At 46.9% G+C, this 72,089-nt stretch overlaps 2 protein-coding genes and 1 non-coding gene across 3 annotated transcripts; 1 reads left to right on the top strand and 2 right to left on the bottom strand.

Moving 5' to 3' along the window:
• Positions 1-34,213: 34,213 nt before the first annotated feature.
• Positions 34,214-34,285, bottom strand: TRNAS-ACU (transfer RNA serine (anticodon ACU)). The gene has a single exon. It is a non-coding gene; the product is annotated as a tRNA-Ser (tRNA).
• Positions 34,286-52,865: 18,580 nt separating this feature from the next.
• Positions 52,866-58,136, bottom strand: LOC144134330 (uncharacterized). Its single transcript, XM_077667268.1, has 4 exons — positions 57,553-58,136; positions 54,246-54,521; positions 53,333-53,560; positions 52,866-52,892 (listed from the first exon to the last, which is right to left on the bottom strand). Exons 1-4 carry the CDS (start codon positions 57,922-57,924, stop codon positions 52,866-52,868), a joined length of 903 nt encoding a protein of 300 aa, XP_077523394.1. The 5' UTR covers positions 57,925-58,136.
• Positions 58,137-69,345: 11,209 nt separating this feature from the next.
• LOC144134329 (uncharacterized) lies at positions 69,346-71,435 on the top strand. Its single transcript, XM_077667267.1, has one exon. It carries the CDS (start codon positions 69,492-69,494, stop codon positions 71,433-71,435), a length of 1,944 nt encoding a protein of 647 aa, XP_077523393.1. The 5' UTR covers positions 69,346-69,491.
• The last annotated feature ends 654 nt before the right edge of the window (positions 71,436-72,089 follow it).

The following is a 72,089-nucleotide window of genomic DNA, read 5'->3' as shown; positions in this document are numbered from 1 at the left end:
TCGTAGGTCTTCGATTGACGTTGGTATCCCTATAGCCGCCATGTGTAGCCATTCTTCTGTAGGTCGGCGAAAATGGTTTCTTCTGCTTTTTTCGCCGCTTCGGAGGAGCAGATTGACTTTGCTCTTCTCAGGAGAGAGGAGACGACGGATCACTTGCGGCTAGTAGGGTGGTTGGAATTAAAATTTAGGTAGCTTCCCGTATGGGTTGGCTTCCTATAGAAACCGAACTTTAGATCTGCCCCTTTTCTTCTTATCAAGGCGTCCAGGAATGGCAATGTGTTGTTCACTCCTCGTTCCATTGTGAACTGTACAGAAGGCTCCACTGAGTTGAGGCATGACCGAGTTCAGTTGCTCTCTTGAGAACACCAAAAGGCAATCCGCTCCTCCAAAGCGGACTGAAAAGAAGAAGAAGTCACCGTTTTCGCACACCTAGAGAAGAATGACTACTAACGTGGCTTTATTCAACGCGTTGGTTACCGTCAGGCTAGGAGGAAAGGGGGAGCAGCCAGCAATGAAACAACAAAACGCGCTCGCGTTGTGCTTCCATACGCAAAGGAAATCAGAGAGGCACTGGCACGCATTCTGGACAAACATGAAATCTACGTGGCTCACAAACCTGTGTGAACAATAAGCCGCTTCTTACCACGACCGAAAGACCACGTCCCCCCAAAGAAAAACAACCGGGTGTCGTTTACAAAAATCCTATGCTCAAAGTGCACGGCTTCATACATCGGCGAAACAAAAAACCTCCACCAAAGAATAAGGCAACACAAAAATGACATCCGCCTAATGAATTCCGAAGCCGACTTCCTCGCAGAACACTGCGAGCGCGCCGACCACCGAATAGCCTTCTAGGTGAGCGTCTTGGCCGTGGAGCCAAACCTGTTCAAGAGGCGACATGTGGACTCATGGCACGTTCGGCTCACAGAGGCGGCGATGAATAGGACTCTAGGAACGTGACACCCACGTACGTTAGTGGACTGCGCCACATCCTAACAAAGATAGAGCGAAGGCAGCACCCCGCTGCTGCTGGCACACATTTAAGTCACCCCTGAGGAAGGACCCGAGTTGGTCCCGAAAAGTTGGGCAAATATAAAATATTGGTTGGCGTGAGTTTTCTCTTTTACCTTAGATCCTATGTCGGCCTCACAACGCTTTATTTTTATGAAAAATTTGCACTTTGTTTTTATGTGCCGAATTTTATTCAGACTGATTTCTTTTCTATTCTACTACTTTCCTAGGATCCTACACGACCAGGAAGAAAAGGATTTGCGATAGGTTGCTTCAAGCCATACTTGACAGACAAAGAGCGAAGGGTCACCTACTTGAAAGAAGAAGACCAGAATAAGCTTCCTCATCAACCTTCCACGTGATGTGCCCGCAGACTGAAAGTACAAAGACCAGCACGGCTGTCTAATAAATCAAGTCAACAGCTATCATTTTACACATCTTCATTTTTTCACATATTTGTGCAATTATCCAAACAAAAGTTCAGCTTGGGAATCAGCTTTTGGGTGCCTTGGTCATAGACCTCTCCTGCCAATCGTTTAACCTACGCCATTAGTCTTCTTGTGAACTCATCAGCGAATGGATTTTTGACGAAATGTTTTTTTCTCAGATTAACAAACGAGTAAAACCAACTGGTTGCTAGGTCCGGACTATGTGCAGCATGCTACCAAATCTTCTTTTTGAACCTTGGCAGAAGTGAGGTGGTGGCGTGCGCGGTATGGACCTGGGCACAGACATGAAACCGCCGTACGCCACATGTCAGCAGTCTCTTCTGTTTGCTTTCAATTACCTGCCGTAACTGTTCCAATATTTTTCAGTATGCAGCAGATGTAGTTATTATGACTGGAGGCATTTCGAGTTCATTAAATTGGCTTCATCCATCTGATTCAATCATCGACTTCGCAAAGGTCATCAGTTACAAGAGGCCGGCTCCCACTCTTTTTTTTTTTCTTCATGAACATCAGCTCCACCTTCCGGGAATTCACGGCACCACTTCACCACATTCTGTCGATTCTTACCATCATCATCAACAGCACAAGACCGACTGAATGGCCTCCGGTCACTCGCCTGTTGTGTGCATGAAGAGAGCTCACCACACATTGCACCCGACATTTGGCGGGAGTCTAGATCAGCGCAGATATTTCTGCAGTCTGCTACTCGGTCATGCGCTAATGCAGCTCTATAAAATAAAGTGCAGAGGGAAGATGAAGGTCAGAAAACATGGCAGCGCTCCCATCTCTCGACTAGCTTTGTAACTCAAAGGGTGGCGTGTCATGTATACTTGCTTTATGGACACGCCTCGTACAACATTCAGGAAGAATGCAGCAGGTCATTTACTGCGATAAATGTTAAAATAGCTACTTTAATAAACGCCGCCATTATTGTACACATGTAAAGTTATGAATTGCAATGCAAGATTTAGGCTGCTGCACTCACTGAGAAACAGAACGTGCTTTTCCAGCAGACAGTCAAGTCGCCGAAGCTGAGCTTGCATTTATTCCCGCCAAATGTGTTGGAAACAAACATGCTGTACCCGAAGCCGCATTCGGATAATTGCCGGAAGCTGTCGTAGACAGTGGTCGGCATTTTGTTGGCATTGGTCTTCACCCACAGCTATAGCTGTCTATAGTTTTCGTTATAACGAAAACTATAGACGAAAGTCCGAACGCATAAGTAGCTCTGTGTGATTGACCGTGCTCTACTGCTCAAGTGGAGTGACGTGCAGTTATTTCCATTGCTGCAGCGAGATCTGGGAGCGTGCTTTGATAGAATCTCTTTCTGCGACCAGGAGGCTACTGGGCTGCGAACACAATAGGACAGGTGGAGAGAATCGGGGGAGGGTGGATTAGTATAAAGTCGGTAAATACACCGCGCAGATTTCTGGCCCTCTCCGGTGATTTCGAAGGAACGGTCTCGACTTCTCTGAAGAAATACGAACGACCTTGGTTAAGGTTAAGCAATCGCTCTCGATGTGCCATTAGAACGCCCGGGCGGCACCGCCGATCCGCCATTAAATTGACATTCCTACCAAATGCAGTTCATGGTGTTTTCCAGAAAAAAAAATATTCACAACTGGCGCCAGAAGCATATGCTCTTTCTGGCTAAGAAGTGTTCGCACCTGCTCCGCTAGGACCCTACGTTAAATTTGGAAATTTAAATGTAAGCAATTGTTATGAATACGAGCAACATAAAAGTGAACATTCTTGCATTTCTTTGAACACATTCAGTGGCGGAGAAACACATTTGAATATTTTCTAAAGTGGAATTAGCCGTGCAAAACAGTTGACTATGGTGGGCCTACATATGCAGTTTTCAGTTTACAGTCCTTGTGTTTGGGAAGGCGTGACTTGGGAGATTGGACTACGCACAATTATGGATGACTGGGGCCCGATGTTGCTTTCATCATTATTCGAACGACTCACAGTGTAATGAATGTTGGCAGGAAACTGAAGCTAAAACACACTTTGTAGCAAGCTGTTTCATGCTTATGGCTTCCGTGCCTATTTTGACATTGCTTCAGTAAAATTGGTTCAACAAAATTCCTTGCTAAAATAGTTTTTAAGCGTGCCCAATTACACGGCGCAAGGCAAGAGATTACAAGTCTTCAATGCCATATTGAAATATGTCATATTTGGACATTCTTTTTGGATTTTGATGTTTTTAATACCCTAATATTAAGTTACCACATTATAAACTTTGGCCTTGTATACAACAGCCTCCTGTACCAAGATTGCCTTAAATGAGCAAAATGTGGCGAGGTGCTGTATAGTGTAAGTTATCTCCCTCTACGGAGCAATAAGCGTAGACTGCCCTTATGCAGAAGTGAACGTTGCGTTATTTCGTACCTTTTTTTCTTTTCAGGCATATCTGGATTGGAGAAAACCTAAGTTCGTGAAGCATGTGGCCATGTAGAGGACTTGAACTGCGCTATTTATCCATTGTGTTCCATCCAAATTAGAGAGGTACAAAGTTTATGCGGTTAATGACGAGTGGCATGGAATAATGCTTATGTTTTCTTGTCAGACGTTGGTGCCGAAATTCCGCATATACGCATGAATTTCACAATCACAGCTTACATTGTAGGAATGTTTCTCAATATACTAGTTGCCACCGGCGACTTCCCACTCACCACCACCTATGCAGCTGAGTGTTCTGCAGTTGTAGGAGCATTTGCTCTCCTGCGTCAATCCGAGGCTTTCACAGCAGGAGTGAATTCATGGTAAGCGCCCTTCTAGAATCCACTTCTTGGGCTCTACTCGTAATTAGCACTCTTTGCCTGGGGTGCAATTCTTACACTGTTGAAATTTTTGCACTGAACACCAGAGCAAAAGGGTTCCTACAAATATATCTTTTTTTAAACACCGGTGAGCTTGCACCCAATGCGTGATGGAGGATGTTCGCCTAGCGGCAAACGTTTTTGCAGCCCTTTGGGTGAGAACTTGTTTAGAGTGTGTTGCGCCTCTGAGTATTTTGGTTACTTTGGGAAAGAACACACTTCAAGTCGGAAGACAACCCTCTCGTCCACAATGTCATCATCAAGCTGCATTGCCTTTCAATCTTTCCTGGATTTCCGGCAGCTAATATTTACCTCTAAATTCCTTTCTGACACTCCCGGCACCCCAAGGTGCTGTACATGCAAGTCCCGTACCTACAGTAGGTCATAAAACGCTTGTTGCCGCCAAAATTTAACACGGAGATTTTGCCAGCTTCTGAAAGAAGGCACCTCACTCAGGTGCAGTGTAGCCCCTAAAAAACCTCGCAGGACTGCTAACAGTGTGCAACGCGAGATTCAGTTACAGCTCTTAAGATACTTACGTGTTCTAAAATATTGAGGTTAACGATATGAGAGCGACATCGTATCTGGGTAATTATAGAACGCTCTTTTAAGTTTTTTGCACATACTCGGCAGAATGGAAGCTGGTCGGACTGGCCACGTTGTCCACACGCTAAGCGGTAGACTAGACAGTCCACAGCTCTAGCCGCGGCGCCACTACCGCTCGCCCTCTCTTCTGGCGGCGGGTCCCGCAGCAGCCGAGGCAGATGAACCGTGCTACATTCCTCTGCTCTCGCCAGACTATCACTATTCCTTCTCCCTCAACGGTAATCACTCATCGGATAGTTCCCGTAGCAGTCACCCATGGGTTGCTGATTCCTTACATTCGACGTACCCTTTCCTTACACGGTAACTCTCCTCCACCTCCTTCTAGAGCAACTACCCTCCGTGCGGTTCACGTGGCAACCACCCTTTGGTTGCACCTTCTTAAACTCTTGCCATACCCTTCTCTGTTCATTGTAACCCTCCTCCATCTACTTCTAGGGTAAACACCCTAAGGGGGAATGGATGAATGAAAACTTTCTTGCCCACCGAGAAGGAGCCCCCCAATCCCCGGTCCCGGCACGCAGGCCTGGGACGCGGGCAGGGAATGCTCCGTAGACTAAGGACAAATGAAGATGCATTCTTTCTTCACGGCCTCAGCCACCTGGTGGGTGGCTTGCTGCTGGATTGCGGGGTCTTCGCTCCGCAGCGAAACTTCCCAGGCTTCTCTACGGTTGATATTTAAGCCGGCGCCCGGGGAATCGGCGCATTTCCAAATTATGTGGTGAAAAGTGCCCCTTTCATCGCAATTTTTACGTTTAAATTCTTTGTCATCCCTGGCCTGTGTCAGGTAGACACCGACTGGGCAGATGTAATTTCCAGCTTGTAGCCGCCTCCAAATGGGCGCCTCATTATTGGAGAGAGACCAATCTTGGGGTGGAAATATCCTTCTATGTAATTTATAGCGTTCGGTAAGTTCGTGCTATGTAATGATGAAATCTTTCATTCCTTTGCATCCGGGCTGTTCTCTGGCCGCTCGGTAGCAGAGATCTCGAGCGAGCGTGTGTGCAGCCTCGTTGCCAGGAACAGATTCGTGCGCAGGTATCTATATAAGGGAATCCCAGGCGACCCCTCTCCGGTTATGCAGTTATGCATTCTCGCCACACCCTATACTCCTTCCATGGTAACCATCCTCTGGTAGGTGATTCACCCGCTTTCGCGATACCTTCTTCTTTTCACTGCAACCACACTGTAACCACGCAGTGGTTGTACGTTCCTCCGCACTTATTATACCCACTTCCTTCCCCAGTAAACCACCCTACTAGCGGTTCCAATGGCTATGCACCCAGTGGTTACGGCAACTTCTGCTACTGCTCCACCTACCCAACTACTAAACCGTCGCGGTGGCTGAGTGATAATGGCGCTCGGCTGCTGACCCGAAAGACGCGGGTTCGATCCCGGCCGCGGCGGTCGAATTTCTATGGAGGCGAAATTCTGGAGGCCCGAGTACTGTGCGATGTCAGGGCTCGGTAAAGAACCCCAGGTCATCGAAATTTCCGGGGCCCTTCTGTACGGCGTCCCTCGTAGCCTGAGTTTCTATGGGACGTTAAACCCCACAAACCATAAACCACACACCGACGCTAAACTCGGGAACAGGCACTCGCTCCACAGTTGTCATCGAAAAACTAATCCTCGGCCCTCTCTCCCGCCCATTTTGTGATCGACAATGCTTAAGTCACTGCACAGCATCAGTCATCCTAACATACTACCCGCCTAGCTACCCATGATAGAAAACGCAGAGAGCGTCTTTAGTATATTAACGATTTTCAAACAATTCGTATACTCCCTCCATCGCTAGCCGCACATCTAGGTCGCCATGGATTTCGGCGAGTGCACCTTCGAGTCGATAGCTGCTATCCGTCCCCTCGTGCAGGAATTCAGAACGCCCTCTCTCGCTGCTCACTCGACCACTAATCTTTTCCCTCTCACTTCAAATCTTGAGGAAAAATCGACTTTTTTATGCACCTGCGTTGGACGAACCTCTTCAGGCCCATACTGCAAAAAATGTCGTCTCAACCTAGGCCTTCAACGTTCTCCTGCCACTCTGCCTGTCCATAATACTATACAGTTTTGTTCCAAAGGATTTTCAACACCTGCTTGTGTGCTGCTCGAAGCTTTGGCTGCAGGGGCTTTTGTGCACAAAGAGGATGCTGGGCGCCTACTATTGTCGCTTCTTTATTCCGCAAGATGGCAACACAACGTGTGATTTCTTTTATTTCTCTCGCCCCTGCAAAAGGTGGTTGGCTTTCGGGAACACGCTCTCAAAGGCGACCGCTCCTTGTCTTTGCCTACGTGATATTCGCCCGTATTGCTGAATTTTTATTCAAAGACGGCGGGTGAGCCTTCAATGTAAGGCTAGTGAATGCGAAACTGTGCGTGGTGACTGTGTGCTATAGAGCACAGACGTGAGCAGGTGCCTCCACATTGTTGAAAATGCTGCCATAGCAATTTACTGGCGTATGATGAATTAACCATGGGTGAATGCACTCAGATCGTGTCCTTTGTTCCCGGTCGCTTCGACGCACCGTCTCCAGAACAGAGGCGCGTTTATATTTTGTCAGAACTGCTAACTGATGGCACAAAATTTAATTCAGGTGGATGCAGAAAAAAAAACAAAATGTGCTTCATGGAAAAGATCGTTAACAGGCCCCAAAAAAGTGCCCAAGGAACAAACTGCCTCCCAAAATCGATTCTGTTTGGAACTCCGCTTGTTCACCATATGGAGAATGTTGTTTATGATCTTGAAGCGGTCCCATTGTGAGTCCGTAGAGACGTGTCTGTGCATCTTGAAGTCAGCACTTACTTAGGCACTGTCCCAGGAACTTGAGGCTGTCCGCAGGCTTCAGGCTGTGGTGGCGCAAACTTGACGCAGTGCTTGTAAGCCGTTCCCACCTCATTCACAGCATCAAATTTCCATGGCACTGTGGCCTCAGTGCTCCGCCGCCTGAAAGATATTTTTAGCGAGGCATTTCACAACTGCCTTGGCTGTCGCCAAAAGGGACAGTTGCAGTGGCTTCCCTGGAGCCAGTGGTGGTAACTGATGCCGCATCAATCGCCAGCTGCAGCAATAAGCCCGTTTTCGAGCCTGCAGGGTCTGGCGGCACTGGCGGTGCCAACGTAGCTCTAAAGAGCAGCGTCATTAATGTTGTTTGTCGCCGTTGATCGAGCGTGCTGCTCGCATTACGGCTTAAATGGCTTCTGATGATGTTGGCAACGTCGGCGTCAGGTTTAAGTAGTGCTTCCTGACTACCAAAACCACAAAAATTTTATTGTTACGCTCTATGCAGCCAAACTGCTTCGTTCGGCTCAGAAATAGGCTTTCTTCGGGCAACGGCGCTATTAGAGCAGTGTAGTGTGAGTATTCCTTGCAATTTTATTTGCAAACATGGCCATCTGTCGCCTACACTGCTTGTGCTGGATATTGTGTTTTCTTGGAAGGGCTCTCGGCTCCTCTTCCTCTTACCGATACTTCTTTTTTTCTTTTCATGGCCACCTACGTTGGGAGATGCTTAATTCTCAGTCTTCGGATGCTCAAGTTTCTTTTCCACAGTTGAGCCGTAACGAGATAAAACTATTGAATTCTTCCCTTTCGAGTGGTATTGTAATGTAATTGTCGACTTCAGCGTGTTTGCCTAACGCAATTTACCCAATTCTGAAATTTTATACATTTTACTGTCATGATCCAGATCTTCGGCAACCGCTCGATTTACTCTATTACTTTTTCCAATATATCGCTGCCTTTTGTAAGCCGTTTTACAGCTTCAACGTTAGAGCGGATGTTCGAAGGAAAAGTGTGCGCTGTCGCACTTATTTAGGATTGGTCTAGAGGGTTGTGCAGTCATTATGTCATTATGAAATGTAAGGATTTAAGCGAACAAATTACTCTTAGTAAATAGGAGTAATTATTTGGGAATCGAACCAAATTGTGAATAGACTCAGATATGCGACCGCTGGGCTACTGAGGCACTTTTGTCTGACAAGGCTAAAAGGAGACAGTGTGTCTTGTGGTGTATTACGTGGTCTGGTATGACTATCTATGCCTGTCAATGAGCCTGTGAAACTATAAACAGGGAAGAATTAACAAAGAAGGTAGCAAATAACCATTAATGCTGTCCCGTCATACCCTGACGGTGGATTTTTAGAGACCCCCTAAATTTTTCCTTCCCAGACTGTTGAACACTACTTTACTTCTGTTCCGATAAATTTCAGTTCCAGCTTTCTGGTCCGGGCGTGTGAGCTCTCATTAGTGATCTGCCATGTGACCTCGGAATATCCATTTGTAGGAACCCACAACAAAGAAAACTAAAAAAAAATGTATAGGTCGGCCAATGAAGTCTTCGAGCCATAAACATGCGCTTAAGGCGGCTGGCCGGCCTATCGTATTACACATTGTTGTTGCTGCGGCGCCGAGCGGAACTGAAAACATGAAGTTGCTGTGAAATATTTCACAGAACGGTATTTCGATGACCATAAAGAGGCTGACGCATTCCGATCACCCGTTTTCACTCAAAGGACTACAGTTCCGGAACTGAAATTATTTGTCTCGGTACATCTCATGCCAGGTCAAAAATTTTCCGAAAACGTGTTCTGAACTAATTACGTGCGGTACTGCTTGGTGAGTGCTTTGTACACTACACCTCGCCATTCACTGCCTTTGAAGCCAGGCTAAATTTGCGCCACCAGTTCAAAGACCGGAGTGTCACAGCATGTCACACCAAAGAAATGTTCGCTTACGGAACCTGTCGTTTGACCAGTTTTCAGAACCCGACTACATCACCGAAAGTGAAGATAAATCCACACCATTAAGCATGCGACTATTTTTAAGACTCAGCACCAGATTTGCTGATCTCTGCTGCAACTTGCACCTCACTGTCAACAACATGCCACAGAGATTGTATAGTTTGGACCGCGCTTTCTTTTTTGGCCTTCTCTAATATCCATCGAGCACAGCAGGGCTTATATTATTCGTTGAAAGCGTTTAGAAAGAGTGATACATACCTGAGCTCTTCTCTCTATGGCCTCCCTTGCGTCAAAAGAGCCATGATCAAAGCTCAGTGCACCCAGTCTGTAGCAGTATCTCGTCGAATTTACCTGGAGCACCTAGTACAATACCATAGGGGTTTGCTACAGCCTTGCTAGGGAAATAACTTCCCGAGACGTTCTTTACTGGTTATGTCCACCTTTATTATATACCGTGCAAACAACAATTTTCTCCAAATACACGCATTGATGTTAAGGAGAACTATGCTCAGAAATTGAAAATTGTATTTCATTGCGGTGCTAAATAAACATTTCAGTTGACGGTGTAAGCCGAAACATTAATAATAATTTTGCTCTAGTTTGCACACAATAGCTATGACTACCGAATTCTGCACCACACCTGCAACGCGGCACCGAGACGGTGCGAAATGCAGCTTCCAATTTTTATTTTCATTGTTTGTTTTGAGTAGGAAACAAAATTTTACGCAAAGCTCCAATGTTCTTATGAAAGCGGCATATCACCATTAGCCTGAAAAGAGAACTATTGTAGCGTACACCTGAGTTATTCCTAATATATCATGAACTTCAATGAGGAATTATCATTATTAATTTAAAACTCGTTCATGTGGCCCCGAATATACTCTCCATCCTTGTTAATACTCTTCTTCATGCTCTAAACTAAGACCACGCAGAAGTTCTCAGCAAATTTTTTTAAGGAACACGAGTCGCACAAGTATCAGCGTTGTCCTGCTCTTTCGAGATCTCTTTTTTTTTATATTGTGGCGCTAGGCTATCTTTGTTTGTTTGCTTCACAAATATCCAGAAAATTGAACGCCGCATTTGACAAGCATTCGCCCATCTCAAAGACCCCCTCTAAAGCTTATCTTTTAAGGAGCTCGACAAAGTTATTTCTCTCTGCATTATTTGTCTCCTGACCACCATTTTTCCTCCGTGGCTATAATATCGGCTGCTCAGCACAAGTTTTTGCGCATCATTTCTTTCCACGGCTCGCGTGCTGCGGTAAAAACAGATGCAAACCTGCAAGTGTACTCAGAGTTTGGAGTGTATCACAACAGCCCTCTTGAACGAAATCAGTTCGTAACCTTGCTCTGCGCCGTTCTATATAATAGCTCAAAATGCGTCGCGATCAAGTAAATTAATTAAAAAAGCATTTTTTTTTCTAGTGGCGACCCAGCGAGCTTAAGACTACTGCTACAAGAAGCCACAGGTGGGCCGGTGCACAGCTCGCATTGAAAGGTGGTATTTCGATGCCAAAAAAATATAAAATTTCCTATTACGGCGGCGGTAAGGGAAACGCCAACAACTTCAAGACGAAGAAGAAGTGTGTGGAGGCCTGCCTACTTAAGTGCACTGCACAGGTGGTAACCTCTCTCTGGGAAGACAAAGCGAACATGTAGGTGCGCATGTGATGCCATTTAGCAGCGTAACTACAGCCATGGGAATCGGTATTTCGTATAATGGCGCGAACGGGTTGCACAGATAGTGCGGGGAGTGGCACCATCTAGTTTTGCAACCTTAGATCCTAGTTTTGTGTAGTTTGATGAGTTACGCCAGGAGAGGCGCCTTAAAAAGTGCATTAAGTGCCTGCACCGAGATAAAAAGTGCACCCACAGATCAACGCGAATTGCTAAGTCTCGGGCAGTGGCGTGTGTGTCTCTATTTCCAGCAGTACATTAACGTGTGTCGATTACTACGCTGCTGGCTTTGCTATACTATATAAGCAAAAAATTCCAAGCCTTCCCTGCCTGAAACAAATGCTCCAGCTACCGGCACTCTAGCACTTATAAGAGAGTATCTCAGAACAAATTTTTATCAAGAAATGCGATACGCTTTATACACCCTACAGCCCCTCAATTTCGTGGCGTATCTCGACAGCGCCCAGTCGCGCAGGGAAGGTATTTGCTGGGTCGTGGTGCGGTCCAAGACATTCTTGCGAACGCTGTACCGTTCTCGATAAACGCCAGGGTAGCATATCGAGGGGAGGCTGTGCTCGAAAAACTTGCCATCCTGCATACGCAATGAGCCATGACTTCAACGGTTGCTAAATCTTGGAAGAACGCTAAAGTGTTCTTAATCCATAAGAGAGAGGATGTCAAGGCTTTAAAGCATTACAGACCGACCAGCTTAATGTCCGCAGCCAACAAGGCACTCACTAAGGTAATCGCTGATAAAATCGCAACTATCGTAAAGGTGAATCGATTACAGAACCGGACAGGCATTTGTAACGCTACTCACAAATAGACCATATTCACCCAATTAATCGAGTGACAGAGAAATGGGCGGATTATAATGAACCCCTATAGTATTAGTAGTAGTAGTAGTAGTAGTAGTAGTAGTAGTAGTAGTAGTAGTAGTAGTAGTAGTAGTAGTAGTAGTAGTAGTAGTAGTAGTAGTGGTAGTCGTAGTGGTAGTGGTAGTAGTGGTGGTGGTTGCGGCGGTGGTGGTCATCATCGTCGTTGTCGTCATCGTAGTAGTAGTTATTGTTATTGGTGTTGTTGTAGGATATTTTATTTAGGCGCAACACTTAGGCGCCCAACACGTCTATGGCCTGCTGCACGAGCAGGCAGTGTTGTTCTGCACCTTCAGCTTCAAGCCAGTGCGGCCAGATCTCGACAGTATGGGAGGGAGTAGGAAAGAAACCCGACTGCAGAGAATCCCTGTATATAGCCTTCATCGATAACGAGATAATGCATTTGTGAAAGTCGAAACCTCAGCAGTAATGCAAGTGTTATGGAATCAAGGTGTAGAATATCCATAATGCGAAATACCGGAACATAACTATAGCGTTGCACAACGACTATCGAAATCCACAAAGTAATAAAATCCTAAGAAAGACAGATGTCAGGCAGAGAGATATTACCTCTCCAGAGCTATCACCGCGTGTTTACAGGGGGTATTCGGAGTTCTGGAGTAGGGAACAGCTGAGCATAAGAGTTAAAAGAAAATACCATAGTGATATGCGACTTGCTGATGACATTGCCTTGCTAAGTAAATAAGGGGACAAATTGTAAAGCACGATCAATGAATTTAACGGGCAAAGCAGAATGGTGTGTTTAAAATTAACGTGCGGAAAACTAATGTAATGTTCAAAACATTCGGAACATAACAGCTGTTTGCGGCAGCTAGCCAAGCTCTTGAAATGGTAAGAGATTATATTTACTTAGGGCATTTGGTGACCTCAGATGTGGACCACGAGAGCTAAATCACAAGAAGAAAGAGAACGGGGCGGAGCGCATTTGCCAAACACCCTCTGACCACGAAGGGCAGTTCAACTTCACATCTTCTTCTTTACAGAGAAACGTCGGCCCGGTACAGTTTGTCGTCTAAAGCCTGATACAGACATCTGCAAGGCTCATAATCCGCAGTGGTACTATGATTAAAAAAGTGAGTACTGTTTGGGATTCGTGTATGGAGGCTGCGAAGGAAATGGCAAGAGATTTGATACCTGTTGGGAGTGCATGAGTAATTGTGGCAGAGGTGAGTAGGCGCCGCTTTTTTATACGACTCTTCATCTATAAGGTGTCCCCCTACGTTATAACGAAGTATGAATCAGTGGACCAAATTAAAAGAATTTACAACCACAGCCGCCACACATGCAAGCTTTTCATTTCAATGTTGGTCATAAAACCAATACTCAGGTGCAGTAATCTTTGCTGCTAACTTTCCTCCCAAATCTTAATACTTAATCATATTATTGCTCAAGACGCTGGAATTCTTATGCTGTTTCCGTAAACATATACAATTAATAGACTCAGCAGGTAGAGTATATCGCGGTAGGTAGATTCAAGTTACATGGCTTCACGAATCCTACAGCGCTCGCAAACTGTGCATGAAGTAAGCTCCTCATTGTTTATTGCGCCGCACCATTCCTGATCTTTCGTCGCCATTCTGTGGACGGTTAGCCATTATTGGGTCTTTCAAGTGATATCTTTAACAGACCCCTGTTTCCGCTGATAACCCGTAGTTGTTAGTACGAGCAAAGGCGACGACACTTTTGGTAATAAGCGGGATGCATTTTCTAGAGCAGCAACTTGAGAGAGCATCGAAGAGGACAGACCACCGGAAATTTCTTCAAAGAATAATAGCCGCATCAGACAGTAGTAGTAGTCGTAGTAAATGTTTCAGTGGTTTTATTAAAATAATAATAAAAAGGAAGGATAGCATTTTTGCTAGCCCCGGCATCTGCCGTCGATACTGAAGCACCTGAGCTGGGGCAGCGGAAATAAAGGATAGCAGGCAGAATGGAGAAATGAAATGAAAGAGATGAGGGGACAGGAAGAGAGGATAGGGGGAGACCCTGCATCAGACATCTTTTTTTTTTTCACTAAGGTGAAATTTAATCACTTCAGTTGTGGCCGATGTCCAGACTTCGTTTCTTAGGATATATCATTCAATTTTTTTCCGTTTTTTTTATATTTACTGCAAGGAAAATTACTCATGCACCATATCTCAAGACGTTTTTCGCTTTCAATTTTTTATTTTCCATAAGTTTTCTTTATTCCTTCAGGTGTTGCCTTTTCTTCACTGTTCACTGCCGACCATGGAGGAAAGGAAAAAAAAGGAGAGGCCGTCAGGTGACATTTATTGAAGCCGAAAACGAGCTCGGCGCCATATTGTCCGGGCGAGCTTTTGTTTATTTTTATTTGCGCTCTTGTTTACGTTTCTCCTCGCGCGCGTTTTAAACGACGCGAAGGAGCCAGACTAGGGAGACTCCAGTGCGAGTGGTGCTTGACTTCTGGCCGTTGTTCATGTACGGGAGACGTCGGAAGCGTTCGTGCGAGACATCCAGCTGCTTCCATTTATTGCTCTTTGCGCGCGTTGTCTCCGTGCCGTCCCCGCTCTCTCGTTCGAGCGAAACAGTCCGGCCTTGCATGACCATAGTCAAGTAGCATGCGGCGAAGGCACTTATCGCAACTGTAGTAAGCGCAGGAAGGAACTTATTACGGTGGCCCGCCATGGTACGCCGTGTTTTTTGCCGCTTATGCCTGCGTCGTTTTGCGAAGACGGAGATATGTGTCCCTGGGTTCCTTCCAGGCTGCACTTTGCGAAATATACTGGTATACTTACATCCGGTTCATCCTAGACTCGTACGTGTTAATAGCAGGGATAGAAGGTTAATTTCACCAGGTAAGGTGAAGGACAAAAAAATTTAGGTCAGTGAAATTGTGTATCAATACATAGCTGCTGCCAAAATATAGCAGAAGAAAACAAAACCAAACCGTGCATATATATACTTTGAAGAGCATGCTTTTTTGTTCGTTTTTTATATAAACTGTTACAAATGGCGCCACTGAAATAGAACTTTTACTCTGTGCCGTGTATCATCTTTCATTCTTTCTTATGCTGTGTGCCTTGGATTGTGCTGTGCATTTCATGATACTTCTGAAAGAACAATCCCACTTTAATGCAATGTAAAGTACTGCCTTTAAATTTAGGCTTCCTGAAAAGCTTTAGAACATGGCTACCCTGGAAGCTTTCCATGTCCAGCTTGCTGGAACGAGGCTTATATATAAATGGCCCTCTGCAACACTTTGTACATGAGAGCATCATGATTTTCGAATGGACAGCTGTCAAACGTGCTCATGGGGTTGTAAAAAAAATCTTTATTTGTTGGAATGAATTTAGAACTTCATGCCTGAGATCCCTGAGCAAGGTTCTTTATGTCGGGATGTTTGCATGCTGTGCTCGCATAAAAGTGGTCCGTATACTGACCATACTTCAATCACGCTCTCTGGCGGATAGCACAACCCTCTCAGTATTATGCTCAATGAGTGTGCACGTCCATGCTTTTGGCTAAGTCGTGAACAATGCTTCCATGCACGGTAACACCGCAGCTTAGTATTCAACATGCCTTTTAATGCTGCTCTTGTTGATGAATATTGCAATCTCTATATTGCATATGTTTGGGAAGCTGGCTGTTTCAACAATGTCTTCTGCTGCAGCAGTGAGGACAAAAATAATCCTGGAGCATTTTGTTTTTAGTCTTGAATACTGTATTTTTCTTCATAACAAGTTTTGTGTGGCTGGCCATGCCAGGAAAGTTTTCTCATGCAGCAGCGAGGATTGGCAAATATACTAAGAAGTCTGAGTTCTTGACCCTGAATGCAAAACTTAGCATCATAACATATTCATAATGATGACAGCGCCAACAATGACATTTGATCCACAACTTCAAGAGCCACTCATAGAGATGACAGAAACAGAGAGTGCGGACAGTGGCTATAGTAGCACGGCAGGGAAGGATTTATGGGGGGGGGGGGGGGGGGGGATGTCATCCCCATCAAAAAGCCTGAAATTTTACATAGGAAAACCGTGCCGAGCCACTATTTCTCAACAAAAAATTCCAAGAAATGCATGTTTCATATGAGACAGCCCCCCTCCTCCCGCTTTAAGAATGATCCATAAATCCACCTTTCAAGCATTGTTACGTGGCAGGTTTTATATCCACAGATCTAGTTTAGCGCATGATAATTAATATACATGACCGTACCTTTTCAGACTGCTTCTAGAAGTTTAGGATTACCCAGTGGCTTCAGTATAGGTTTCACAGTGCTGTGCATTATTTCAATGCTGTGTTTCATGTTTAACGTGCACAGTTGCAGCGGTACACATAAAGTTTCTCTAGTTGTTGAAATACTAGCTTGTAATGCCACTGCAGGGAAGCACATTTTACTTGTGATCCACCATACAGAAAATGAAAGTTAATGTATTGAACACACCAAATTACTTTTCATCAGCATAACCACAGGCATCATTGAAATTGAATGCACATGTGCATTCTCATTTCAATGAGTACTTTTTACCACAAATGACACTGTCATAGGACATGGGAAAAATAAACACATGTGAGAAAAGGCGCCCAAATTCAGTTGGAGCTTCATTACGCAGTGAAAGCTCGGGGCGTAAACGTTCATACTATTAATACGCGAAGGGTGGCAAAGGAAACCATATCGGGAGTTGAAACATTTTCGCTGTCATGAAGTGCGAAAATGCTTCGCCTTTCTCGCACTTTTTTCTCATGACCTCAACAAAGCAATTGCTGAACCTGCTACAAGAAACGGATCTAAAAAAAGCGCGCGACCAGAAATACAGACTTGATCTCGATATGAATGAATACACATGAGCCCGGCACGTCCCAAAGGCAAATAGCTCGCACGACACTTCAAACAGGCATGCGACAAAGTTTCTATCTGCTAAGAACAAAGCGAGCGCAGGTGCTTCCTTCGCAATATCGCTCTCCGCCCATGTCATGAACCCCGCCGCTCACACAAGCGTATACGTCGAAAAACAAAAATACCAGTTGTATTATAACCAACACCAGTTGCAATCGCTTGAGCGTTGCAAGAACACGCATAACTAGCAACGAGGTTACACTACTGATCGACACGGGAACGCAAATAGCACACTGCACGCACAAGACACAAAACGTTCGCACAACACGCCGACGACCGCTCTGTAGTGCACGCCGTTTCGAATCACTGGTGAACGAACAGTGCGAATGCTCCTTTTAGTGAACAGCAGCGGTCTCCCGACGGCTCCGAGCAGCGCTGCAGTAGACGTCGTTGAATGGTTGTCGCCGAAAGCGTTCAAATCCGGGCACGCGCAACAAGAATTTTGCACTAAGATATGGTTGAACGCCATCAACGTCAGCCTGTGAGCACCACCAAAAACAAACTCGAGCAGTTACGCCTACGCCGCACCTCAAATGGCCCGCCGCGGCCGGCTGCTGCCACCCGGTTTGTAAACAGCAACTACCACGCCGTTGCTAAGCTGCCCGAACGAGAAAAAACCACTTGACTTCCTCCACACATTTCTCCCATGTTGTTGTATGGAAAGGGCCTCTCCTAGTTTTCCTTCCTCCATGCTGCCGACAGTCCACAGTTCTTCTTGGCACCTTTTTTGCTCTCTTCTTCCTGTATAGGCCCAACCTGCTTTCAAGCTTTCAACTTCTGCTTCTTTTCCAGCAGGGCCGCCGTAACTCTAAACAGTCAGCCGCCATCCCGGTTCCGGCGATATTTATGAAGCGAAAAGCTTCACTACGCTAGGTAAAGCAGTCTTCGGGTAGGCAGCACAACGAACTTGAGCGACCGTCAGCCCAACCAAGGATAGCCGTGTGTGACCATATGTGGTACCGTTATGGTGTCGAATCTTTGACCCCTGACCTTGAACCATGATCTTTAGTTCACCTTTGTCCTTTGACCTTAAGAACATCCCACGGGGTGGTGTGAAGCCACGTGATGACATACGATGGGGGTGTTGTAAGACCATGTGATATACTACGTCACAGCCACGTGGTCGTGTGGGTATATATAGAACGGCTGTCGCGAGCGTGTAGCGGAGCTGCCATGGACGAGCCTCAGACGCTTAGCATGCGTGCATGCATTTCGCTAAATTCCAGTGTCAGCCAAGTTAAGCCACTTCCAATTTTTCCCCTGGCCTATCCGGCACACCTCACTAGCACCGCAAAAACTTTTCTAGACTTTATTACTAATGTTCATGAATTAACGTTTTTCGTGTCGTGCATTCCCCTTTCTTTATGTTGTATATATCTTGTGCATTCTTCTTGTCCTTCTTCAGAGATATTTTAATTTACATTAAACAAAATGCAAAGGTTAGCATTAGTGCCGTTTGATTTCTCTTCTTCTGTGCCTCTTCCGCTGTTCGCCCGAGGTCACTTAATTCTACTTTTCCAGCACCATATTCCGAGCAAAATAATGTAAAAGCGCTTTCGTACGCACTTCAGGCAAGAACGTTTATTTGATTTCGTAATTCCGAAACCTCCAGTTTGAACGCGTGGCTCAGATCTCTACTGGCTAACACCTTCTTTCTTCATTCATAAGGTCAGAACAAGCATTTCTGCAAGAACCTCACCCAAGAGTTCAAGAGCAACTGTACAAGAATGGGTGGACCCTCCAACAAGCCAAGCCAGCCTAAATAGCGTCTTCATTAAGAAGTACTGAGTGGCCAGCTACATGCCGTATATCTTCCGCGCTTTAAGCATTTGCCAGAGCTACAATACAGATGTTTTATTCTTCGTGCAAGATAAATTTACCGAAGCAGTTTTATGATCTTTGTCATTCACATAAGTAGCCACGGAGGTGAACCTAAACATCAGCGTAATAACCAAAATAGCACTATCGAATAGAAAAATTGGCACTTGGAGTTAGTGACATCATCATAAAGTTTTGTAGCGACCGCTGCACTAAGCCCGCCACTTCGCGAGGTTAGCGTGGCTGCGCGCTGAGCCGTGGCTCACCGCTCCGCCAGCTCTGTGCATGCGCGGAGTTACGTCAAAGCCCGCAGCTGGTGCGCGCGCCGCTCGCCTCGTCAGCTGTGCGCATGCGCGGGGTGACGTCAGAACAAGCCGCTAGAGTGCGCGCCGCGCGCCTTCCTTACGCTAGCATTTGGAGCTTTCAGCGTGTCAGCGCCGTGGCCACCATGGCAGCTGCCGCCGGCGCCGAGTGGGAGAGGATTGGAAAGCGGGAGAGAGCGAATCCATGTCCAGGTATGAGGATGAAGAAGGAACGCCCAGCGAAACGCAGCTGCGAAAGACTTACTTTGCCATTCGACTCAGCGAGTTGCACTCGGCCAGCTGTAGCTATCGCGTCACTCCAGGTTTAACCAGAGCTAAACCACAGCCATTTTTCAGCTCACACTACGCTGTAGCAAGGGTGCAGCATCTCCATTAGTTTCGGGTCCCTTTGGTGCTCAACATGGTAAATTTTACTGTACTTCTCCTCGCAATTTATGGCACGCAATCCGCCAACTCACGACTAACCACACTTTCATATAGGTCCCTGGACATGAGGGCTTAGCGGGGAATGAGAAGGTAGACCGAAGTGCTCGAGAGAGAATACACCGACCACATGCTCACAACTCTCACCTGGTCTTCAAAGAGAGACTGTATTTTCTGTGACAAGGTAAGGGATATACCGCCCGCCAAAAAGACCACTAAGGAGGAGTCTGTTGCCTGGAGGCGATTGCAAACGAACTTGAATATATATTCTCAAATTTATCCGGACCTACTTCAAGATTCGTGTTCTTAGTGCTACCAAACATCAGCTGTTTATCCTCTCAAGTAGGAATTTCTAGGAATAAGGAATATTAATCCTGTACGCAATCCGAATCGGGAGCAGTGGGAGGCGCAGTTGTCCAGCTCAGACATAGATTCTCAGCGTGAATCCTACTAGCGCCTGTGTTTTCTTCTATCCTGTCGTCCTTGTTTTTTAACGCTAGTACTATGTCCTCTCAGCGTGAGCTGGTCTACCAATCCCAGCTAATAGCTCAGGACATAAGGACTGAGGACTCTTCCTCGATGCCTCCAGCAATATCTTCTTCTAGTATTAAAGCTTATTTCATATATATCTCTCTCCTTGCCATGATGAGGATTTTTGTAGCTTTAGGCATTTCCCCATCAGAAACGGTTTCCCTCTCTTTACAACGGTCTGAAGTGGCGAACTACAATGTCATTTTTTTCAACTCAACGTTAGGAAATTTACAGTTGGTACCCTCATTTAACCAGTGACACAAAATGATATGCCCGAAAATCAGCGGTGTAATCCCTGCTAAGCCTAGAATACCCTACGGCAGGATGGAATGCGTGCTGGCCTGCGCTCTTGCACTCTAAACGAAACTATGCCTATATGGGAGTAAAAAGGGAGTAAGCTGTCCTCTAGCGTTCTCCATTTTATGAAAGGGTGTGCGCTTGAGGAGAGCTTACTTTCTCTTTACTTCTTTCGGTTTAGAGTGAGGGTTGTGACAACGCAGTTTGCGAGTTAATTTTTAGAGGCAAGTCCGTTCCAACTCCAGTGCCGGGTAAAGCCTGAGCCAGTTCCAATCAACGAGCGGTAGGCAAAGGGCACGTGTTTGCAAACAGCTTACCATGAGTGGAAACCCGTTAGTGGCAATTTATTGATAAAATAAACAATGGAAGGAAAAGATGTTGCAAGCCGCGGCAACTGCCTTCGGGACCTGAAGCACCTGAGCTGCAGCTAGCGGGAATAAAAGGACAGGGAGAGGGAAGGAAAGGGGGAGCGATAGTAGGAATGGATAGGGGTAGAGGGTATTACACCCGAGTGGATAGCTTTTTTTTATTTTCAGCAATGTCGCCATCGGGCAGACTAATGGCGTTTGCAGCATCATAGTCAAAGTGCGTAGGCAAAAACAGCGATGACATAGTCACAGCTGTGCATCTAATTTCTTGTTCAGCAGCTAGATGTACGATGTGGCTGCGCTGAAAAGAGTCCTGCACACTGCAATCTGCAATCAGCACTGCAACCTCTGCAGGCATGAATATGCCTGCAGAGCTCTCTCGCAATATTCTTGCGACAGATAACACGTCGCTGCCGATCACACTATCGACTGCCCTCTGCCCGGCGACCGGCGTCGGTTTCTGGCCATTACCTTTCCAGTCCGATTGGAACTCTTTCGCAAAACGTACAAAATTTGAAGGGCGTGACGGAGGCACCCATATGAGCCTGAACATGCCGGCATGCCTATCGGAGGCGTCTGTATATATATCCTATACTTACCTGTATGCCCTACACACCTAACCTGCACGTCTACACGGCTAACAGACACTACCTAATGGAACTTGTAGAATCTGGTCCACACCTACCGGTTCTTTGAATACCTGTATGCATCTTTTTCATCCCATATGGTCTTTTAGGACCGGGACATTATCGGTGCTGCACCGTCATCGGTTGTTTTCTTTGCTGAGGAACCTGGTACTCCGAGTATACAGATTCTGACCGCTATTTTCAACTTTCCGTTACTTATTTTTCTTCCAGTCTCCGAAAGCAGCCCATGTTTTGAGCGCAACCATTTTATCATACCCGATCCACCTTCTATTTGGAACGCAACCATAATGATATATTGCGGATAACAAGGACCAACTTTCGGCGCTTTACCGAAAGCGAGAAGGAAATGAAGAAATGCGCCAGTAAATGCTTCATAAGGTGCAGTTCAATAAACCCCGCCGAAGGAGACTTTTGCGACTGCAGCCGCCTGACGAAGCTTTAGAGGAGAATAGACACATTTCATTTCATATTTTGTTCTTTGGATTAATGGGAAAGTTATTAGTATACATTCATCCACTCGTTCCATTCACCTCCAGCAGCTAAATCGTTTAAAGATGAACTTCTTCTATCGCCTTGCTTTGCTTTCGATTTAAACCGTCGACCGATGGCTGTGTCGCCAAACGTTAGCATAGATTACGTCAGGCATTAAACCTTTAATATATCCCCTGCTCCATCAATCACTGTCGTTGTTGGTATTCAGGCTGGCTGGATTTAACATTTTGGGAAACTATAATAGCGAAGAAATGATTATCTGGTAGTTTTTTCATGCCTAACATAACCTATAAAAACCTTTGAGGGCACAGCCTTCGCTTGGCTTTTGAAAATAAATCGAAACAGCACGCGAAAGAAATTCAATTACAAATTCTTTAACAGTGTTAGGCGAATACTAAGAGGCAGTTCATGTATAATAATGTCTTATTGAACATTACAAAGAAGTAAACGCGCAACCAAAGATTTGGTATTTATGGTTCTTTTGAATATTGTCTCCTGGAAACACATTTCTTTGTATTTAAGGAACACGTTTCCGCAGCCAGTAAGCCATCCATGTGATTTTTCCCAAAACATTTACAATTTTCGCGGAGTGTATACCGAACAGAAAGTACTTCACTGAAAAGTTCCGTCTTTGTAAACAAATTTCTCTTTGCAGATACAGCAAAAACTGATTCACCAGTCTTGAAAAACTATATTGAAATAACGCTAAAAACAATTATAATCCTAATTTAGAAGAACACCCATTTGCATGGAAATAAGTGCGACGAGGTTCATTGCGGAAGTTTCAGCACTTAATTAAAACCTTAACGTGTTAAGAGTAAATTATTCGTAAATTTAATTTAATTAATATTCCTAAGCGGGAATATTTTAAGGAGATTTAGTCGCCACATAGCGATACAATGCAAGCGTCCTGCGATTTTTCAACTTGGTTCCTCGAGGGGAACCATAAAAACTGAAAAAACAATTTGAGCTCCATGTTAGCCTACCATTCTGTCTAATCAGCTGCAAATGTTTAACGTTGTTCCACACAACACGCCTGTGGTTACCTGCCACGATACCTCAGTGACCTGTACAGAGCGCTTAGGAACCGGCGGTAGGCAAGAGCGCAACCTGACAAGAAATGCCAAGATTTATCGGTTCTGTTTCATCGCACTCAAGCCATATGCACGCAAAGAAAGCTTGCTTGACGAACAAATTGTTCACACCAATTCGTTACACGAACATCTCTATGCAAAAAAAAATCGAGCACATTTCAGTCACTTCGCTTTCACAAGCAACATTTGCAGCGAGCTTAAATACAAACAGCGAGAAAAAAAGCGCATTTTTAAGAGCCGCTTCTAGGATATGTCGTCTATTCGAAAGGCTAATATTCAATGCAGAATAAGGCCACTCGGCTTGCTCAGGCACGTTCGGCCATTAATAGCCGTATATAAGCATATATTACCATAGGAACTAGACAAAAATTGATCATATTCAAGAGAAAACATCACAAAGTACCACAAAGTTCTGCTGCAGCCTCCCCGTTGCTCCTGAATACACAGCTTGCTATTATCATTTAATTAATGCTTTTTTGTGCGTCTTGCTGAAATCTCCGTCAGCTTGTGCAAAAGTGAAACGTTCGTCATAATTCCAAGCGTCAGTATTGTAGAGAAAGAATTTATTTTCATTTCATTCTTTCATCGATAAGCGCTAAACTTGAACACTAAGGGCTTCTCTTTGCGACAAATCACTTGACGAAAAATTTACTTCCCATGAATTTGGTCGGAACGAGTGACAGATTTCAAGTATTTTCAGCAAAGCGTGAATTATTGCTGATCATTTCAACCGTTCTTTTCCCGAAGCCGCCTGGAAACGACTTATATGAAGACTACGTTGATTTGCATCGCCCTTGCAGTTTTGATCAACCTCTGCAAGTAAGCCCATTCCTTTCAGACTTCATTGAAATATACCACTCCTCAGGATTCTCTAGCTGACGCCACCGAGCTGTGTTAGGTCGACCAAGTTTTCACTAACAAGCTTTGTGGTAATGCTGCCTACACTCAGCACATTTTCCACAAATGGTTGGAGTCCCAACTCCCACGATCGCAGTCGCTGATCCCACACTAACCCAGATAACTAAAATGCCGCTACCTTAATTGTAAGGGAGATCTATATCACGTAATGTGAAACTCCTCGTTTTTTGACCGAGGCATGGACGTCCTCCGCACGCACCAATGCTTTTACCAATTGCTTTCTTTCAACCCAAACACCGTTAAAGGGCACTTTGTGGCCTAAGGTAAATGAAGTGGGCTTATAAGAGCAGCGTGAAGAGGATCTCCTCCTACCCTACCCTCTTTCTTAATCCTTTCCACTTTAAGACTTGAAACTCTATGAGCAGGAAATGAGATATTACTTAATCTAGCGGTTCCTCCTCCCTATCCCCCAAAAACGGCACCGAGCATTCTTCCGCCAGTAAAAGTTTATTTATTAATTCATTCCACGAATACAGTTATGAAGCTGTAAGCGTGATTATAAAGGGTGTTGCTGCAGTAACGAAGCGTGATTTTGTTGTGGCGCATTATACACTCAAATCGCTCTTTATTTCAGATCAGGACTTCCGCCTGAACAATCAGACTTAGGCGATGCTGCTTGTACGGGAGATGTAAGCACGACAAAATAATTTGCTTTATGACATTGACACTATAATGTGTGCTAGATCTTTACGGTGAACTTGCGCTGCCCAGGTAGCGCTGCGGTTGTTGCACACCACAACCAAAAGCTTCCTCTTGATCAATGTTTGTTGGTGGAAAGAGGTGAGAGCGAGTGGCGAAGTGTTCGCCATGGAAGCCTGCAACGCATGTCCGTAACAGTTCCACGTGTTTAGCCCAGAACAATGATAATCTCTACATGAAGACCATATCTATTGGGTGCGTGCAAATTGCAAAGTCACTTTCGCAGCTTACACACATTATCTCTGTATCCTGCTGCGTAATATAGTTTGCTCCGAATTCTACGGCCACATTACGGGGACTGGCTACACGCTGGGGAGTGAAGTTCCTTTTATAGAATCTCCAAACACTCATTGAAAAGCGCCTCACCGTGGAAAAAAATTATCTATGCATGCAAAATTTTATTCCTCTACACGCCATTCAACAGCACTGAAAGACTTTCATAATTCCTTAAATAGTAGCTGATCATTGCGCTAACCCTCCAAACATTTCACCGGACTTGTGGCAATGCGAATTGCAGTCATATCTACGCCGCAGACGATTATGAAGCAAAATAATTCTGTGAGTCCGAGGAGGCTGGATGTTGATGTTTCCTTGTCATTGCAGAGTAGCCCTTTCAGTAATTTATCTGTGCGGGGCTTTGGAGGTCGTTTGCGTTGGTAGCGTTGGCCGCTGCACTCGCATTAACGCACACGTAAACGATCAACGTCGGTTGAACGACGACTGTGCTGCAGCCTCGTAGCAGAAGGGTTGTGAAGAGGCCCGACGACAACCCTTCGCCTCGGCTTCAGCGGCTGGAGGTATCACGGTTTGTCTGCGCTCGCTCGGCTCGCCCCCTCCAGCTGCCTAGAACGCTGTTCCGGGACCTTTTGAGAACGCCGCAGGTTTTCCGCTGCTTTGCCTCTAGTAACTCTACCGCCGACACGTACCCAACGCCGCTGCATATGATGACGGAACTCTTGCCTTCGTGTCGCCCGCGTCCGCGGTGCTTCTCGTCTGCTTCCTTCCGTCCCGTGCCGTTCCGCCGTGCGCAGCTGAGGGAGTTCTAACCATCTACCCGGATTCGAACCCGGACGCGACCGCTGCGTTACGATAAGGAACACAGAGTAAAGTTTGGCTGCGCGACGAGAGCGCCGCACTCCCCTCCTAGCGGCGGAATTCTGAGGCGTTGATCGAGCACGACACCACCGCGGCGCTTTGACTGGGCTGGTTCGCGTGCTGTACGCGATTTCTCCGCGAGCTGCTCCCGGCCGTTGCTCCGGACTCCCCGCGGGCTCGGCGGGAGCGAGCAGATGGCTGACGGCTGCACCTTGCGCCGCTCATGTTCAGCGGTGCGCAGCTTTAGTGGTCACCGAGGCGGCGCCGTGGTTGCCTAAATTCGGAGTAGCGTGTTGCTTCTCTCATCGGTTTCCCTCAAATGATGCACAGGCGAGTGTGTTGCCAACAGAAATCTACGTAGGTGGCAGGAATCATTTATGGCAGGTGAGGTATCGATGCAGTATCGGGCTTTGCAGCAGTGATTACAGAATAATAATTAAGATCAGCTCGCTGCAGCAACAGGAGATACTGCGCCGGCGGGCCCTGAAATGCACTTGCTCTACCAACTCCGCGTGTAAATTGGCAGAGTGTACAACTGCGAAGGTGTAGGTGGCAAACGTCATTCCACATACAAACTAGCTTTTTATCAAACGAATGCGGTAGAGGAGAGGCTCTGCAGAACGCACCATGGGCAACCGCACAATAGTGATTCGTTCCCCATCGAAGCGGTTCAATGCTGTGGCGTGGCGCTTTGTGAGTTCGTCACAGGACTGTACATATAGTGTGGGTAACGCCGTAATGGTACCGCAGCAGTGACCTACTGGTTTGAGCATCCGCCTCACATGCGGGAGGTGCGGGTTTCGACCCTCAATGCCGCCGGGTACGCACCGGTGATACAACAGGCACAACTTTTCCCCTGGCCTGGAGCTCGGCTTATCTGGGGTGAAATGCTTGAAAATGGGTCTTTGACTCCACCTTGGGCAGTCGAAAAATACCTTGCGCCATGGCGCTGTTTGGCCACAGATGCCCTTGTGCCATAAAAATCTACTGTCATCAACGCCGTAATGGTGTGTTCCAGATTAACAGAGATTTGTTGGCTGCCTGTGGTGTAAATACGCTGTCTACGGTAACTACAACAGCACGGCAGCAGCGACCTTATTGATCGTGTTCAGTGTGCGCTTGCTCAGGGAAATCATATAGCCGTTGTTTCTTCATGAGAACTAATCAGTTGGAAGTACGGCCGTGTTGTGTCTGGTCCTCCTACTTCTTGTCCTGCGTCCGAATTTTCTCCTTCCACCTTCTGGGAATCTATTCTCATCCGATGGTTTTGGCGTCATGCAAGGAGCAAACTGCGGAGAGCTTTCACCATCCATATTATTAGCTATGGCACAGCTGTCAAAACCTAGAAATATCATGGGGCTTCTACCTAGCGCCATCACAAAAGGCCCTCCTTCTCACACCCTCGCGGATAACAACAGCGCGTCAACCACGACGCAGCACTGAAACGCAACTTTTACAACAGCGCTAGAGGGCACAGAAACTCGTGGAAATAGATGAAGAGCGTTTGTACAGTACCCGTTACACCTAAAAAAGACACAAGGAATGGTCAAACCCGCTTTTAATAGGAACAAAGCTAGCTTTCACTGCTTAGCAAGCAGCGCGGCCTCAGGCTCCTTCTCTGGACCTCTCGGTGCGTTTTTTCACTTTGCAGCGAAACCTACTTTTCTCGACTTGAGGGCGGGTTTAACCATTTGTCATGTTCCTCCTATGTATGGCACATATTTTATATCTTAGCCCGTGACAAGAAAACTAGTATCTTCTACTCGGGCACCGTAAGCAGTGTGATAGATTTCGACCAGCCTAACGAAAGAACCCTCTTAACTAAAAAAACAAGTGCAAGGCATTTCGGACAAAGCTGCAGTGACAAAACTTGCAGAATCCCCCGAACATAGTGGTAATAAGCGAGATATCAAGAGGGGAAAGATCGCTTTGCTTTGAGATGTGACGGCCTTTTTCAGGGTCCATGACTACTTTATTTTTCAAAATCGCATGGTTACGATCAAACTTGCGTATGTAGAAGGTCCAAACCTGCTCTGCTGCTCGTTAAAAGTTATCACCGTCGAACTTAAATTCAGGCTGTTTAAAAACTTTCTTTCAAGCGTGGACAAAGTCCTGCGCAGTGATTTTGATTAGCACCTCAATTTTATACAGAAATGTTGTTTGCATAAGGAGAAACTATCCACCGTGTTATCATTTCGAAACTAATATAATTTAGGTGTTTCATTTGACTGAAATTTTTGCGGAAAAATCAGCGGCCTCAGAACTTGTGTTAACTAAATGACCTTTTGACAAATGGCGCCATTTTCTTCCCACTACCAGTGCAGAGTGACCGGCGCCACGTGCGGCCGTGAATGTCGGTGCTACGCTATGGTCGGTTCTCCGCAAGGCCCACTTGTATGCATGACCATTCGCCGAGGAAGAAGGAGACTACGACTGCGGCGATCAAACTAGCCCCAAATGGGATAGCACGGAACGCCATGCAGACCTTCCTTCTTCTTGATCACTCCTAATCCCTGCTGTAGGCTATGCCTATACAAACTTATAGAGCAGCCCCATTTCCCTAAATGCCCTTCCTTTTACGTCGATATGGAACACACTCTCTTGCCCCATCGTCACACGTCCCCACCTATCCCAATATCCCCCCCTGCCTGGGAGACCTGGCAAGCGAACCTCAACGAGGATCCATAGCAAGTCATGGGCTTGCTCGCCATCGATATATTATAAGTCTAGACTTAAAATAACGGGTAAATAAAGCATAAAACTTAGTGTTTAAGAAATCGCTTCTTTTTCTCTTTTGGAAAACCAACGAAACGACTTTGGACCTCCCATATTTCCTACTCTCGGGAAAAATTTTTTACACTGGCCTCACGGTTACACGAATGGCCATGTACATGAGTTTCCTGTCGTCTTAAATGAGAGTGTACGAGAAGTGGTCCCACTGACATCTATTGCAGGCGACGTTATTACTACACCTGTTGTGGCAAAGTGGGTAGAGTGCGAGGGGAGAACTCCAACTGAGTAAGAAATGATACGCACTGCTAATGCAGCGTTGAACTCATATGCGAAAACCGGCGTCACTGACAAAGACCCGGTCAGTGGATTCATTCGAATGTACAAACCGTAACAGTTTCGCTGCGGTCACTGGCGCCAAACAGCGGATAGGTTCTCCTGCGCCCCATCGACCATGAACGACAGCGCGAAATCTTCGATTGAGCCGCTGTAATTTTTAACGCGGTAGCGCTAAGGGTCCCGTTCAGCTGAAACCCTGACGTTGTCGTTGTGGCGAGGTGAGCTAAAAATTAGAGGGGACACTTAAGCTTCACCTTAAGGACATGAAGCGATAGAGTAATGGGTAAATTCCCATGTATGCAGAAGGCCATTCTGTCTACTTTACATTCATAGATCCCTGGGAGTGTTGATATACCCTGCCTGGCGCAGTGGTGCAGCGGTTAAGCGACGCGCCATTGCCCTGCCATTGCAGGTGCTCCAGCGGTGGGCCTTGCGCGACCCAGATTGCTCTTCCCGAGCGACCAATCATTCATTTAACTGCCACCTTCCAGGATGGGCAGTTTGCTCACTGTTCTGTGGGCAGATTGCGATGAAGCCGCAAAGTCGCGTGGCCTAGGTGTCCCACCTGCCTCCTAGGTTTCTCTCTGGGGACCATCAGCGAGAGTCATACCCTTGACCTTTCGCTCACAATTCCGACGCTGCGTTTTTCGCAGAACGGGGCCTCCAACACTATCGCGTAAAAATCCACAGAGAAATCCCCAAACGTGACCTTGTGCCCACGTCGACATGTCATCACCGTCATCACCGCGTCCTTGTTCGCCAGGAGCGGTTGGAGGACTGCCAGGGATCTTTTAATTAAAGTAGAGAATTGAAAATTCCGCATATATGGACATTAAATCATTAACGCTACCGCGTCATACCCTTAAGGCGGAGCTTGCGCGTACCCTCCGGTTTTTTATAAAGCGGTTGGAGTATTCCGTGGGCCAGAGACTTAAAACAGTATCATTTTTATTGACCGTGTAAGAAATGCACGTGTGAAAATATTTCTCGTAAGACAAAATCTGAGGATTTAAAAAGAATATTATAACAATGTCGCTCGTCAAGGTGTACACTGTTCTATTGCAAGTGCTTAAGCGAGTGCGGGAAAAATTGTGTTTAGGCTTATCCTCCACATCCTAGTCCAAAGGTGCTACGCCAGATTCCCGCAACTGGATGCACAACTGCCCAGATATATGTTCCGCTAATTCGAAAAGGCACGTGCGCTATGAGATTGAACTTCACTCATCGCGAAATTAGTTTATGCTTTATGGTTTATGGGGTTTAACGTCCCAAAAGCGACACAGGCTATGAGGGACGCCGTAGTGAAAGGCTCGAGAAATTTCGACCACCTGGGGTTCTTTAACTTGCACTGGCATCGAGGAGCACGTGGTCCTCTATAATTTCGCCTCCATTGAAATTCGACCAGCGCGACCGATATCAAACCCACGCAATTCGGGTCAGTGGCCGCGCACCATGATTTACTAATAAACTACACAGATCTTACGTAAAACTACTTCCATCGGACGGGGCGTACATGTAATCCCCAACGCCCTGCATAAAACATGTTTTACCATTTTTATTTTTTTACCTGGTGTGGGAAGCGCTCGCGTAAAGATTTCTAACATGTAAACCTGTTTCAGCTGACGTCGCTTTCTTCTTACTGTAGTTCTTTTTTCTCAATTGCATGAAAATAGTGCCGAAAAGAAAAATATAAGAATACTTACGTACAAAACACCAGGCCACCATACCCCTCAAAAGAAAACATTTGACAGAAGTCTGTCTGGTCGCTCCCTGGGGACACTTCCTTCGTCTTACATCCATGGTTTGCGGCCATTGACCCGGAGGTATTCAACACGAGGGCTTAAAAAACCAAACTGCGCCTCGCCCGTAGTCACACCGTGAAGAAGGGACCGAGCCAGTCCCGAAACGTCGTGTTTTTCAAAAATTAACCCGGTTGGCGTCAATCATCTTTCTACACCATACCCCTGCACGTCCCCACCTTCTCAAACATCAAAAGTCTGGGAGGCACACACATCCTTCTAGATAAGCTAGCCAGCTAGGGTGCTCTTCCAGGGCAGCATATACTCCCCGCACAAAAACGCATTGTTCACGAAACAAAAATTCCGACGACGGTGATGATTCGGCATGGCTGTCCATCGTGCGGCTCTTCCAGAGACGAAATAGTCCCAGCAACACAAATAGATCACATGGCACAACACAGTGCTTCTCCACAGGCAAAAAACCGATACTGTAGGGTGTGATGTCAATGTCCTCCTTGATTGTTCGTTGTAATATGTCCCAGAAGAACGTAGCATCAATGCACATAATAAAACAATAGTCAATTGTATCTGCTCTATTGCACAGGCGTCAATTCACCGTCCATGGCGCAAGCATCTCCTTAGCATGAAATCATGCCTTCACAGGCAGCGTGGATGTGTGCAGTTTAAAGAAGAATGTTTTTGCGGCAGAAGAAATGCACACTGTCCTAACTCGTTTTAAAACGCTGGCGTCAAGGAACTCCAGAAAAGGTGGCCGATACAACGGTACAGGAAACAAATACTCTGTAAGTCCCTGGGTCATCTGCCCTCTGGAGAGGCTATACAGGAAGTCTAAAGAAAAGCGCACAGTGAGGAAATTGAAGGTGTCACCAACTTCCTTAAGGAATCCCCATAAAGGCCCCACACGAGTGTGTCCAGTCGGTTCGAATAGGAAAGGCAAATTAGCACTGATACGCTTAATAAGCACTGCTACTAAAAAAGGGCGGCTTGCCGATTTGAAAAAGAAACAACGCGAAACAAGCTGATGCACGAATAAGCGAACAAGGCCGATTCCACCAGATTCTAGAGAAAGAAATAGGTTATTGCGACGCATGGGTTCCCATTGGGAACGCCATACGAATGTGACAAATATTCTGTGCATCACCTGCACTTTCTTCCTCGCACACTGGAGAACCTGCAGCACATAGGCAAGTTTTGAAAATAAAAAATGTTGCAGACTTGAGCCCCAGCAAACACTGACAGTTCCCTACCCACCCAAGCCTGGGTTTGTCGCCTCATGGAGATTATCTGTGAATCCCAGTAGGCTCCACTGCTGCGAATTTGGGGAAGAGGAATGCTTAGGTACTGAAGGGTCTCGCAGTCCCAGCTTATGCCACCAAAATGACTCGGCGTTGTACCCCAATTACCCAACCAAAACCCCTTGGCTTTATCTAAATTAAGAGTCGCACCTAATACCGCACAAAACTGTTCAGTCAAATGTAATGCCTCAAGCACACTCTTTTTGTCAGAACAAAAAAGGGCGACATCATCTGCATAGGCTAAAATCTTAATTTCACATTGCGCCAGCGAGAAACCACAGATAGTTGCGCTGTTAATAATAGTGAGGCAAAGAGGTTCAAGATACTTTAAAAAAGATGTAGCGCAAAAGAGACGAGCAAGGGAGGGAGACACAAGGACGAACGCTACTAACAACTGGGCAGGAGCGCAAGCACAAAAGCCAGAGTTTTGCTGGAGGCTTCTACATTAACAAAAAATCTAGTCTTTGCATTAGCGACGCGTCAATAAGTTTGTTCTCCTCCGCGCACGCTTTTCTGTAAAGGTTTCTGTAAGAATCACACCGCCTCTTTCGTGCGTACCTGCTTTTTTTTTCATTTTTTCTTTCGTTTTTTTTCTGTAGGTTCATCTTCATTGCCTGTCTGCCCCGTCCCCCCTTCTCCCTTCCCCTTTTTCGCAGATGATACATATTGGTACTCGTTCTTACTTCGATTGTAGATATGTAATCAATTTTCCCCTTTTCCTTTTGTTTTCTTTTTCTGTCAAGAAGCCCAGAGCCGCCCTAGTGTCATGTGCGCATGCGATGTGCACACGTATATATTGACATCTGTCACGGAAAATAAAGCCAGTTGTTAGTAGCGTTCGTCCTTGTGTCTCCCTCGCATGCTCGTCTCTTTTGCGCTACATCTTTTTTTTTTCAAGTATGTGTCACCAACTCGCCCAGCAACAAGTTTTATTGAACCATAGATTCAAGATATGGGGCAAACAACAAAGGCGATAATGGACAGCCTTCACAAGCAGATAATTTCAACGGAATAGGTTTGGTTAGTTCTTGGTTAACAATTAGCCTTTTATAGGACTCCTTATAGCACTGTCTTATGCCCCTAAGCAAAAAATCTCCAATATTTTTTGTGCTGCAAGACCGCAAACAAGAAATCGTGACGAACTTTGTCAAATGCCTTGGCAAAGTCAATCTGAAAGAGAGCTATTTGTTCGGCATCATCTGACACTGTCTCCAATACTGAACGTGCATAATGAATATGGGTTTATATCCTGCGGCCTCTGATACGTCAGACCTGATGCGTGCCTATTAAGTCAGCGACAACTAGCTGCAGACGACTGCAAAGAACCTTTGCAAGAAGTTTGTAATCTACATCACAGAGGGAAATTGGACGATATCGCTCAACTGTTTTCAATTGTTTTCAACCTGTTTTCACCTTACTGTAGTTTCCTTCCTCAAGTGTTGGTTGTTAAATGCAGTAAATTGGAAACACGATGGGGTGCTATACATTGCCGGAAAGCAAGATCTCCTGCATTTCTTTCTGTGTAATTACCGTTAACGGCGTGGCCCGAGCAACGGTGTGAAACGTTTGAGAGACATTTTATTATTTGGCTGTGGTTCGAATCATTTTGGAGGGGACCTAAAAATAGCACAAGAAACAGTACCAAAAGCTATCGTTAGATTTTCACCGCGAGTGCGGAAGGTTGCATATGTCTACCTACATACGAAAGTACCCCCATGCATGCGCACTTTTATTTTCGAAAATCTCTGATCCAACTATAGTGAAAAATGAAGAAAGGGCAGCAAAAGAGACTAAGAGCGCCGATCGACCCATCGACAAAAATCATTTCTCTGGGTCTGCATTAGGAAAATTATACATGCAACCGTTACGAGACAGGAACAGAGTAGAGTGGGTGAGGAAACAAAAGCGGATTAATGAAATCCGAGTCAAAATCAAGAGGAAGAAATGGGCTTGGGCAGGCAATGAAATGCAAAGGCAAGATGACCGGTCGTTCGTAAGAGTAACTAATGGACTGAATTCAAAGAGTAGGCAAGCCTAGCTGAGGGTGGCACAAAATTATGGGGTGGGGGCGGAGGGGTGGGGGGGTAATAATAATAATAATTGGTTTTTGGGGAAAGGAAATGGCGCAGTATCTGTCTCATACATGGTTGGACACCTGAACCGCGCCGTAAGGGAAGGGATAAAGGAGGGAGTGAAAGAAGAAAGGAAGAATAGATGCCGTAGTGGAGGGCTCCGGAATAATTTCGACCACCTGGGGATCTTTAACGTGCACTGACATCGCACAGCACACGGGCGCCTTAGCGTTTTTCCTCCATAAAAACGCAGCCGCCGCGGTCGGGTTCGAACCCGGGAACTCCGGATCAGTAGTCGAGCGCTCTAACCACTGAGCCACCGCGGCGGGGTAGGGGTGGGGGGGTGCGGATTCGATTTCGGGGACAATGTGCCACAGCAAGTACAAGACAGGGTTAAGGATATGCTATAGGCATTTATCCTGCACTGAACATACGTTGATTACGATGATGATGACCGCGCTAATCTCCCATTCGCTGATGACATTGCCTAACTAAGTAACTCAGGGAATGAATTGGAAAGCATGCTAAATGGCCGACTCAGGCAAAGTATCTTGGCGAGCCTAAAAATTGTAACGGAGAAAAGTGAAGTATTGTCCAGCAGTTTGGGAAGCAAATATTAGTTTGAAACGAGCAGTAAAGTGTTGGATGTGGTAATGTGATAGATATACTTAAGACAGGTTGTGACCACATATCCGGTCCACTGCAGTGAAATAACTATAGGATAATAAGAAAGAAGTGAACGCGTTTGGTACTTTCCCTAAGATGATAAATGGCATTTTACCATTATCCCACAACAGGAAAGTATACAACAGCTGTATCGTACCAGTACTCCAGGGAGTTTCAATGCCATAATCTAAAATACCTTTAATTAGAACTAAATATTTCTATTTCACGCCCTGTTTTTCTGCAGCACGTTGAAATCTCCGTCAAATGAAAAAATAAACTATTTAGTTCACGAAATGAGTGATGCTGCGTAAAAATTTGCATTTCGACAAATTTTGCTTGTCACATTCTCTGCATGGAGAGACCCTTGCCCTGCAGAGAGCATTGTTAGGCTCATGGTGATAGTGACGATGCGCTTAACTAGGAAGGAACAGTCACTACAATTCTCGCTGCAAAAAAAGATGGAAGCGCTTTATTTCAGTTCACGAGGTGAGAGATCAGTCGTGTTATTCGTCACAACTTTGCAGCTGCAACGGCATCGTCGAAGGCTCGAACACGAAAGTAATCAAGCATGGAACAATTATATTTGCCATATATTTCAATTGTGTAATTTTAAGACTCTCATATAATGTTTCTTGTTGCATCCAAATTGAGTACAATGACAAAATCTACATCAGGATCAGCTGTAAGACATGTGGCTGACTTGGGGCTTCTGGCGTAGAATTTAAATATAGATTATGGCATATAAAAGCTGCATAAATTATCGATAATAGAGGCGCCCGACATAAGCAAGCACTTAATTTGATCTCTTATAACTTCTTCCTTTCATTTTTGTGAATGACAACGTCATTCATAATTTGTAAAATTATGATCATTGGTATAAATTTTTTAAGTAAATGCGCTGTTATGCAGCAATAATTGTTTTCCGATACGCTCTGAACTAAGCAAGGTCGTCAGGGATCCTTTCAGTTACTATAAAACACTGGAAAATCTTCCTCTCGTGTTTTGTTATCTTCCCGCCCACAGGCGTGACCTATTGCTTTTGAGTATTGTAGTGATAGCTGTATTAAGGTAGCATTTCGAGCCTTCAGCGTGGCGCCGCGCCACCCTCTGCCTGCGCTGCCACCCTGTGGCTGCGCCGCCACGCTGTCACGTGGCTGGTCACGTGGTACGGAGCAGCTCCCGGCGACGCGGCGCTGTGGCTGATCACGTGGCTCGTCACGTGGTTGGTCACGTGACCAAGTTCCACTCGGCCAGCTGTAGCTATCGCGTCACTCTAGGCTTAACTAGAGCTAAACCACCGCCAGTTTTTTTCTACTCGTAATCTTTATTTACTACTGAAAAAAGTTGAAAATGAACATTGGTTTTTGAGGAAAGCAAATGGCGCAGTAACTGTCTCACGTACCTCGGTGGACACCCGAACCGCGCCGTAAAGGAAGGGATGAAGGAGGGACGGAAAGAAGAAAGGAAGTAAGAAGTGCCATAGTGGAGGGCTCCGGAATAATTTCTACCACCTGGGGATCTTTAACGTGCACTGACATCGCACAGCCCACGGACACCTTTGCGTTTCGCCTCGATCGAAACGCGGCCTCCGTGGTCGGGTTCGAACCCGGGTACTCCGGATCAGTAGCAGGGTGCGCTAACCACTGAGCCACCTCGGCGCCACCTGGAGTTCTATAAACTGTGCTGACGTCTCATTGCATGTGAGTGGTCTACAGCGAAGCTGTTAAGCGCCCGTTTCTTCGGTTCAGCCTCAATGTTGTCGGCGTAGGCCGTAGGTATCGGCGTAAGCCGTCGGTCTAACCGGAAGCGAAAGCGCCGGTGGGTGGTTGGCAAGAAATGTGGTCACAGCAGAGGAGGGGTGGTTAGAAGGGTGGTTATGCTCAGCGCGGAGCAATGTGGCCCTCTCCGTCTGCGGCACCTGCTGCGGAATATGCCACCCGAGGAGAGATTCAGCGGCTATAGCGCCGCGCGCTTCGAGCGACGGACTCTGAGAGAAGGGCTGGACGAAGAACAAAATAGAAATAGGGATGTATGAGTCCAAATATTTATACAGTTCTCAAATTCTTTACCTCAGTATACTGCGGAATCAGAGTACCTCCAAAGTCGCGCTAAAATTTGTATTATAACCGAGTATCGAAATCATCGAGTGACTTTCTGACATTTCGCCAGAATCAAAAAGCCGCCTCCGCAACCCCCATGGAACCCACGATCACGGTCGTCACGAAAAGTCAATAAATTCAAGAGGACGCGCCATAAATCGAATCTTCAGTTTGAACATTCATTTCTTAGCTTTCGCTTACATTAATGAGAGTTGCTGTTTTGGGTGGTCTTCATTCGGATGTCTTGCTACAATCTGAATCACTTTCTTGAAGGTTGAAAATGACGCCACGTGCCAAAAGAAACAGCTTTTCTTGCTCAAGCGGATATGGTTATTAAATCCGCATTAAAAAAGAGCAACCATTATCATGTACGACGGAGGAAATGAGCCAACCATGTTGAAATTCTTTTCTTGCGAGTTGTATTCCTCCAACTGAATAATTACAGAATATCTGCGTGAAATCACGCGATCACCATCTCCACAAGTGTTTCATTTCTTCGGCCACTCTAGAAACGACTGCAATGAAAGGCGCTTTGATTTTTGTTGTTCTAGCCGCCATCTGCAGCCTCTCCAAGTAAGTCCATTCTTTGCGACATTGATCCAAGAAAGTATTGAGTTCGAAGCTTGGCAATATTACGTTTTGCGGCAACAGTGCTCTGCCCTTTGCTTTATATTTACATCGCCGTTTATTGCAGATGTGGACTTCCGCCTCCGCTAGGGCCGATCAATGGCGCATGTTGGCCACACGCAAGCATCACAGACGACTTTTCATTAAAGCGGCACTGAAGAAGTTTTAGAGATCGACGAACTTAGAAGGCCCAAATGTGTGAAATATTAAACTTACTAGTGTAGCGTGCGATATTTTTTGTGTGCCAGTGTTTTAAATAATCACCGCAACGCCGCATCAAACCGTGACAACGTTCAGTTTTCTCTTTGCTTCGCAGTTCCAGGCAGGGCGCAGGGTGATAACGTTACAAAAAGTGGCGAAACATTTCCGAAGCAGGAACACTTGCTTGAATGAAAACAAAAACAAAAGATTACCTAATGTGCATATTAAATGGCAATGCAATATCAACCGAAACTGTCGGCATCTCTGCTGAATATGACAGGTGGTCTTGTGAGTTCCAAGCTGCCCTTACTGAAGACCGCCTGCCAGCTTCCACATGCTTCACACAGACGAAACTGGTCTTGTGACGTCACTGTCGGTCTGATGACGCTTCCCCCCAGCCAATACGTGTTCTCCGGCCTGATGACGTACTTCCGGGCTGGTAACTTGACGCCTTTCCAGCCAATGGTATCTCCCCGCTCTGGTAACGTCACTGAGTACATCACTCCAATGAGGTGTTTTTTTTTTCTGGACGACGCCAGTACGTTGCCACCGGCTATTTGCTCCAGTGAAGCTTCTAAGCTATCGCGTATATATCGTCATCAAAGAAATGACCGCTGATCTTTACTCGGCAGCATTCGCCCAAGCACCGCAGAATGCGGGCGATGGCAGCAGATGTCTCAAATCTCTCCCAAAATGGCGTCACCACCCAGCTTCTCCTTACAACAAAATGTCACGAGAAGTCTAAACATGGCCGAAACATTATTGCGCCCATGTTTTAAAATATAGCGCAAAAATGGAAGCCAACTTCGCATGCTCTGCCTGCATGCGCAAGTCTTGAATCTCGTGTAATTCTTAAAAAAAGTTTCAAAGAAATAAAAAATTGTGCTAGGTCTTTTTAAGCAGCCTGCAATGGCTAGATATTACGCTCGTATACCCAGCCTAAAAGCTTAAACCACCTAGAACAAGCGCATGAAAATCTAACCACGTTAAAATCATTCGACATTTGTTTCCTCTTAACATATTCAAAATCAAAGAATTAAGCACACTTCAGTATTTCGCTGAGTATCTTTTAAATTAGCCTCCTTTTCCCTTTTCGCCACTCCCTGCACCAGCCCTGTATCAACTATATTTACTTTGTTGTCTGTGGACAGTAATACTATGTTACATGCTTACTGGAAAGGCTGGAACAGCTTTTAAATGGCGTTTACACATTACGAAATATTGATATGTGCGCAACTTTTTTCAAGTTTAGGCGCCATTAAGGGAAAATGAAAAATGAAGTTGTAAACACCCCTAAATGCTTTCATTAAGCTCAGTTGAACCAAAGGGTGCGGCTTATTTGAAACCGCCTTAGATCATGTTCAGCCAATGATGTCATATAGTGGGTTGAACTGTACTATCTCCTACTACGACAGAATTTCTGGCGGTTACACTGAGCTGTCCGGTCTATATCCGATGTTTCTTTTTGATTTGTTTCCGGGAGATAAATATGGATAAATTAGAATTGAAAAGCCGAGAGCGCTACATTTCGTCATGGGCTGGCGGGCTAGGGCGGCGTTCCGCAGTGCAAGCGTGGTGTACATAGGGTGTACACATCTTTCATTCATTTTGCTTGACAAAGACGGAGACCGCCCGATGATCTGTGAAGTAGCATGCAGCGGTCTCAATTTTGTCTATACAGTAATTCGATTTGGCAGTCTCTGGTATGCAAGGTCTACCTGGCCGTTACGCCAGCTCATTAGACGCCGGATTTTAACGAAGAGAATGCGAGGAGAAATTTAACGTTCGGCCACATCGTTCAAAACTGGCAAAGCAGGCAGTAAGGGTGAATACCGATACTCATGCCTTACACTGTGCAGTGGAATTTTCTGCTTCACCAGAAAGCCTTTGCACGTTCCAAAAACACTCGCGTCTCATGCGGCCATTCTGGAAAGGCCAAACGCAAAGTGTCATACATTGGATTACTCACTGGTGTCAAGCCCTTTTATTGCCACAGTCTGTCGCACACACTACACATGTGTCCAAACGGATTGTTCACAAAGTCTGCTTCAAATGCCCGGGTCGCAGATGCACTGTGGGAAACACGAATGGTGTGATCAGTCACACGACGGGTCTTCACATCCTCTTTGGTTTGAAAACTTTTTGTCCACATGAAAGGGAAGTTTATTGGGCAATGAAAACGCACAAAACGTAGTATACGCACTCATGGCTGAGGTCACAACAAATGCATACAAAGCCGGAGGCCACCCAGATACACTTTGACCTTATTTTTAAAGCGAAAACTTTACTGGCCGCGAACTTGCGATCTCGCCGTGGCGGTGCTCCGAGGAGGCACATGACGTCACAAAGGGCGCCTCGCCACGGATATTTCTCTCTCTCTCTCTCTCTCTCACTCCATAGTCACTACTGCGCATGCGCCACTAGTAGCACCGAGCCGCAGGTGTTCAGCCGCTGCGCCGCGCCGCACCTTTCCTCAAAGTCCAACTTTCAATTTTCAGTTTTCTCTTTTTCCTTTCCCTTCCTCTTTTATACCTTCCTTTACGGCGTGGTTTGGGTGTCCACCGAGATATGTGAGACGGTTACTGTGCCATTTCCTTTCCTCAAAAACAAAACAAAACATCTGAACCGATGGCGTTCATAGAGTTCATTGGCGTTGACAACTTTGCAAAGGCCGTTCACTTTCACGAAAGGAAAGGCGCACAACCGGCTCTGTGGGTCAGTGGAGACATCAATCTCGCTTTCATGTACGTGGCGTTGGTGCCCAACTGCAAAAGGCAGCTTTGATTGAGTTCCGCACATTGGATAGGCAGCGCGCCCTCCCTGCCGCCGTAGGAGGTGGCATGCACTGATCTCCACTAGTGGGCTGGATTCCGCATCGGGCGCCCGAAAGTGAAGCCACCGGAAGTTGGGCAGCATTTCCCGGAAGTCAGCCTTTGGCAGTGCATGAAATCAGACCTCAGCACGGTTTTTCAGTTTCAGTTTTCGTTTTTCACTTAGGATTTTGTCTTTTCGTCATTCTCGTCTTTTTTCATGACAATGCCTACCTATTCCGCGTCAACTGCATGAGGATAGCAGTAAAGTCCTCGGGAAAGACGTTTCAAAAATAAGGGTTCATTGCATCGCTATGGGACGACACTAGCAGACGACAGAGCGTCGCTACACACAGTTTGTACGGAACCTCGCCTGCTCAGCTCTCTATCGGCCCGTTGCGCTAGCGTCGCCGCATCTGCTCTTTGTTGTGATGTACGTTGGCGCGCTCAAAGCCCGAGTTATACGATCAATGAGGGATAAAGGTAAGAAAGAATAGGTGGCAACCTTCATTAGGCAGCCGACTTTGCAGTGACCATTTTACCGAATTATGTTTAGACCGAACCGGAGCGAGGGTGACGCCACAATCTGGTGAGGTGCCGTCGGTGTTCTGCTGGTTCACATTAGCGCGTCCAAAAGGTATATGGTACTGCTTTTTCGACGGAGCGTGTCAAGTACTGTTTCGTGCTGTAGCAAATTATGCCTGAATGTGCTTTTATTGGTGATGCTTGGTGCCGTTGACTTCTATCAGCGCTTGTCACATGCGCTGCTGCCATTCGTCTTTCTCGTCAGTCGATCGTTTCTCTCATGCTTTGTAGATGAAACGCGGCAGAGTTAGATTAAAAGCACGAGTGGAAGGTATATGGCACACTAAAGCGATAAGCATCATCTGCCATCGATGAGCAGATATATCGGCCGCCACCAACACGAAACCGAAACAGCGGCAGCTGTATAACGAGTGGCTAGCTCTTCGCGTGTCAGGAATTCCGCGCCATTGCCTTTTCTTTGCTACACGAAAATTTGTTTTTAAGATGATCAAGACTCATCGGCATTCGCCTACTTCTCCTAATTACCCTCGGAAGACAAGAACCAGATCAGAAAATAGTGTTTAATGCACGTACCCTTTTTGCTGCGCCAAAGTGAGACCTGCGTGTCTGTTTTCTTCGGTTTCTCTGAAATTACAGGGTTACCCATGCAATGCACACATATCTCGCGTTGAGCTTACTTATTCCTTTGATATTACAGTAGACGTTACACGAAAACAACGCAAAAAACTGAGAACGGAACGACGAAAGACGAGACTTTTTGCATTGAAATAGACAGAAGACACCTAACTTCCCGAACATGCCACCGCACTTCCGGTGGCTTCACTTGCAGCCACTTCGGAAAGCGGGAATGCGGTATCCAGCCACCTAGTGGAGATCAGTGGTGGCATGCAGTCAATGGTGGATCGCGAGAGATTGATCACCAAATGAACGCTGCGGCCTAGCTAATGCTGCAGGGCCACATGTTAGCCACAACGCTGTCAGCGCTAATGCATTCAGGCCGCATCGCTGTCTCACCACCGCCACATGCATCAAAGCACGAATGAGGCGTCCGCAAATACAGGGGGCCAGTTATGCGCCCTTCCTTGCCTCAAAGCCAACGCCAACGTCAGCGAACACAGTGAGCGCCGACATCTCTGGCTTTGTATATCCTCCTGGATTAGCTGAGCTAATCCATTAATTTTTTACACAATGCACATTTCACAAATACACCCTGTTGCATGAAACCAGAAAAATCAGCCCTCCCGAAGCGGACGAGGCGGTGTAGGGGAGGGGGGGGGGGAGAGAACATTTTCAGGGTAATTCCCTCACAAAATTACAAACATCCTAATAACAGCATAGTCGGAGAAGGGGGGAGGGGGGGGGGAGTTCAGCCTGGCTAGTACCATAGAGCCGGCATAACCAGCCAACTGCTCTTCTCAAGACGTACGGAAGGAATGCAGATGAATCATTGCAACAACTGCAGCGTGTATGATACCCTACCGCACATGCGTAAAAGCACTGGAATTGTGAATAATTATCGGTTACAAAACAAAATGATAAATCCGTGTGCCGGCGGTTTTGAGTGCGAACAAACAATGCAAAGATTCACGTAAATATTTTTTTTTCTCATATTCTTTGTCGTAGCATGCGACAAATGCAATATTCTCACATCTAATATCTGCGCTAAACTTCAACATATGGATGAGATTGTTCACGTCATTCAAGATAATTTTCGCAATTTTATTCCGTCACTGTGAAAAGAAAAAGGTTTGAAGAAAATAAACGGCGTGGTAACTATCTCACTTCTAGGTGGACAACTCAACTGTGTGGTGATGAATGAATGAATGAATGAATGAATGAATGAATGAATGAATGAATGAATGAATGAATGAATGAATTAGTCTATTCCTTATTAGAATTCATTTCAAGACAGTGATAGCTCTAACCCGCTGTTGGGGAAATAGAAGAGATTAGTGTGTAGAATACCTCAAAATTGGCGCGAAAACTACGCGAGCAGTATATTGCATTCAACAGGACCCCCGATGGCCCGCGTACTCGTATACAGGTTGAGAGAGCGCGGCGCTCTATCAGCCATTCCAGCCGCACGACAATGCAAAACTCGAAGCACTAGACCGCCGCCTTCTTCATTTCTGGGAGGCCAAAGCTAGTATTGAATTGCGATTAAAGAGACATAAGTGGAATCGCAATCTCAGAAGACGCGCCAACAAAACTCTCTTACCGCGTTATGAGGGCAAATCCATCAGCAAACTAGACGCCTCTATCCACGAATTCGAGGTTCGAGCAGAAATTCTAAAGTTCAAAAGCAAATCAGCCCCTGGACCAACAAGATGCTTAGAAACATCTATAACAGCGCTGACGAATTTCATGCAAGAATGTTGGGAGAAGGGGTTGATTCCCAAGCAGTGGAAAACCGCTAAAATAGTTTTCATACCTAAGCCAGGAAAACGGCTCACCCTATAAAATCTAATACCTATATCCCTCACATCTTGCGTCGGAAAACTGATGGAACATGTGATACAAACGCGACTAAACAATTTCATGGAAGACAATGACTTATACCCACGTTCGATGATAGGTTTTAGATCGCACTTGCCCAAGCAGGATGTCATGATACAACTCAAACATGACATATTAGACACTAAGTTGCTGGATGCGAAAGTAATAGTTAGACCTAACCTCACCAAAGCTTTCGATAATGTAAAAAGTGAGGCGATACTAGAAAACCTGGCTCTTTTAAACGTCGGGGAACGTATATACATTGCCAATTTCCTCTCTGGCAGGATAACGCTCATCCAATTTGGTGAAAGTCAGTCTCAAGACATACACTTGGGAGATCCCTCAGGCACCCCGGAAGGTTCTGTACTTGCCCCTCATCTCTTCAACGTGGCCATGATACAGCTACCGATGAGGCTGGAGGGGATAGATGGCTTGAACTTCTGCATGTATGCGGACGACATCACCTTGTGTATGAAACGATGCGGACATGGAAACTACGCTACAGAGGGCCATAAATGAGGTCGAAAACTATGTAAGCCATAGGCGTTTGCAATGCTCGCCGCAGAACTCTGAACTTCTTTTTTATCGACCTCTGATTGACAGACAAACTAGAACCATCCCTAGAACCATCCCTAGAAACTAGAACCATCCCAAGTGCAATGGGCGGAGATTTCTCACGTTGAAAAAAAATCAGAATTCTGGGCATGATTGTACAAAGCAACGGGTGTAATGATGATGCAATAACTAAGATGGAGAACTGCACACAACAAACGATGCGCCTCATAGAGCGGATTGCCAACAGGAGACACGGCATGAAAGAGCAGCATCTCCTGCGGCTGGTACACGCAATCGTAGTTAGCCGTATCTCGTATTCTGCCCCCTTCCTCGATCTTAAAGTTGCAGAAAAGAAAAATATAGATGGAATTATCAGGCGGATCACGAAGCAAGCTCTAGGGTTGCCCATCCGTACATCCACTCCCCGCCTGCTAGAGCTAGGCAGGCAAAATACCCTGGAAGAAATTACGGAAGCAGTGAGAACGTCCCAAATCGAACGCTTAGCCGGGACTACAGCGGGCAGGGATATTCTAGACAAACTCCATCTGAGTCGAGATAACAGAACAACCGCCAATGTTGACATGCTCGGAGAAATTCAGGACAATTTAATTGTACCCCCCCCCCCTACCCAGGAATATGCATTCTATTCATCCCTCAGTGCGCCGGCCCAAGCAGAAGCGCTCGAGAAACGCTTCCATTCCTACAAAGACGAGGACGTGGTCTACGTGGATGCCGCAGAGTATGGTAAGAACACGATGACCCTCGCGGTCGTCAGTAATAAACAACTCCTCAAAATAAGTGCCTTCATACTTTCGGCTAACCTGGAGACTGCAAAGGAAGATGCCATAGCACTGGCTTTTGTAAGCAAACAACCCAGGTACATCATCAGTGACTCCAAAGTTGCCATACTAAATTTCAGCACGGGCCGGGTCTCCCCTCTAACGGATACAGTTCTCAGCAGTCATGTAATAGACCAGAAAATTACACTAGCCTGGACACCAGCACATGCATCCCTGCCTGGTAATGAGACGGCCAACGAGTTCGCCCGAGGCTTTTCCTTCCGGGTGGACGGAGCGAGGTGATCTTCACAGACAGGGATCGCATGATGGCCTCCAGAGAAATTACACAGCACTATCGACGAGATACCAAGCCATCAACTGACGCCAGTTACAAACTTAAACCTTTCCAATCCCGGCCCTCTGAAGTTTTATGTATCCAGGGCAAATTTTAGAAAAATGCGCAAACTGCGAACTTAGGGCCAGCTTGGACCGCATACTATGGAAATATCCTCATGCCCCCGGGAGGGACGAAGTATAAAGACGGAAGACCAATGGGAGGACTTACTACTGAGCTCTGACCCGGCGACTCAGCTACAACTGGACCGAGTGGCCGAATCCGCCGAGGAGAGTCAAGACTCTTCGGCCGACGTCTAGGCGGTAGCCATGTTCGACATTACAAATTTTCCTATCCTATCCTATCCAGCTGCATGATCTGAAGACGGCACTGGCTAAAATGAAACCAGAAACGGCACCAGGACGGCAGAAGATTACTGTGAAACTCCTTACCAATATTCCCACCCCACCTACGAAACCCTTCTCGCTTTCATCAACTCGATGTGGCTTAATGGGGCACCCTCCCAACCGAATGGAAGACCACTCTGGTAAATTTCATTATGAAAGCAGGCAAAGCAATGAACACAGACAACCTCCGCCCCATTTCCCTCACGTCTTGTGGGAGAAAACTATTGGAGATTATGGTGCGGGATAGGCTGTCTGGGTTTCTGGTTTGTTTTTTCTGTTTGTTTTTTTTGGGGGGGGGGGGAAAGTGCACAGTATCAGTCTTACATATCGACGGAAAACCAGAACACAATCGCAGACACCATGTTCAGTTTCCACCTGCAACGGCCTTTACATCGTCTTTACGCCGCATTATCTTTAAACCGAAACACTGCTGTTCCCGGCAGTTTTAAAACACTTTGATCATGCATGTAGAGGAAAGTGGAAAAAACAACGCGGCTTAGACTAAGACGGAAGGAAACACTCAAGACCTCTATGAGCTAGTGTCTTTCCATCCTTGCGCTCCTTCCACTGATAACCTTTTTTCCAGTATCTGCAACAAATAGATTGAGGTTGTACAGCTGATGCCTTTAAGGTTCTCTTGTTGAAGCGCTTAACATTGCAGCGATAAAAATGAGGACCACGGAAAGCGTTGTTTCCGAAGCAAGCATGTCCTCCGACAAAGTGCACCGACCCTTCGATATCGCCTTCTAAGGAGAGAACACTTTAATCTGGTTACGTCGTGCTTCTATTTTTCTGGTCGATTGTACCAGTCGATGTGGTAAGCGAACGTAATCGTAGTAATTTGAGAATATATACCTTTTACAACTAGTTAACCACGGGGTACCCACGGGCGCGCCTGCGTTAATCGACACAGATAACATTTTATCTTTGTCACAGATGGCGCACCTCATATTTCAGAAGCCCAATGCTTGCTGCGATGTCCCGTGCCCGGTATACCAGCAGAAGATGGTGACCGCGCAAGGGAAGTGACAACCAGTGTGACGATTCCCTTCTGGCTATATATATGCCCTTTTGGCAAATCTTTGCTCTATTTCTTTCGAGCAACTTAGCGGGAGGCGCTAGATATATGCTATGTGCTCAGGATAGTGATTTGGTAGCTGCCCTGTGAGGAGGCATCCCGTGCGCGCATGTGGCCCGTACGGAGTACCCAGCATATCTCGCCAGCCCTTTAGGCTGTTCCCCTCCACAAACACGTTTTGACCACTACTGCGACGATGACGCTGTTAAGTACCCTTTGCCCGGGAATGTTCGCATTAAAAGTTAGCTCTGTGAAAGATTTTTCTCGAAGGCAGTCGAAGGCAGGCGCGGCCTCGCGCGCACCTCGGCTCACTAACGGTGCACGGAATTTTTCCTCCACCCCGGCACCCTTGGCGATACAGTGAGCAAGTGGACAGAAAAGTCATGCATTGGTTGGAGGAACGGTTTTATGTATATTCGGAGCAAACAACAGGCAGCTGGTAACTAATTGTGCACCTCCACCCGTCACTTCCTATCCCCACCGTTAGCAAACCAGCAATTCTTCCCCGAACGCAGAACAAGTGAAGAGGCTCGGCTACAAGCAGAAGCAAATTTTATGTAGCATTTAATTACAACAAAATCCATAAGGCAGCAAGGCCCGATTTTCATTTAACAATTTTTTATGGCTGTGACACCGTTTCACTTCGAAACGATGGGAATGTTTTCTCTAACGTCATTCGTGCGGGCGTGTCTGTGGCCATCCATGCAAGGTTCAGTCCTCGTCCCGCTATAAATTTTGCAGCCCTGTGAAACATGACGATCTTTATGAAGCGCCGACACCTCTTGTCAGCGTACGGTTGACCATCGTCGTGTGGGTTGCGGTGGCTGCTGCGACTTCTTGTTCCTGGACCTCAGCTGCTTCAGCCACTTGGTGGTACGGGACAACTGTTCGCAGCGCGAGATGGTGGTAAGCTTTGCGTGTAAACTCGCGCAATTGCCTACAGTATTCTGCGGATTTAGAAAACCTAGCATTGCTACATTCTTGTGTGGGCCGACGGCACAAGCATACGTAGTCTAATTTTTTCCACATAATTACACACCGCCAATAATGTTACCGTTTTGCCCGAAGGTATCCAGAAGAACGCACGCAACAAAAAAGATGCCAAATAATACTCGAGTGCAATAATAATTGCAACTGTAATAATACTAGACTGTAATAACACCCGCGACTGTAATAATACTGTAATACTACTGGACTGTAATAATACCAACTGTAATAATACTGTAATAATACTCGACTGTAATAATACCCGCTGTAATAATAATACTCGACTGTAATAATAATACTAGACTGCAATATTGCTCGACTCTAATAATACTCGCGACTGTAATAATACTGTAATAATACTCAAGTGTAATCATAATCCCCATCATCATCAGCCTTACTACACCCACTGCAGGGCAAAGGCCTCTCCCATGTCTCTCTAATTAACCCTGTCCTTTGCCAGCTGCATCCACCCTTTGCCTGCAAATTTCTTAATCTCATCCGCCCACCTAACCTGCCACCCCCTGCTACGCTTACTCTCTTGGAATCCACTCCGTTACTCTTAAGGACCAGCGGTTATCTTGCCTTCGCAGTACATGCCCTGCCCAAGCCCATTTCTTCCTCTTGATTTCGACTAGGATGTCATTAACCCGCGTTTTTTCTCTCACCCAATCTGCCCGCTTCCGGTCTCTTAACGTTACACCTATCATTTTTCTTTCCATGGCTCGACTTTAATAATACTCACAAAAACTACGCATTCAGCGACATTAATAATACTCGCTAAAACTACGCATCCGGCATGTATGGTATAAATTATACAACATTGCACAATCCTGATTAGGTGACTAGTAACGCAATATTCCGCACAATTACTTCGCTGAAAAGAAAGACATGATTCAGTCTTTCATGTCAAGCATTTGTTGTCATGAGCTGCCCCTGCATAAGGCTCTGAAATAATAAACTCACGCACTCTCATTAAATTCGTCCAACACTTTAGCCGCACTACTCACTCGATCAAACTGTGGATCATTCTTATTTTCATTTTTTGCTGCGAAAGTTTTCAGTAAGTTAGCATGAACAGTTAAAGCTGATGTTTCGCTTCGTGCATGCAAATAAAGAACTCGAGAAGTTGGATCTTAAATATAATAGAAAAACATAGAACCACTTGTACGAATTATTCAGCTACTTTTTACGTTATCAGGACTCGGGACCGCTGTTAGGTAGCGTCGATAAGACTTGTGGCCTATGGGCCTTAAGTGGGAAAGTCACCCTCTAATAAATGTGTCCACCTTGTCAAGTTAGACTAAACAGAAGCAGCACAGCCGTGCACAAGTCCCACCATAAAAAAGAGAGAGGAGAAAAGTGCATTGTTACGGTTTGGCGTTCACGCCTTCTGGCAACCTGCTAAGGACATGGGTAAAGTTTTCGCCCTCCAAGGCTTCATAGGTGAGTTATTTGCTCACCTATTCTCAGATCATGAATGGCAGTAACTTATATCCCTCAAGAGAAAATTGTACAACAGCTGTATCTTGCCGGTACTCACATACGGGGCAGAAACGTGGAGGCTAACGAAAAGGGTTCAGCTTAAGTTAAGGACAACGCAGCTACCCATGAAAAGAAAAATTACAGGTGTAACATTAAGAGACCGGAAGCGGACAGAGTGGGTGAGAGAACAAACGCGGGTTAATAACATCTTAGTCGAAATCGAGAAGAAATGGGCTTGGGCAGGGCATGTAATGCGAAGGCAAGATAGCCGCTGGTCCTTAAGGGTAACAGCAGCCGCGGTGGCTCAGTGGTTAAGCACTCGGCTGCTGACGAGGAAGACGCGGTTTCTATCCCGGCCGCGGCAGTCGAATTTCGACGGAGGCGAAATTTTAGAGGCCCGTGTACTGTGCGATGCCAGTGCACGTTAAACAACCCCAGGTGGTAGATATTTTCGGAGACCTTCACTACGGCGTCCCTCATAACCTGATTTGCTTTGGGACGTTAAAACCCCATAAACCAAACCGGACCGCAAGGGTAACGGAGTGGATTTCAAGACAAGGCAAGCGAGCAGAGGGCGGCAGGAGGTTAGGTGGGCGCATGAGATTACGAAGTTGGCAGGCATAGGGTGGGCGCGGCTGCAAAGGACATGGTTAACTGGAGAGACATGAGAGTGGTCTTTTCCCTGCAGTGGGTGCAGTCAGGCTGATGATGATGTTGATGATTCCCTCCCCCCTCTGCCTCCCCATCTTTGTCCACTCATTCATGTGAACGCCTCTACTCCTTCAAATAGTAATCACACAATGGTAGCTCATCCCATCTCGAGCATAAGATTAGCACGAAGGTATGCGTACCGTCAGGGAGTGGCTTGCCTGTCGTAAGCAATGCCAGCAACGCTGTGTGAAAGGCGTCCCTGCGAGTGGATCCTCGGCGCCGTTGTCTCGTGTAGCTTAAGTAGAGAATTGTCAAGGCGACCATGTCACCTAAAAGCATCTTTACCATGGAAACAGCCGTCCACAATGCGTTGCAGAGGGCGAACACCCACACGCAGGCCCCGAGAGCGTTGTGCAGCACGAAGTTCTCCATGTACGCGCCGTACTTTTCGTGGTGCATCTGCAAGAAAGACCGGGAGCACAAGTAAAGAAAAGCAGAGGATGGTGGGGAAGATTAAGCTGGGACAAAAAATAATGATAACGCGCTGGCGGCCCCATTATAGTATTCCCAGTGGTTAAATAAAAAGAGTCGCACAATCAGCGATCTATGCTTCAAAAACCGTTAAAATCTATTTGGTCAGGCAGGTTTCTGTGCTGCGACACTGACACGGTGGCAAAGCGGGTAGGAAATGTTACTGACAGGACAATGTGCCAGTTCTCCCTTTTGTGCCATCCGTGTCGCATTGTCAAAGCTGACCTACCCAAATGGACCCGAACTCGCTACCTAAGATCATACCATTTTGCGTTGAAATCTGCCTTAAATAAATTGTTTTGTATTTCTATGAAACATTATTTAAAGCGCTGGAGAGCTACTTCCTGCAACAGCTATAATGGCGCTTGAGATATACACGACTTAAAAATATTGTCGACAGATTATTATGCCTTGCACGTCCTTCTCAAAAGAGGAGTAGGTTACCAAGGGATGGTTCCGTAACGGCAGCACCCGCGGTTCGCAATAATGCATCTGCCCCCTCGCTGCGTGCGTGTGACTTTGCAAGGGGCTCTGCGTGTTTTGTGTACTTGGGGGAGTGATTTTTGCAAGAGCTCAGAACCTCGCAATTAGTTCATGCCAAGTGTATGAGACAAAACATGATTATTACTAGCAAGCAATGCTGTAATGGCGGCAAGTATAGCGCGCCAACCAGAAGATGATTATTAGCCATCAGAGAGCCAGCAAACCAAAGGATACTGTGCGCGTCGTACAAGATTTTTTAGCTAAGTTGTGCCACGTCATTAAAACTACCGTGTTTTAGTCGAGGATTGCAGGCTATTGTTTTAACCAGTGTGGCTCATTTCTAAATGCGGTTCGTCTATTAATTAACATAGAGGATAGATATATTATCTAACGTCGATATTGTTTACTTAAGTGCAAATTTTGAATGTGCAATTTCTAGAGCGCTTTTTAAAATTTGTTTCTGCAGTAACTTCCTCTAGTTCTCGTAATATTTAGCTCAAACTAAAACTCGCAGCGCTTAAACGCTGTCAGATGTCTCAGTGCTCTCGCCTTGACATGATAGAGCCATGAGACACGTCGCCACTCAATGAACTCGGATATAAACGGCAACAATGAATAAAAAAAGCAATGGCCGCAACGATGGTTCCGTGTTTCACTTCGTTTTCTTAGAACCACGATGGTTCATGACCGCGAACAACCACGTTCGTTTTAGGGCACCGCGCAGATAACTTCTTTCAGTACCTAGTGGTCGCACCCATGTTGAAGTACCATGGCTCTATTAAAATGAACTTCCCGTGCACAGAGTGGTAGCACCGCTGTAACCGGTGTACTAATTAAACATATTGCAGACCTGGCCCATTGCTTTTTCTTCTGCCGCCCAGCTGCTCAGCAGTCGGGTTCCTATCCCCCCCCCCTTCTCTCCTCCCCCTATCTATCTTACCCCACCTGGCTCGACTGGCTTGGCGCTGAAGGGGAAGAAGAACAGCGACGTCTGATCGCCAAGGCGGTCGATATGCTCGACCTGTAAATTATGGCCGAATAAAGGTCTAATACGACTACTACTACTACACTGTTAGTTCGAGTAAGCAAGTTCCTTAAACGGACGCTTGGTTCAGGGATATAACATCCCGAAATGAGAGTAGTCAAGTCACAGTTAAATGTTGAAGGCTTTATTTCGACCACATAATCGTAAGCACGCTGCAGTTCTTTAGAAGGAAACAACTGAAATCGGCATGTTTCTCTGTGCTCAGGAACATTAACGTTGAATAAGGCTAGCGGGTAACAAAAATTGGAGGGGACGCTTGCGTTCTACCTTAGGAGTACGACGAGATAACGTTAAGTGATAACGTAAATTGCCCATATCTGCAAAACTGCTCATTCCCGATTTTGTGTTCATAGATCGCTGGGACTTCTTTACCACTCCTGGCGCTTTGGTGCAGCGGTTCAGCGATCCCTCGCTGCCCTGCGATGGCATGTGCTACCACCGATGGGCCTAGTGCGACCCTCGACCAACATCTCCAGTGTAGCCACACTGGTCGCACTCTAAAGTGTAACTACGGTGGCAGCAATGACACCGCTGCTTCCAGCGATCTTGCAGCCACTATTCGCCAGATTGTCCGCTAAGAATTAGTTCGCTGCCAGGATTTTTTTTTTAGCCCGCTATGCTCTCATCTGCGTACCCGCTGGAAAAGTCACAGACCCTGTGTGTCAACGCAGCGGAATTTGCGGGCTACCGGGAGCCTCAGTGATACCGACCGCGCCACGTCCCACGCTCGCTCCAGGAAGAACGTACGCGCCCACACCGAGCGCCCATCCGCCATTTACGAAGCTGACGCACGATGAAATGCCTTGTTTTGGGGTTCAGACAACGATTACGATTTCAGCGCGCGGAGTCTCGTTTGTCCGCTGGTGGTTTGCGACCCGTGTAGGCATTCCGGCCACATCACGCGGTTTTGCCATCGCTGCCGACCAGCTGACACGTAGTTGGCAGTGATCAAAAATTCCGCCAAAAATACCCACACAAGCAACCTGGATGGCCCACGTAGATGGGAGGTTGGCCACCTGAATCATCGCCATCGGCACACACGGTATTAAGCAAACTGTACAACGTAGCAGGTGGGAGTAAAATAATAATTCACTGGTCGAAAAAGTTTGCTCGGGTGAAGCAACCTGTGTCACGCGTTCATCACCGGCGGCAGCACCTGCCATCGCACAACAGTGGCGCCACCACTGCGCCATTATTTGTATGAGGACTACGAATGTAAAATGAAGAAAGATTAACTCCGCGTATATGGATTAACTCCAATAGCTCTATCACGTCGTATACCCTTAAAGAGCGGCTTACGTGTTCTCTCCAGTTTTCCTTATGCGTTACATATCAGCCGCGGAGATCATATGGAACTATGGCAATCATCATATATGGAACATTTTAACACTCAAGACAAAAATTTGCAGACTTGATGCGAGAAATATTGGGTTAAGGGGGTTACTAAACTCAGTTAGTTTTCTTCGTTTCTTTGTAAGCGCTAGCCACAAGCTGCCTTCCATAGTTTGTTGGTTACAGTAGCCAAATTTGCGTCCGCTCGATTTCCTGCGGTGACATACTGAAGAAGGCAGTAGACAACCAAAGAAGTCCGCGTACCTGGATAAGCTCTCCGTGCTCTGACGAGGCAAGCACCTCATAGAGGCATGCGCACGCCTTGAGGATGTCTTCTCTCGAGAGGCCCGATGGCTCATGGCAGATCTCCGGAAGCGCGGAGGTCCGTGAACCGTAGAGGTCTGGTAGCGTGCGGGGCCGGCAGACGAGATACTTGCTGTAGCTGTTGTGGGCGTAGAACGTCGACGCCATAACAGCGCGATCCCGCATCATCTGAGGAGAGAACAAGCTCAGAGTTCAGTTCAGAAGGGTGGCCTACAATAATAAAAAGATGCGTGGCACTAGACAGCCATCCTTCTGAAGATCCTTCGCCAATTGTTCCATCACTCCACAGTTCTATACAGAGAATCACGGGTATTATCTTTCTATGCCACACTGCAAACCATTCATTCGTCCCATTCAAGCACAGGAACAGTTGCATCGCGCATTGCTTCAGAGTGCCAGTGGTTTATTGCAGACCACCAGAATTTACAGGGCGACATTGCAATAAAATGCCAAAGTAAAATAAATGCCAATGCACATGGACACTACAGCCGGACATCGCTTATGTGGATGCTTTCTTTCGTCGGTAAAATATGTTGATCCTAAGAACACAGCATAGTCTTGTGCGAAACATTTGCTCACCCTTTTCTTCCTCGTGAAGTAGTGGCAGTACGTATTAAAATAAGCGTCGAATGTATCTTACACCTGATTCTCCAGATCATTTTGCAGACAACGGTATACCTGGTCAAGTGTAATTAGGTGAGGAGGCAGAAGGAACAAAAACCCTGTTTCTAAAATACTTTTACATAGCCCTCCAATCCTAGCAGCGCTACCACTTTGAAGTGTGTGCTTCATAGAAACATTTTTCCGCTTTGCATTCTGTCCAGCAGTTCTCAAGAGACAGTGTGACTTTCACCTTGAAGCCTGACACCAGGAGAGGACCGTTAACCTTGGACGAGGCGACCATCCACGTGGTGTAGCAGAGCTTCATGAGGAGCCAGGCAGCGAACGGCCCGACGTTCCCGGCCCTTCGAAGCGCTGGCAGACAGAAGTACATCACAAATTCGGGACCGACGTAGATTGCCGACTCGAACGCTATCAGCGCCGGCATCCTGTGGTCGGCCAATATCCGAAATGGAGACTGCCTCTGAGAGCTCACCACCAGGCGCAGGTGCGCCAGAAGACGGAGGCCCTGAGTAAATTAAAAAAAAAAAGAAAATGCTTAGAACGGATGAACTCTTGTTCCTGCGCTCTGTTAGCACCACATGCATGCATGTCCGAAAGAAAATTAGCCGTTATCTAGGCGGTATGGCTATAGCCCTCCATGCATTTGCTGAACATTTGTTATTCCATCCACCAATCCATTAGTAAGAGCAAAAATCAAGGCGAGCACAGTTAGGCCCACAAGTATTCATATGAAATTGGCACAGCATAGAATCAGAACAATTACTTTCCCACAAAGAAAATTAAAATTGCAGAAACCGCGTACCTTAATGTGGCGTCCGCGAACGTATTCTGGAAGCATGGGAGCGTCATAAAATTGCCCCCTTCATTCTCCCTCTTGCTGTCAAAAACACCAAACCCCGCCGCAAGCTGTCAGTATCATTAAATCAAATATAGCTGCCTGCTTCTATTTTGAAACTATTTAGCGCAGATTGTATTCAAAGTCCTCTCTTAGTGTATTAGCAAAATGTTAAGGGGAACCCCTCAAGGTGGAGTAGATTTGCAATAAGGGAGTAATTACTCACTGGCATCCACCCAAGCGCAGCCATACACCGCGCCTACAGAGGTAAGCTCTACAGCTTTCTCAGAAACTTGGCAGTTAAAGAAAAATTCGTCCTGGTCCGGGGTTTGGACCTGGGGCCAACGCTTCATCGGAGCAGTCGCTCAACCAACTGAGCTAAGCCGGACGGAAAGATTATGGTCGGGTGAGAGCGAAATAATAACTCGAAGTGGGAACAGTGTTGGTTAAATGTCTAGGGGGAATCCCAAATGTGGAGTACGTTTGTAATAAGGGAGTAGTTACTCACTGGCATCCACCAGAGCGCAGCCATACGGCTACAAAGGAAAGCTCTACAGATTTCTCTGAAACTTGGCAATTAAAGAAAAATTCGACTTGGTCTGGGGTTTGAACCCCGAACCAGGACGAAGTAGAATTTCACCTCCATCAAAAATCGACCGCCGCGGTCGGGATCGAGCCGAACCCGCGTGAGCAAAATATTAGCTGCAGTTTAACTACTGCTAAACCTGGTTAGATAGCTAAAGCTGTGGTGTATCGGGCAACTATGGACGCGGCTTGGTGTCTGTAACGTTCAGTGCGTTCCGGACACTGGATTGGCAGCGCGCCCCCCTGCCACTCTGGCAGGTGGCAGTTAATGGTTGATCGCGAGAGGTTAGTCACCCAGTGAACGCTGCGACCTATTGCTACAGTGCCGCGTGTCTGCCCCAACGTCATAAGCGCTAATGCAAGCAGTCCACATCTCTCTCTCCCCACCGCCACAAACCTCAAATCGCGATTGAGGCGTCCACTGCCCCAGGGAGCCAGCTATGCGCCTTCCTTTCCTAAAAATCATCGGAGTCTAGAACGCTGTCAACGCCAATGGCAGTGACCACAATGGACGCCGACGGTATGTAGCTTCAGTGCCGCGTTACTCCTACAACGTTGTGAATGCGTAGGTTAAGGCGCGACTGAGGTGTCCACTGTCCCAGGGCGTAAGTTATACGAATTTGCTTTCGAAGAAAATTGAAGATTGGTTTTTAAAATTGGTTTTGCAGAAGGAAATGGCGCGTAACTCTCTCCATATCGGTAGACACCCGAACGGCGCCGTAAGGAAGGAATAAACGTGCTTGGGCTGAAGGTCGTTCAAGGCCATTCTCTGGCCTACTCAATGACTGTTTTATCCAGCGCAGTGAAGCTTTTGGCTTCAAACAGCGACGAAAGCTCAGGCGACGGAGTCGGCGGCGGCCACCTGCGCCATGCATGACGTCACTCGTACTCCGACATACGCCGGCTCGGTGTTGACTAGCGTAGTGAAGCTTTTCGCTTCAAAAAGAAAAATGACTAAGAGTAGGACTCGGACAACAGCAGGCCCACGTGCAAACTACACAGCCTCCGGAAGAACTATTTGGCAAAAATAAGGCTTGCAGGAGCTATTCCTTCTCTCACTGCTCGAGAAGAGGAACGTCGCGAGCCCCACAGCCGGCTCCTTTGTTTGAAAGAGCCATCTGTCAGCGCAGGGGCGCATCGCTTAACCGCTGCGCCACAGCACGGGTAGCGGTATGGGAACTAGCAGTGACTTTAACAATGATAATAATAATATTTGGTTTTCGAGGAAAGGAAATGGCACAGTATTTGTCTCACATACGTCGGTGGACACCGGAACCTCGCCGTAAACAAAGGAATCACCCGCCGCGGTGGCTAAGTGGTTAGGGCGCTCGACTACTGATCCGGAGTTCCCGGGTTCGAATCCGACCGCGGCGGCTGCGTTTTTGTGGAGGAAAAACGCGAAGGCGCCCGTGTGCTGTGCGATTTCCGTGCACGTTAAAGACCCCCAGGTGGTCGAAATTATTCCGGAGCCCTCCACTACGGCACCTCTTTCGTCCTTTCTTCTTTCACTCCCTCCTTATCCCTTCCCTTACGGCGCGGTTCAGGTGTCCAACTATATATGAGACAGATACTGCGCCATTTCTTTTCCCAAAAAAAAACAATTAAGGAAAGGGATAAAGGAGGGAGTGAGAGAAGAACGGAAGAAAGAGGTACCGTAGTGGAAGGCTCCGAAATAATTTCGACCACCTGGAGATCTTTGACGCGCACTGACATTGCACAGCACAGGGCGTCTTTGCGTTTCGTGCGCCTCCACCGAAACGCGGCCGCCGCGCTGGGGTTCGAACCCGGGTGCTCCAGATGCGTAGCCGAGTGCCCTAACTACTGAGACACCGCGTTAGCAGTGTGACGCGTTTTCCCTAGTTGCGTAGTCGGAAGCAGAAAAGAATCAAAACTTGGAATCAGAAAATAATCGCAACTGCTCTAAATGGGGAGTGAATACAATAGGCTCAGAATTTGAATACAATCACAATTCAAATATACAATAATCGGTAGTGAAGTAGACTTCCAATTAAAAGAATAATGCTTTCGCATTTTCACCGCATCAATCCAACTCACTGCCTATCAATTTTTCTCGTCCTCCTTACGCACGCACGTTGTTCGCCCTGAATCTACTTACCATGAAACCGATGACACAAGCACATAAGGCTTGTCTGGTGGCCGCGTCCAGTCGCAAGAACTTGTTTCGCCAGCGTCGGGCATAATCGCTCCATTGGTAGATGAAAGTACACCACTGCACCCGCAGCGCACCGTGGCGTTGCTGCTGATCCCACCGCACAACCTCCTGTCCGCTTCCGCCTACATTGAGCCCCTCCTTACAGCAATGCGGACAAGACACTGCACTCGAGGCAAGGTCGTCCCCTTCGACGCAGTATTCGTAGTTTCTGTTGATTTCAGCTGGCGGCCTGTTCCGCTCTTCAGTGGCCCCTGCCCGTTCCGCATTCAGCCCGCCAGCAAGCGTCGTCGGCCCTCCCTGACACACGTCGGTCATGACTGGCCCGTCGATGCTTGGGATTCTTGATACCAGACAGAGAGGTTGCGCAGTTGTGAATTTTAAGTCAGAATTAGGGACACACGGCGGGGCTGCAGATTTAGACACCTTTCCTGCTTCGACTTCTTCGACTTCTTCAATCCGGGAGTGATGTAGTCATCTCCTTTATCGTGTGCAGATAGACACATCGACTTCGTCGACTTCTTGAATCCGAGAGTGATGTAGTCATCTCCTTTATTGTGTGCAGGTAGACACATGTGAGCCCCGAGATGCATTTTTCTACAGCGATTGCTGTAAGGCGTCGGTTCTGGCTTTCCCGTCGTAATCGTCCCGCGTCAGCGCAGCCGGTGGGTGCCCTACAATGGTTACCATACCCTCAAAATATCCCCCAAAACTCAACGCCCAGACAACTAACGCTGAATCTCGCGTTAGATAGTCATAACCGTCCTGTGAAATTTTTGTTTTTACATTTTCTCACCACGGACGTTTCTAATAATGATAATAATAATTGGTTTTTGAGGAAAGGAAATGGCGCAGTATCTGTCTCATATATCATTGGACACCTGAACCGCGCCGTAAGGAAAAGGGGAAAGAAGGGAGTGAAGGAAGAAAGGGAGAAAGAGGTGCCGTAGTGGAGGGCTCCGGGGTTATTTCGACCACCTGGGGATCTTTAACGTGCACTGATATCGCAAAGCACACGGGCGCCTTAGCGTTTTTGCTTCCATAAAAACGTAGCCGCTGCGGTCGGGTTCGAACCCGGGAACTACGCATCAGTAGTCGAGCGCCCTAACCACTGAGCAACCACGGCGGGGTGGACGTTTCTAAACAGCGATTTTTTTGTGAACGTCCTCAGAATCAGATCTAAAAGTAACGCATATCAGGCGTAAATCATAAATAGTTTGCACTTCGTTTGTTTAGAGCACGAAATAATAATAATAATATAATAATAAATGGTTTCGGGGGAAGGAAATGGCGCAGCATCTCTCTCATATATCGTTGGACACCTGAACCGCGCTGTAAGGAAAGGGATAAAGGAGGGAGTGAAAGAAGAAAGGAAGAGAGAGGTGCCGTAGCGGAGGGCTCCAGAATAATTTCGACCACCTGGGGGTCTTTAACGAGTGAACGTTAAAGATCCCCAGCAAAAGAAACTTTTTGCAGAAAAAAGCAGCGAACTTCGCCCTCCGGTGTCCGTAAAGATTACTATTTTGATTGTTATCAGTTGTAGCAGAAATCAATTCTCTCTGTGTTTTAGGACGCGAAAGAGGACAGTTTGTCCTCTTGCAGTAATAAACTCTATTTCTCTTTTTAGTTTCACTTTCTCAACTTGCCACTCTTTAGCTGCGATTTTACAGCGAAAGCTTTACTGGCCGCGAACTTGCGAATTCGCCGTGGCGGCGCTCCAAGGAGGCACATGACGTCACAACGCGCGCCTCACCGCGGATATTTCTCTCTCTCACTCCCTTTCCTCAAAATCCAACTTTCAATTTTCAGTTTTCTCTTTCTTCTTTCCCTCCCTGCTTTATCTCTTCCTTTAGGCGTGGTTCGGGTGTCCACCGAGATATGTGAGATGGTTACTATGTCATTTACTTTCCTCAAAAACCAAACAAAACAAGTGAGCCAACTGCGTTCATAGAGTTCATTGGCGTTGACAACTTTGCAAAGGCCGTTCATTTTCACGAAAGGAAAGGCGCACAACCGGCTCCGTGGATCAGAGGAGAGCTAAATCAGCTTTCATGTTGGTGGCGTTGGTGTCCAACTGCAAAAGCCTGCTTTGATTGCATTCCCTACAACTAACCACGCACACAACCTGGACACATTTCTTATTGTGTAAATAGTTTGTACATATTACTTCTACCCCTATCCTCTCTTCCTGTCCCCTCACCCCTTTAATTTCATTTCTCCATTCTGCCTGATATTTTTTATTTCCGCTGCCCCAGCTCAGGTGCTTCAGTATCGATGGCAGATGCCGGGGCTAGCAAAAATCTTTTCCTTCCTTTTTACTATTATTTTTAATAAAACCACTACCACCACCACATTGGATAGGCAGTGCGCCCTCCCTACCACCCTGGGAGGTGGCATGCAGTTAATGGTTATAATAATAATAGTATTTGATTGTTGGCGAAAACAAATTGAGCATTATCTGTCTCATATTTCGTTAGACACCTGAACCGCACCATAAGAGAAGGGATAAAGGAGGGAGTGAAAGAAGAAAGGAAGAAAGAGGTGCCGTAGTGGATGGTTATGGTATAATTTCGACCACCTGGCGCCGACTGCAAACACGCTCCCTTCTGAATCCGGCAGTGCTTGCCCCCATGTACCCTGGCCAGTACGACCCAAACTGCCATAAATGTGGTGAAAGGGCCACATACGACCACAATCTCTGGAAGTGTGCAAATGATCCGCCTCCGGTGGAGTTGATACAGCTCCCTTCTCCCGAGCGGTGGAAGGCCGGGCTGGTCATCTCGGACCCTAACATTCAAGTACGGGCAATCGAGCGGGCCAATGAGGTCGCCGCCAGCCATGGGCTAGCGGTCATCTAGCATGTCTCCTGCAACCTGTTCTCGGCGCAATAAATGTTTTACAATCCAATCGACCACCTGGGGATCATTAACGCGCACTGACATCGCACAGCACGTGGGCGCCTTACTGTTTTTCCTCCATAAAAACGCTAAGGCGCCCATGTGGTTGATCGCGTGAGATTGATCACCAAATGAACGCTGTGGCCTAGCTATTGCTGCAGTGCCGCATGTCAGCCGCAACGATGTTAGCGCTAATGCATTCAGGCCACACTCTATCTCAGCACCGCCACATGCATCAAAGCACGAATGAGGCGTACGCATATCCAGGGAGCCAGTTATGCGCCCTTCCTTTCCTCAAAGCCATCACAGAACATTGTCAACGCCAAAGCCAATGAACACAGTGAACGCCGACATATTTCACTTTGTATATCCTGGATTAGCTGAGCTAATCCAGATTAACTTTTTTGCTGAAAGCAATATCAGCATCTGAAATAAAGGGCAACGCGTCCGAAGATACGATAATTTGTATATCTTTATTTCAAGCAGATAAATTTCTAACAACTTTCATTACAGCAAACGCATTTGAACCGAGCTCGCAAGAAGTGAATTGGGAAATTGACGGAAATGGCGCAGTATCTTTCTCACATATCGGCGGACACCTGAACCGCGCCATAAGAGAAAAGATAAAGGAGGGACTGAGCGAAAAAAAGGAAAAAAGAGTTGCCGTAGTGGAGGGTTTTGAAATAATTTCAACTACCTCTGCATCTTTAACGACCCCACAGCGGTGGCTGAGTGGTTACGGCGCTCGGCTACTGATCGGGGCTACCCGGATTCGAACCCGACCGTGGTGGCTGCGTTTCGATGGAGGCGAAACTATGGAGGCGGCCCTGCACTATGGCATCTCTTCCTCTCTTCTTTCCTTCATCTCTCTTCACATCCCTTCCCTCGCGGCTTGGTTGAGGTGCCTACTGAGAGTGAGACAGATACTGCGACTTTCCTTTCCTCAGAGTCGGTTATGTAACTTTTTGTTTGCACCAAACTGAACGTTCGGCTAGTTTCCGTGCACATTGGCTGGCGGGGCAAGTATAGTGTTTGGTTTTCTTGGTTATATTTGAAAAATCAACAAGTACCAGCACCCGCCGCGGTGGCTCAGTGGTCAGGGCGCTCGACTACTGATCCGGAGTTCCCGGGTTCGAACCCGACTGCGGCGGCTGCGTTTTTATGGAGGAAAAACGCTAAGGTGCCCGTGTGCTGTGCAATATCAGTGCACGTTAAAGATCCCCAGGTGGTCGTAATTATTCCGGAGCCCTCCACTACGGCACCTCTTCTTCCTTTCTTCTTTCACTCCCTCCTTTATTCCTTCCCTTACGGCGCGGTGCAGGTGTCCAACGATATATGAGACAGATACTGCGCCATTTCCTTTCCCCCCAAGACCTATTATTATTATTATTATTATTATTATTATTATTATTATTATTATTATTATTATTATTATTATTATTATTATTATTATTATTATTATTATTATTATTATTAATATTATTATTATTATTATTATTATTATTATTATTATTATTATTATTATCAAGTACCAGCATTCAATCACTAGCAGGTGGGCTCATCGGAGCCAGCACAGTCTGCCAGTTGTCGCGAAGGGCCTTCGACCCCGCCGCGGTGGCTCAGTGGTTAGGGCGCTCGACTACTGATCCGGAGTTCCCGGGTTCGAACCCGACCGCGGCGGCTGCGTTTTTATGGAGGAAAAACGCTAAGGCGCCCGTGTGCTGTGCAATGTCAGTGCACGTTAAAGATGCCCAGGTGGTCGAAATTATTCCGGAGCCCTCCACTACGACACCTCTTCCTTTCTTCTTTCACTCCCTCCTTTATCCCTTCCCTTACGGCGCGGTTCAGGTGTCCAACGATATATGAGACAGATACTGCGCCATTTCGTTTCCCCCAAAACCAATTATTATTATTATTATTATTATTATTATTATTATTATTATTATTATTATTATTATTATTATTATTATTATTATTATTATTATTATTATTATTATTATTAAGGGCCTTCGATTGCAAGCGCGAACATTACAAGGCGCCCGCGTACTGTGCGATGTCAGTGCGTTAAAGATCGCCAGGTTTTCGAAATAATTCCAAAGCCCTCCACTATGGCACCACTTTCTTCTTTCACTCCCTCCTTTTCTCTTCGCTTACGGCACAGTTCAGGGGTTGGCCGATATGTGAGACAGATACCGCGCCCTTTCCTTTCCCCAAAAACTAATTTTCATTTTTTTCTTGTTTTACGTGCATTGAAATCGCGCAGCACACGGGCGCCTTAGTGTTTCGCCTCCATCGAAGCGCGACCGCCGCGGTCGGATTCGAACCCGGGTACTCGGGATCAGTAGCCGAGAGCCTTACACTGAGCCACCGCGACGAGTCTTTCAAGAAGTGCAAATCTGGAGAAACGCCTCTAGTTCGCGCGGTTGCCACAGCGCGATTCATGGCACTGAACATCAATAATTACGGCAGAAATTACAATTGCATGTTGCATCGCATACACTTTGTAAGGAAGTTATTTAGTTTTATTTTTCTAAGGGTGCGTGAGCGCATACAGCATTTTATAGAACTGATCCTTCACCGCGTAGAACCACCAGCTGGCCAAGGTCATCAACGCGCACCATATAACCACACGCTTGAGTTTTCTTTCATTACAAGTAAAATTGTTCCCATTGAGTTGCGTTGGTCCTCCTGGATGGCCCACAGATGGCACAAGTTGGTGACGTCCACGAACGCAGCGTGTATACGGCGTCTGAACCCACGATTACTATTAGTTACAGTAAAGAGAAAGACGCAGGTCAGATCCCGGCCGCGGCGGTCGAATTTCGATAGAGGCGAAATTCATGAGGCCCGTGTACTCTGCGATGTCAATTCACGTGAAAGAAGCCCAGGTGGTGGAAATTTTCGGAGCCGCTTACTACGGCATCCCTCAGAGCCTGATACCCCTGTCACACGGGCATTTCGAAAGCCCTCGAACCGATAGTCTATCGACTCAAAGGCGATCGAGCGCTCCTACACGGGCAGTTTCAATGGCCATCGAGTCAATAGTCCATCGAGTCAACGGAGCAACGCGGAACTCCATCGAGGTTGTGAGGGCCTTCGAGCACTGCCCAAGGTTGCTAGCGTTTCTTTAAGAGTGGCGCCTAGCGCACTTTCGTATACACGATACATTATGGTACAAAAGTTTGAACAAAGATTATTCGCCTAAACTTTAATGCAAGCAGTCTGCACAATAGTTTTAAAATCAGACTGGTTTTAAGCGCATGAAGCGGAATAATTTTGTGTTGCGGTCTTATGCCCCAACTCGATGGACGCATCCTACGCGTACGCGCAGAGTTAGCGTTGCTCGCGTACATTGCGTTGACAACATGGCGGCGCCCTGCCCGCCCGCTTCACTGCGATAACAGCTTCGTCGCTAATCCCTTAAAGCAATATCGCGTTCTAAACTGTTGTATTCGCCTTCGATTTGCCCATTCTTACCTCGCATAAAGTTTCAAGCTGCAAATACTTTTGTTTTCCAGATATCAAGGTGATTTCTCAGGTGTTAAGCCTGACTAAGCAGCGCTCCGACGCAGTTGGACTGGCTTGGTTTTGGCTCGTCTTGTATTAGAGTGGCTACAGCAGTGTCTGCATCTGTGCGTCGCATACGTGCAATTAAAAGCATTTTAAACTACATGCGCGTATGCGTACCAATTTAGGAATGAGAATGGCAAAAAAAGTGTTTTTCTTTGCTCTTTTTCATTCGCACTGGGAGATAGAGTACGAGTGCTGTATGCAACGAAAATGAAGTGGCAGCTCGTGTGAGTGCTGCGCGTGCCGTTTCGAAGAGCAGACAGCCGGAGCCGCAGACTTCATGCCTGGGATCCTGGAGCTGGTGAGGCCCTCGTTTTTCGCGCCGACCCCTTATTTTTCTTATCTGCGCGGTGGTTCAGTGGCAGCGGTGCCCGGTTTCTCAGCACGAGGACTCGATTTAAAGCCGAGATCTGCCGGTGCCACAGAAACGCAAAGGTCGCATGTGTACTGAGCGATGTCAATGCACATTAACCGTAGGTGGGAGAAATTAGAACTAAGCCCCCACAGCGGCGTCTCTTCAATTGCCTGGTTTGTCCGTCTCTCTGTCCCTTCATGTGCGGTGCAGTTTAGGCCTACAGCAAGAATGCGACAGTTCCTACGCCTTCGCTTTGCTCATAACAAGTATTCAAACGGTTCTCATGACATTGCAGGCACCAGAGGCTACTTTGCGTGGCCGCAAATGCTGGCACATCAACCGCCGCTGGCTTCGTTTTTGTTGTCGTGCAGGTTTCTGGGCCTCCAAATCGGGATTAATTCTTGAGCATGGTCACTACCTCTTTATTAAATCGTCATGTGTGTCCATGGCTGAAGGGATCACGACAGCACGAGAAAGCAGACACCAAAGGAAAAGAGCACTTGAGCGGCGCCTCACCCGTAAAATCTTGGTCAGAGGGAAGGTTTCGCGAAGCAGGACGCGTATTCGACTTCTCTGTGTGACCACTTCTTGCTGCGTGAAATCCGTAGAAAGTCGACTAGAAAAGGTCGCGCAGCCTTCCCGACACGCTAGTGCGAACGCGCCTTAGGGAGTTGAGGTGGTGGCTTCCTGGCCTTTCGCGGCTGGTATCTAGGGGCCCTCGCACATGCGACGAGAGCTCCTTGTCACCGGGGGTATCTGTTGCTAACCTGTCGTCGTCGCTTCTGATGACGCGCTTGGTGCGACGCGCGTCCATTCTTTCAATCTTTCCTGTCATATCTCCTTTCCTTTCCTGTCTTTCCTGTCATACCATAACTCTGCTACTGTCTGCACGAGGCAGCGATTGTCCCTCAGCTTGAGCCAGTGGGCGGTGGTGGTGGTGGTAGTGGTTGTTTATTAAAATAATAGTAAAAAGGAAGGAAAAGATTTTTGCTAGCCCCGGCATCTGCAATCGATACTGCTGCACCTGAGCTGGGGCAGCGGAAATAAAGGATAGCAGGCAGAATAGAGAAATTAAATGAAAGAGGTGAGGGGACAGGAAGAGAGGATAGCGGGAGAAGTAATATGTACAAATTATTTGCACAATAAGAAATGTGTCCAGGTTGTGCGCGTGATTAGTTCATTTTAGAGGAATTCCTGTGCATTTTTCCAGCAGTCGCCACAACAGCAACAATGTGCCTAAGTTCTCTCACTTCGAACCGTTGTAGAGCGGAGCTTTTAAGGGAGCGAAAGCAGGAAGAGAGAAAGAAATGACATAGTTGAGCGCTTAGACCATACAGTTCACTTATATCGCGCAGCCGGCGCACAATTTTGCATTCCACCTACATCGAAATGAGCCTCACCAGTGTGCCTCAATAACAGGGCGCATGGCCGCCTAGTAAAAAATGAGCTACGGTTTGACAACTGCCGAACCTGATAGAGAGCAAAACCTATGGTGTATCGGGCAACTAGATGCGGCTCGGCGTCTGTAGCGTCAAGTGCTTTCTGCACAATAATTTGCAGCGTGCTCACCCTGCCACCCTGGCAGGTGGCAGTTCAATTAATGGTGGATCGCGAGACGTTGGTCACCCAATGAACGCTGCGGCCTATTCTACCATCCTCTACCGGCGAATCAAAAGGTAAAAAGTCAAGTAGTGTGACACCATGGTGGACCACATATGGCAAGGCTTGCAGTCACGCTTGACCTCTGGCTCACTTGAAGATGAACTGACAACGCACGGCGAAATCTTCTTTACTTAACGGAGCTTCAAAATGCAAAGTGATTGGTTATCAGGTAATTGAAGGAGTAGTGATGGTCTCATTTCTCTGCGGACACGGGAACAGCACCGGGAGGGAAAACCATGTTTTCTGTGCGATCTCAGGGAACGGTAAAGCTCCACCAGATGGTCTAAATTATTCCGCAGCCCGCCACTGCGGCCCGTCTCTCACGGCTTGGTTGAGGTCTCCGTCGCGAAATGAGAGTTACTGCGCCTTTCCCTTTCCTAAATAACAACTAACCACTACTACTGCTGAGCCTTAGAACGCAGGGCCAAATCCCCACCGTGACCACCGCGTTTCCATGAAAGCGAGACGCAGGGTGCCGTGTTCTGAGCGATGTGGTAAAGGTGCACATAAGGCCAGGTGGTGATAGTGGGGGTGACAACTTTATTGCCACAAAATGGAAGGGATTAGTTGGGGCTGGGGCGAGGCCAGGCTGGCTCCCCGTCGGGGGATCTCTCGAGCTCGCGTGATGAGAGCCAGATGCGTTGTGTTTCTTGATCTTACCAAGAGCTTGTCCCACTCCTCTGCCGACGGAGCTGGCAAGTGTGTCGTCGGAACGGTTTTGCCTGCGCATTCCCCATTATATACGGTCTTGGGTGGCGAGCGTCGCCTCACCGCAGCGCGGATATGCAGGGACATAGTTACCGTTCTTTATTAAACATAATCGGTTAGGGTTAAGAATGGCCTTTGTTTGTAGGCGTCTGTGTTCTGCCTTGCGCCCTGTCCAGGTTTTTATAGATGAAAAACGCTAACGTGTCCAGGAGCTGTGCGATGTCGGTGCACGTTAAAGATCCCCAGGTGGTCGAAATTATTCCGGAGCCCTCCACTACGGCACCTCTTTCTTCCTTTCTTCTTTCACGCCCTCTTTTATCCCTTTCCTTAAGGCGCGGTTCAGGTGTCCCCCAATATATGAGACAGATACTGCGCCATTTCCTTTCCCCAAAAACCAATTATTATTCTATTTATTCGCGGAACCCGGGCACCGCCTTCGGGACTGGACCCGCGCTCTTAGCCTCGGCATCCGAACGCCATAACCGCAAACATCCCCGGAATGTACCTGCAACCAAATGTGCTCGCGAATTAATGGTTTTCAGACGACCACATGCTCTAGTGGAGTCTGGCTGAAGTCGACCAAATGTTTAAGTGGAGAGAGTTTCAAGGGAGCAATTTACTCTCGATTATTTTCATAAAAAACGTGCGAAGCATACGTGTGCTTACATGCAAAGCGGAACACAGAGTCGCACATGCTGGAGCACAGGAACTTCTGACGGCCACATTTCCCCAACCACAAGTGGGGAGGGGGCTTCAAATAACGCTTCGTGAAGATCTCTCTTACGAAGCAAAAACAAATCGCGTTCACAAGGCGGCATTTTTTTTAGGAAATGAAATGGCGCAGTAAATGTCTCAGTTCTCGGTGGACCCCTCAACCACGCCATGAGGTAGGGGAAGAAGGAGGAAGTAACAGTAGAGAGAGAGAAAAAGGTGCTGAAGTGGCGGGCATCAGAATAATTTTAACCACCGGGTCTTTAACGTGCGCTTACATCCCACAGCAAACGGCCGGCTTCAGCATTTCGCCTCCATCGAATAAGCTGGGAACAGGGCTGAAACACGCTTAGCTGCCGAAAGAACGGTTGCTGCGCTCATTTAGATTATCCGGCCCCTCATACAGACTGAGCTTCCTTGCGTATTTTGACCTTTGCTGCAGGCTCTGGTCGCTCATATGTGCTTTAGCGAGGAGCCGATTCATTTCAATCACATCCTGATATGTCCTTTTCAAATGATGTTTTAAGCTCCATGTCGACTGTGGTTATGACGGTCGCAATACAACCTAAACATCACTATGAACACTGAATGTGCAATACGCCACTAGTTAAGTCGTCAGGGTAGGTACGTCAGTTTCATAAAAGAGTTCCAAGTAGATTTACATGCGTGTTTTGAACCCTGGCACGCATGCGTTTTACTTCATTCTTTGTCAAATTATTCTAGAGTTTTTTCAATATTGGTGGCTTTTTATCTTTGTTCTAGGCTGTTCGGGACAAGCCACCTGATGCTTGTTCTTTAAATATTAATGACAGGTTCTGTGATGGTTCACTTCCGTCTGTTACCGCTTTTGAAACATACTGTTTCTCATGCAGTCATTTTTTTTTAAGTTTCTACCGTGCTGCATTTGCTTCCAGGCTGCAGGAGGCATCTAAATACTATCGATAGCGTACTTGCGTCCTTAACTCATAAGAATTATACAAAGTTCATCCCACTACATGCGGTAGGATAGAAGCTACGAGCGTCATGCGACGGCTTCGAGAAGGGGGCTGTTTGAACTCACGAGCCAACTACACACGTCCGCAAGTGTTGGTTCTAGTACTACGTGGCTGTTATAAAATACGAGGAAAGCACACATGCCCCTCCAAATTCATTAGATCGCCTACTGTTGTAAACCATATGCGCGTAGCAGAGCAAGAAGAAAATCAAATTAAAAGCTGAGCAAAACGGAGTGTAAGGTGAATAACAGCGAGCATCGAATTGGCGATGTCAAGCCCAAACTCCCATCTTGTCCATCTGGCAGCCGCCTCGTAGCACATGTAGCTTTCCTCTAGCTGTAAGTCGTAGTGGCACAGTGTAAGAGATCTTGTTCACTGCAGTTTCGTTCCTTCAGTCGATACAAGCTTTACAAGATTGCCCTTCATCTAAGATTACACCGCTAAATTCCACGTTAATTAGCCATGCTGTATTCCTCGGCGACCCTTATGACCATGGGGGCTAAATCCGCTGCTGTACAGGCGTTTCTCCCATAGCTCTCTAAACTCCAGCCCCAGCCACGCTGTCCCAGCAAATTGACCTTATTGATAACCCTATAAGACCACCTGTAGCCTCCTACTGCGTTCCCAGTCCTTGATATTCAATCAGTTAGCCTCGCAAAACGGTTTCATCCGCAATTTCTTCACTTGAATCCTTTCTTTTTTCTTCCCAGTCTTGAAGCGGAAGCCTGCTCTACACTTGAGTTGCCATCCTGAAGCGAAAGTCAAGTTCTCATCGCTGGACGTCAAATGACAACTACGTCAACAACCATGCCAAACAAACGCATGCCGTTAACCTTGCCCTGCACCAGAAGTGAAGCGGCACCAATTTGTCAGTTGTTTCAGCGTATCGCCGAGTATAACGAGGTTCTCTGGTACGTAGGCCTTGAGATAAGAGAGGAGAATGGCCTGGGGGAACTAGCCATCGCTATTTCCCCGGGAAAAGAGCTCATGTACCGTTCGGTAGACCCACAAATTGACTGCGAAACCCTCGCCATGATTCTCCTCGGAAATGTCCTCGCCCACCATTACTGCATTGTGGCCGTGGAGCTCACTTTTGTGGTGGCCAGGAACCCTTTCCTCCTCAGCCTTCTTCAATGCAAGCACAGCATCAGGAAGCTGAAAATCTCGGGCGTTCCGTACTGTGAAGCGAGCGTGCTTGAGGCCTTGGAGAACCTTGCCATCCCGTCAAACCAAACTGGTTTAGATGCCGCAGAAAAATACCTCTGCTTCTCCATCAGATCGCCACTGCTTCTACACCCTCATCAGACCGGCAGCATCGCCCTGTCTGCGCTGGATGTCGCTGATCTGGAAATGAGCGACGACTGCAAAGGGCAGTTCATAGACTTGCTTTTACAGAACGACACAATCAGTGACCTAACCGTTGGAGACTGCGTGTTCAGTTACGGCTGTGTAGACCTCCTGCTCGGCTTCGTCGTCTACCTGGCGCAGGAACCCTCGGTGCTCAAGAAGTTGACAGTACGAACTCCCGAGGTCAGCAGGTTCGCACTGGAGTCTCTGGTCGAGGCCACTGCAATGACGACGACACTGGAAGAGTTGGTCGTCGACATAGATATCTACGATGTCGAAGACAAAGCCCTCTTTGCCGAAATTATCGCACGGAACTTCACTCTGCGAACGTTAAGTGTTACGTGGGCGAGAAACTGCGTCGTGTCCACTAACCTCTATGGTGTACACATTGACACCGGAGACGCGGCTACAAGGATCGATCCCTGGTTTTTTGCGCTCCTAGAAAGCACCACACTCTTAGCACTTTCCATAGACCTTTTGGGTTTCTCAGCGGATGAGTGCTGCGTGTTCTTTCGTGCTCTGGCACTCAACAAATCCCTTAAAAACGTCTCCATAGGCTATCTTCCAGCATGCGCTGACCTTAAGGTGATTTGCGAAATCATTCGTGATTCCCGCTTGGCGAAGGCCATTCACATTGAAGATCACCACCTGAGCATCAGTAGCCTACGCATGCTTCCCGAATGTCCCGAAGTCACATCGCTAACCATAAGCTCTCTGCATCTAGACAACTTGGAGATCCTTCGCCGAACCTTCGCGATCCTCGCTACCTGCAGCCACGTCACTTCCCTCCGTTTATGCGTGCAATACTGCTTTTTGGATGGGATCCAAGCATTGATGGCTGCCTACATAGCGGATGCACGCACACTGAAAGACATAAAAGTGCACGTCTACATCGACATGCAGGAGCGCGAGGACCAGCGGCACGACCCTGACAAAGAGAAGCTCCTGGTGAACGCGCTGGCGTCGAATCTTGGCCTCACCAGAATCACAATCGAAGAGCTGCCTCTGAGCGAAGACAACTCCAAGTTTTTCGCGAAGGCTGTTATCAACAGCCAAAACATCTCCGAGCTCTCGTTCGCGGTGCTCAGCCGCGATAGCAACAATGCCTTCTTGCAGACGCTGGTGTCGGGCATCGAAAGAAATCGCCGCCTCCTCCGGGTTGAGCTGCCAAGTTGCAAAGACCGTGACGGAGAGCTCGTGGTCATCCGGAACATCACCAGACGCAACGCGAGCCTCGTCACCAGAGCAGTACGCTTCGTGATGGGTGACCACGATCCTTACAACGCGCGAGCGGTCGAGCTCGTCTCGGGACATGAAAGGGTCCTCAGCATCGTTCAAGAAAATGCTGGCGTCGAAGCCAAGGAAGCGGAAACGATGGTCAGGTGCGCCTTGGGGCTTCGATGCTTGACGGGCCTTGACGAATACATGAAGCTGACAGGTGTAGTCAAGCGCCATGTGGTGTGCATTGGTAGACGTGGCGACGCAGTGCAGCTCGACGAACTGAGTTTAGACTGCTGGCTTCATGTGCGGAAGTTCCTGATTGTTGCTGACGTTGCAGGAGCTGACTGTTCTGTGAAGTTGTGATCGGCTTGCAGGTTGTCTGGGTCATCAGTGAGCAGTCGTCTTCTTTGGCTGAGCAGATTAAAATTACAACTTTTTTGCCTTGTCTCATTATGCAATTTTTCTGAATGAATCTAAGAGTCTCATAGAAAACTGTCGCAGCAAGCCTCATTTCCTTGATTGCATGTTTCAAATTAGTCGTGCCAACAAATCCGCGCTGCTTTTAGTATGCAGAACAATAATAATCTCTCAACACACAGAAAAATATGGCTCTCATTATTTATTTGTAGCAATTTCACGTTTTCAACGAATCACAGCAAGGCCCGTCGTTTAGATAGATCGTTAGCGCATAAAATAGTTTCACACTAGTCATATTTTTCTGTGTATTCCTGTTCACGGCACCATTAACGAAATTCCTGTTCACGGCACCAAAATGTGAAGAAAAAGAAAATGTGAAAGCTTCACTAGACATTGGCAGCTTAGCTCTATGCTGGTTTCTTTGCGCCTTAATTTAACATTATTCCTGGCAGCAATAATGACATCGTGATCAGCTCCCATGAGCCTCTCTTTGTTCCCGTCCTTTAAAAGCGCCTGTTCATCAGGGTTATGCAAGCTTGGGATACCCTGCTCCCTGATTCTAGCCTATCTCAGTGCAACCTTCATTGGTACACTACGAGA

Source organism: Amblyomma americanum, chromosome 5 (assembly GCF_052857255.1).
Source record: "Amblyomma americanum isolate KBUSLIRL-KWMA chromosome 5, ASM5285725v1, whole genome shotgun sequence".
Taxonomy (NCBI): domain Eukaryota; kingdom Metazoa; phylum Arthropoda; class Arachnida; order Ixodida; family Ixodidae; genus Amblyomma; species Amblyomma americanum.
Note: the sequence above shows the minus strand (reverse complement) of the source record. Positions and strands in the feature narration are given on the sequence as shown.

Excerpts from the sequence above, each read along its gene's own strand:
- LOC144134330 (XM_077667268.1), bottom strand. The coding sequence starts at position 57,924 with ATGACCGACGTGTGTCAGGGAGGGCCGACGACGCTTGCTGGCGGGCTG. Across the intron at positions 54,522-57,552 it reads CTTGTGTCATCGGTTTCATG|GGCCTCCGTCTTCTGGCGCA; the intron begins GTAAGTAGATTC and ends TAATTTACTCAG. Across the intron at positions 53,561-54,245 it reads TCCTGGTGTCAGGCTTCAAG|ATGATGCGGGATCGCGCTGT; the intron begins GTGAAAGTCACA and ends TTCTCTCCTCAG.
- LOC144134329 (XM_077667267.1), top strand. The coding sequence starts at position 69,492 with ATGTACCGTTCGGTAGACCCACAAATTGACTGCGAAACCCTCGCCATG.